The 68,286-nt window shown below is 37.6% G+C and overlaps 1 protein-coding gene across 1 annotated transcript; it reads right to left on the bottom strand.

Annotated features, from left to right (window-relative positions):
- Positions 1-28,421: 28,421 nt before the first annotated feature.
- LOC140015860 (uncharacterized) lies at positions 28,422-30,236 on the bottom strand. The gene is made up of 2 exons (XM_072068686.1): positions 29,423-30,236; positions 28,422-29,374 (listed from the first exon to the last, which is right to left on the bottom strand). The coding sequence occupies exons 1-2, from the start codon at positions 30,234-30,236 to the stop codon at positions 28,422-28,424; spliced, it is 1,767 nt and encodes a 588-aa protein (XP_071924787.1).
- Between the last annotated feature and the right edge of the window lie 38,050 nt (positions 30,237-68,286).

The raw sequence follows: 68,286 nt of genomic DNA, 5'->3' as shown, positions 1-68,286 counted from the left end.
CTCACATTAAATTATTCATTTGGATCGGTGTGTTCGGTGTTACTTTTGCGTTCGTGTTAAATTAAATGTGCGTGTGTTTTTTCTGTCTATGGAAAAAACAAACCATTATTGGTAAGGCTCGCGTGGGGGGGGGAGAGTTTCTATCCCACATCGAAAGATCGTGGGGTTTTTATTCTGGGTTTAAAGTCCATGGGGACATCCTCCTGTCACCAATTGGCTGGATGAATGTTCCTCATGGGTCCTACCTTAGATTGCTCGTTTGGGCCGGTGTGTTCGGTGTTACCTCTGCGTTCGTGTTAAATTAAATGTGCGTGTGTTTCTTCTGTCTATGGAAAAATCAATTCAGACTATGATTTTTTTTATTTTTTGAAAAAAAAGAAAGATGTTATTAATAATGTGGAGTTAAGAATTACATAAGTTTAGCTGCGATTGCAAGCTTGTAAGGAGAACTTGTTGGCTAAAACAAACAGTGGTAAAAACACATAGCAGCCCAAGCCCAAACTATTTCCTACAAGCAAACACAACGGTGATGCCTTTGAATGATCCTCTAGGTTGTGTTTGGGTTTGGGTTCAACAATTTAAGTGAATTTGATTTCATATCCTTCACCCAAATCCCTTTGACTGTTTGGATAATTTGAGAAGAATTTGGAGTTAAAATTCTACAAATTTTGTAGTATAAATGAGTGGATCTCAAATTCACCCAAAGACCGTGTCATTTTAAATTTCCTTGAGTTATATTGCCTCTACATTGAAGAATCCATCCTTTTATGTGTGCAAACTGAAGAGTTGACTGCAATTGCCAATTGCCACCAATCGTTAGGTTTGATTGGATAGGGTATTATTTGAAATAATTATTGTAGCACTTTTTATGATGTGATGTATGTGAGATAAAAATGTGGTTAAAAATATAGAAAGGTGGGTTGGAAAATGTGTTTATGATGGAAGCGAAATATTATTTGATATAAGTTCACTATCCAAACAAACCCTATAATTATGAGCTACTCCGCTAGTCAAAGTTATAGAAAAAAATAGGGAAAATGGCCAATTTAGTCCTTAAACTTTTTTTTCATCAATTTAATCTTTATATATTATTTGTAGCCAATTTAATTCTTAAACTTATATTTCGGTTCCAATCAAGGAACTTCGCGGCGGCGCCACCGCATAATGTCAATCAAGCTCCTAATCGAGAAGCCCCAAAGGGGTATTTTAGGGACTTTGGAACTACCTCTCTCCCACTCTTCCTCAGTCAACAATGACAACCCAAAAATAAATAACACAACCAATTCCACCATCTGCATGCACATATGCAAAGTGGAATCAGCCTTTCCTTCTCTGCTACATAATAATACTAACTGATAAAAATACAACGAAGCAAAATCTCTAGAAGCATCATCCAACAATTCAATCCCATTCATCCACAACAATGCCCACGCCAATGCCCACCGCCTCTCTGCAACTCCAACTCCAAATCCTCCTCTCCCTCTTCATCTCCGCTACCCCCTCCTCCTCCCCCTTCCCCACTGCCCCTCCCCCTTCCTCTTCCTTTCCAACTCTCACCTTCTCATCATCTTCCTCATCAACTACCACCTCTATCCTCCACTACCTCGGCTTCCAACTACTCTCCACCGCCGTCCCCGCCGCCAACCTCTCCTCCATCCCCATCACCATCGTCGCCCCCTCCGACTCCTCCCTCCTCACCTGTCCTTCTTGCTCCCTTCCTCTCCTCCTCCACCAGTACTCCGTTCCCGACCTCTACACTCTTTGCTTTCTCCGCAACCTGGCCTTCGACACCAAGATCGAAACCCTAGCCCCCAACTACTGCCTCACCATCACCACCGCCACCAATGCCTCCTCTCCCCATGCGGCAGCTGTGGTCTTTGTCAATGGAATAGTTTGAGCGAAAAAGACGCCATTGTCCACAATGGGGTTGGGTGAAAACCTTAGATTGTAGTTGAAATTGGAGAGAATCACAAAGGTCCCCTTGGATTGGAAATTAGTGGTGGGGTTGAAGACAGAGCAGGCGTAATCGGCATCACCCGAGAATAAGTCTTCGTCAAGGGTTTCAATGCTGGAGAGATGAAGAAAGGCGTGACGGCAGCGGCGGATATGGAGAGGGTGAAGGTGGTGGTGGTATTGCTAGTTGCCAGATAGGTCGAGACAGGAGATGAAGGACTTGAGAGAAGGGTCGGCATCGAAGGAAGAGATGAGGTAGTGCGTGTGACGCCCCCACTTCTCCCTAAGGCGAACCAAAGGGTATCCGCGGGACACCTGCCTAACTCTCGCCAGGACTCAAGCAATTCCATTCAAGCTTATTATCGAACTACATAACATAAGTAAATAACTTGAGTACAGTAAATGCGGAAGCGTTCAAGTTTAACAATAGTCATCCATTATCCAACCCGCACGTCGAGTGTTCAAAGTACATTATGAATTCCAAATATACATCACGCCCCAAAAGTTACATTTCAATTCCAAAAGTACAACCCAAAACTAAGGACATAGCCAAAATATAATAGAAATTCTAAACAAAAACACATCAGGAGGGTTTCTCCAGTACACCTCCGAGTTCAAACCTGTTAAGGAAAACAAATCTATAGGGTGAGCAAAACGCTCGTGAGGCCAAGAACACACATGCAGGCACATAGTTAAGGTAACAAACCCAAGTAACAGTTCAAGTGATAACTTGCAAGTAATTAATAATGCCAACAAAATGTAAATAGAAACAATTCAAGGATATGGTAGCTCTCAGGAGCTAAGTTCCACTTGCTTTGCCAGTTCATTCATATATCTTCCCGCGATGACTCTCTGTCAACCGGGTTGATATTTCCAAACCGTAGATCACCACTTACTTCTCATCCGTCCACCCTACACCGCTTCGGGCCCACACGACATTATAAGACGATACTCCACGAGTATGCCAAGCAAGATCTCTCAACAGATCAAGCTTATCATGTGAATCACATGACTCACCGAGGTTCCCGACCAAACCCATGCCGGCTCGAGTTCCAAGGTCGCCCTATGAGTTTGGGCGTCCCCCATGTATCATGTAAATGTCGAGGAAATTCACTCCAACGACGTATGCAGCCATAGCATACCATGTCATGTATTCAAGCATTTGACAGGTTTAAGCATGTATTTCAGGTCATGTAAACCAGGCAAATCATGTTAAGCATGAGTCATTTGTTTCAAATGAGAACGAGTGCGATAAAGTACACACTCGACTCCATTTTTCAAAACCAAGTAGGTTAAGCATGTAATCAGGTAAGCCAAGCATGAATCAAGTCCATAGAGTTCAAGTAGTCATACACTTGACACTCACCGAGCAAATCAAGAAGAAATATTTTCTGGAAGTTCAAGTGTTCATTGTAAGATCCTCTTGAAGGTTCTCGTGTGCGCCTGAGCAAATAATAATGTATTATCATTCACGTGCCCCAATTATCAAGGAAGATTGTATGTTAGTACAATCTAAGAAATTTCACGAAAACAAATCTCAATTACTCGTAAATCGAGATTCAACTAGAGTTTCTTAAAGTACAAGAGCGATCGAGTTTTCATTTTGGAGATCAAGTATAAAACGTTCAAGTAATATCGAAGGAATAAGGAGTGCTTGAAAACTCCCTTCCTTTGGAATTCGGAAAATTTTCAGTTTTGATACGATATTTTGAAAAATCGTATGTCACATTCTACATGTCAAAAATTGGAAAGCTTGGTACCGTTGGAAACCTCTTTGAAAGTACTAAAAGTTCTTAGAAGACACTTTTCCATGATTCTAAATGGAAAATATTTAAAAATGGGCTCAAAGTTACTGTTTCAAAGTACTTAAGGTTGTGTTGGGGTTGGTTTTTCGCTAACTTTGGAAATTCGGCAAAATTCACACGTTACAAGCTAGTCTCTGAAATTTGTAACTCAATTAGAGTTGCAAGTAAGGTTTACAATAGAAAAAGCGGATCAAGAATCGGAGTTTCGAGCACCGAGATACGGTAGCTCAAAGTTAGGGAAAAATCCAAAACTGGTGAACAAATTTTCAGATTTGAGCTTCCAACCTTGAGACTTTAGTTAGGTATCGAAATGGACTTGGATTGGTACAAAATTTGGTAGTATAATAGTCCTATATAAATAGTATCCCTCTATCAAATTTGATGGAAAAATACCTTCGGGAAGGTAGTCAACCAAACAACCAAAGTTTCGAAAATCCTAAGACAAAACTGCCTTGAGCCTTTTGTTTTCCATTCCAAACATTTGGTCAAGGAAAAATTCCTCAAACATGGCTCATTAGTGTAGGCAAATCCCAAGGAACATTCATGGTACATTTCGTAAGTGTTTAGCACCAAAATATTCAGTTAGTAAGTCTACACCAAGCCTTGCATCAAATCTGTCCAAAAGTTAGATTTTCAAGAGCAGGGCAGGTTTCGTATTTTGATCACAAATCACTCAAATTAACTCAGAATTGGGAATGGTTAATGGCGTTGGAAAACACATTCATAGAGATATAATTTCACAGAAGAAATTATTTTGAAATTCGGCACACAACTAGCTCGAATTCGAGCCACAAGTTGCAGCCTCGGCATTTCATTCCAGGAAAACAGAGAAACAGAGAAGCCAACTTTAAATGGTTGGTTCGGCTCACATACATGGAATCAGAATGTGTATTTTATACCGTCGGAAAGGTGGGAATGTCTAGTTTTAAATGCCACTGACAGCACTCGATTTTGACATCAGAGTACAGAGTTATGGCCAAAACACGAAAGCTGGTTAGAGCATTACGGGAACAGTACTAGCTTTGTGAAATCGATTTATTTGACCCACCAAACCTCAATATTTTTCAATGAAATTTTATACACCATCTATAAAACATATAAACATCATATATAAGTCATTACAACCCCAAAATTCCGCAAAAATAGGTACGTTCAAAGCAGGGGCAGAATCAAAACTTTTCACCCCATGCATTTCTTGAAGTTCATACTACTAATACACCATTAATCTACCATTTTGAGCACTAAACCAACATTAAACCCATCATCAATCATCACATCAGCCATCATCCAAGAGTGGGAGTTCATAGAGCTCACATTCAAAATTTTTCAACAATAACAACCACCCATATGAATACTGTGAGGACTCGTAAAAACTATTATTTCATGCCTAATTTATGGCTTAATAAATTATTTAATTGGATTTTTGCCACGAGGAATATTTTCTAGTCTTATTAGATCTAAATACATGGTAATATAACTTCGTTATATTTTTAAAATGATTCGTTTCAAAAATTAATTTCCTGGAGCGCGTTTAGTAAAAATAGTGAATAGTGCTTGGAGATTTTATCTGCGTAGGAGCACAATAAGCTTGGAATATTGGAGACTTGTACTATGGTCCTAAAATAGGTAATCTTATGAATAAATACTCAAGTGATAGTTAGTAGTGCAATCGTTATAAGAATTTATTGGAAGTTTCGCGTTATAGCGTTAAAATTGACGGTACGCGTTTTCACACGCGCGACTTTATTTGAGGGACTTTAGACCCTTATTTCGGGACAATTAAGAGTGAATAATACTTACATGAATATAAATGCATTGGAGGTTCAGTGCACTAGTGAACCAAACGCGCGAGAAAATCGAGCCCTTATCGCGCCAAACGCACCCTAATGTGAGTTGACTAATGGGTGATTTGTGGCCACAAGTTAGTATCTTCCCTTGGAAGCTTAAAAGAAATCTGATCACTCTCTCTCTTCCTCCCAAGACAGCCGGCCAACATCTCTCTCTCTTAAGCTTCATTGCTCTTCATTTTTCTTCACCAAATCAACCCAAAACTTCAACCAATCTTCACCAAACTTGGAGATCATCTAGCAAACTACTTGGAGGTTGGATTTAGCTAACTAAAGGGCTGCATTTCACGGTTTCTTGGAGCTCTTGAGGAACGAAAATTTTTGGGTTAAGGCACTAAGGAGGTATAACTTCATCCTACACCTTAAACTTGGATTATGATGGTAGAAATGCATCTTTAAGCTATTGCATGTGTATGGGTGGCTTGATATGGTTGGAAAATGTGATAGTGGGCTCTTGGAATTCCCACACTTGGGTTGTTGTTGCTGATTAGAGGATTAATGTTGGATTTAATGGTAGTTTAGTGGTTAAAATGATGGATTTATGGAGTATTATTGTTGGAAACTCAAAGTTGAGGTCATGACAAGAAATTTCTGAAACTGCCCCTGTTTTGTTCGGCCACTATAAGGCCAATTTTTGGTGATTTATTGGCATGAACCTGATGTTTATATGTTATACTATATGTGTAAAAATTTTCGTTGGAAAACATTAACGTTTGGATGGGCAAATGAATTTATTCGTGAACTAGGCAAGCTGGAAAATTATTTTCGGGTAACCCTGTCCAGCGGTAGCATTTTGACCATAACTCTGTCCTCGGGTGTCGAAATCAAGTGCCGTCGGTGGTGTTTGAAACTACACATTCCTGGCTTTAATTTGAGATAAAATGCACATTCTGATTCTTTATGAGTGAGCCGAACCAAACATTTTAAGATAGCTGTCCTGTCTCTCGGATTTGCTGGAATGGTTTGTAGAGGCAGCAACTTGAGGCTCAATTTCGAGCTGGTTGCTTGCCGAATTTCAGAACATTTCCTTCTGTGAACTTTTAGTCCTGTGAATGTATTTTCTAACTCCATAAATGATGCCTCATTCCGAGTTAAATTGACTGAGTTGTGACTAAAACAAGAGGACTGCCCTGTTTTGGAAAAACGTAATATTTGGACTGATTTGGGACAAAAACTTGGGAGTGATCTTATTAATTGAAATTTTGATGCTAAACCATTACCAAAGGTATCATGGATGTATCTTAGACCTTTATTTCACCAATGAACCATGGTTGGATAGCTTTCTTGGTTAAACGATTTGAAATTGGGAAATGAAAGTCAAAAGGCAGATTGCCTTAGAATTTTTCCTGAACTTTGGTTGACTAATTAACTATCTTTCCGAAGGTATTTTTCCCTGAAATTTGATAGAGTGGTACCTTTCATATAGGAGTAAAATACTGCCAATTTTGGTACCAATCCAAGTTCGTTTCGATACCTAATTAAATTTCTAGTGTTGGAGGTTCAAATCTGGAAATTCTTCTCCAGTCTTGAATTTCCCCAACTTCGAGCTACCGTATCTCGGTACTCGAAACTCCGATTCTTGATCCGCTTGTTTTGTTATAAACCTCACTTGCAACTCTAATTGAGTGACAAATTTCAGAGACTGGTTTGCAACGTGTGAATCGTGCCGAATTTTCAAAGTTGGCCGAAATCCAACTTAATTCTGCCTTGTACGCCGAGTCTGTATCTTCAAGCTCATTTTTGAGTATTTTTCACTTAGATTCATGGAAAGGTGTCTTCTAAGAACTTTTAACACTTTCCAAAAGGTTCCCAACGGTATAAAGTTTACCAATTTTGGGCTTATATCGAGAGAGATTCGAATTTTCAAAGATTTAGGATAAAACTGAAATTTCTCAATTTTCAAGGCAAAGGAGTTTTTCCAAAACTCTTAATTCTCTTAGTATTATTCAAACGTTTTGCCCTCGATTTTCATGATAAAAACTCAAATAATATTGTACATAATAAAAGGCAAGTTGAATCTCGATTTACGAGTAATTGAGGTTCCTTTTGTGAAATAATCTTTAGATTGTATTAGTGTACAATCTTCCCTGATAATTGGATTATTGAGTGATTATCCACTATTAATTGCCAGGCGCACAAGGAGACCTTCAAGAGGATCTCACTGTGGACACTTGAACTCCCAGAAAACAATTCTTATTGAATTGCTCGGTGAGTGTCAAGTGTGTGAATCTTTGATACTTGCTTATTTGTGGTAATTGTTGGAAGTTTTAAAAATAAGGGCGGGTGCGTACTTTATCGCACTCGTTCTAATTTCAAATGAATGATTGAAATGTATTGAATGAATGAAATGTATTGAATGAATGAATGAAATGCAATGTTATGTTATGATTACATATGTCGTTGGAGTGAACCTCCTCGACTTTCAAATGAATGGGGGACGCCCAAACTCATAGGCCGACCTTGGACTCGAGCCGGCAATGGGCTTGGTCGGGAACTTGGGCGAGTCATGAGATTTATAAGCTCGACCTAATGAGAGGTCTTGCTTGGCATACTCGTGGAGTATCGCCTTATAAATGACTTGTGGGCTCTTGAGGTGTACGGTGGACGGAGGGAAGTAAGTGGTGATCTACGGAAATGGAAATACCGACCCGGTTGACAGGAGGGTCAACGCGGGAAGGTATACGAATGACATCGGCAGAGCGAGTGGAACTTAGCTCCTGAGAGCTACTATATCCTTGAATTGTTTCTGATTACTTTTCCTGTTCGAATGATTGATTATTGAAAGGACATGGTTTTATTTATTAAATTGGAATTGCTATTTGAACAAAGTGCTTGCATGTGTGTTCTTGGCCTCACGAGCGTTTAGCTCACCCTATAGTTTTGTTTTCTTTAACAGGACCGAATCTTGGAGAAGTATGGAGAAACCCTTCGTTGTACTTTTGTTAAGACTCCTGCTATATTTTGACTAGACCCTGGTTTGAGTTGTACTTTTGGAATTGAAATGTAAAAGTTTGGGCCCTGACGTGTATTTTGAATTTAAGACGTATTATGATTTCCGATGTAATGGTTGCATGTTAAGTGACTTGTTAAGCTTGAACGCTTCCGCATTATTGTATTCATGTTGCTCTCTTCGAAATGTTTAGTTCGGTTTTGAATTGAATGGTTTTGCTTGAGTCCTGGCGAGAGTTGGGCAGGCGTCCGCGGATACCCTTTGGTTCGCCTTAGGGAGATGTGGGGCATCACAAATACAAGAGTTTAAAGGTGTTGAACAACCTCCATAAATCAAGATTAGAGTGTTGGATCATTACCTACTTTGGTTGATGAACTAGGCAGAATTTTCGGTCCTTAGAAACTCCAAGAAAACTGTGGAAAACTCCTCCTTTTGATAGCTAGATGAACTCTCCAAGTGACAAGCTGGGTGGTCTTCAATTTTGGTGTGAATCTATGAAGGTTTGGTGCAAGAATTGAAGATGAAAAATGGCAACTTTTGTGTTGTGTTTTGTAGCTGGTAGTTCGGCCAAGAGAGAGACTAGGAGAGAGTGTGTTTGGTCCAATTTTTAGCTTCCTAAGGAAGATACAATGTGTGGTGCAAAATCACTCCAAAGTCAACTCTCAATAGTGCACGTAGGGCGCGTTTGGGCGATTTCTCTCGCATTTGTTTCACTAGTGCACTAAACCTCTAATGCACTTATATTCATACAAATATTATTCACTCTTAATTGTCCCAAAATAATGGTCTAAAGTCCCTCAATTAAACCGCGCGCGTGAAAACGCGTATTTCCAATTTAGGCGCGATAAAGTGAAACCTTCGAGAAATTCTTGTAACGATCGTACCACTAACTATCACTTAAGTACTTAAACCTAAAATTACCTATTTTAGGACCATTGTACATGTCTCCAAGTTTTCAAACTTATTGTACTCCCAATTGGCTAAAGTTTTCAAACATGTTTTCACTATTTACATTAATCGAGCTTCTAAAAAATTAATTTTTTGAAACGAGTCGCCTTAAAAATATAATGAAGTCATAACTCCATGTATTTAAGTCTAATAAGGCTAGAAAATAATAATCGAATAAATAATTAAATGAGCAAAAATAGGAGTCGAAAAATAATAATTTTACGAGTCCTCATAGTGCGCCCCCTTCTTGAGTTGAAACGGAAGGCGAAAACGAGGGAGACCAAGAAGATAAAGGTGAAGGGATGTGAAATGAAGAATCTAGTGGTTTTCTTGAAGACGTGGATTGCCGATTGATTGCTGATCACGGAAGGAGGCAAAGCTACTGGCAGTGGCTCGGGAAAAGGGTGCCGATTGTTCATGGCGAAAGTGAGTTTGTCCGTGGATAAGAGGAATTCATAGAGTTGCTAGGTGCGGTGGGGTTGAATGGGGGTTGTCATTTTTGTTGTACACCATACATACATACATACTCGGTGCGAATTTGGATTGGAAAAAAGAAAACAAAAAATTACTTCTCACGGTTCCAGTATTGATTAGTCACGACTCCAATGACGAAGTCCCTAAAATACTCCTTCGGGGTTTCTCGATTAGGAGCTTGATTGACATTATGCGGTGGCACCGCCGCTAAATTCCTTGATTGGAACCGAAATATAAGTTTAAGGATTAAATTGGCTACAAATAATATATAGGGACTAAATCGATAGAAAAAAAAGTTTAGGGACTAAATTGGCCATTTTTCCAAAAAAATATGATATCACAATAGTTTGTTGAGAAACCTGCTTTGGTTAAAAAATCTTGGGAAAATCGTTTAAAAAGACCCTCACACTTTGTAAAATGATTTTTTTCATCCCTCATTTTCAAAAGTGTAATATTACATTCCTTACAAATTCACACTGATCAAATTTGGTCCCTACTTAAGTTTTTCACTAGTTTTTTGCCGGAATTCATCATGTGGCTTGCATGTGATCATTTTTTAGGGGCCAAATTGTCAAATCAAAATTTACACAATCCGATCTAAATCCCTTACATTTCACAAAATGAATTGTTTCGTCCCTCACATTTCACAAAATGAATTTTTTCATCCCTCACATTTCATAAAATGAATTTTTTCATCCCTCATTGAACATGTGTACGAATAGTTTTTTTTAAATCTATGTATATATCTATTTAATTTCACCTGAACAATACAAATAGCACGTAATATATCTCTATTTAATTTCACCTAAACAAACTAATTGTAGCTATACACATGCTATTCAATAGATATACATATATATATATGTTTAAATCTAACAATTTTGTTTTAAACCCATATATATATATATATTTAATTTTACCATGTGAATCTATTCAATATTTGTAACTTTTCCTTTTTTGCTAATAATTCATTTATTGAGTTTTGTAATAAGGTCATCTAATTAATCAATCTTAATTCGAAATCTATAGTCATGATAACAAATTGCAGTTTTTTTAAAGTTTTTACTCGCCACCTTTAAGACCAACAATTGAATTTCTTGTCATGTGATTATTTTAAAATTTGAAAGTGTCAATCATTTACTTCTTTTGTCATATTTTTCCTTTGTTTATTTTTCTGTCCAAATTTAATTCGATATAAACACCTGATAATGTGTGCAATTAAATGTCTACTTTATTTTCAATTTTTGAGTAAAAGGAAATGAACTTGAATGAAAAACTAACAATTTTTTTTTAAAACCCTATATATATATATCTATTTAATTTCACCTGAACAGTACATTTAGGCAAAATAGAGATATATTACATGCTATTCATATTATTCAAATAAAATCAAATACATATATTTATGAGTTTTAAAAAAAGTTATTCGTACACATGATCAATGAGGAATGAAAAATTTTATTTTGTAAAATGTAAGGAGTGAAGCAATTCATTTTGTGAAATGTAAAGGATGAAACAATTCATTTTGTGAAATGTGAAGGATAAAAAAATTTATCTTGTGAAATATAAGGGACTATGGATTGGATTATGTAAATTTTGATTTGATAATTTTGTCCTTAAAAAATGATCATGTGCAAGGCACGTGGTGGATTCCGACCAAAAACTAATCGAAAACTTAGATAGGGACTAAATTTGATCAATTTAAATTTGTAAGAGACGTAAAAGTACACTTTTAAAAATGAAGGATGAAAAAAGTCATTTTGCAAAATGTGAAGGATGTTTTAAACGATTTTCCCAAAAATCTACACATATATGACAATTTGTTTGAGTGGAAAAGGAGTTATTGACTGTTAATTTGCTAAAATAGTTGCTGGAAGTGAAGTGGTGGATCTAAAATGGTAGGGATGTCAACTCAAGGCGGGAGAAGAAAAGGAAGAATGAAAAATTGATTTTCAATCCTTGAACTTTGCAATTATTCAATTTTTACCCCTCATGTTTTGCTAAAATATAAAATTCTTATGTAATGTAACAACTCTTAACCAATCAATGAATTTGAATTAACTAAGAATTCTAGATCCACTAATTTCAAACTCATTGATGTTAAATATCTCATCAAAATCAAATCAATCAATCCAAACGCATTTTTAAATAAATTAGGAGAAGGGTACAGTCTGTCTTGATGAGCACCGAGGTGGGACAATGTTGCATTGCATGTAAAAAAAGATCAATTCAAGATAAAGGTTCAACATGTAGCACTAAAATGTTTGCACCATTGTAGAATTTTGCCCAATAATTCTTCCATCTACATCAAAGATTAGCACCTAATAACATCTGTTTTATTAAATGAATCAAACAAGTTGTTTGAGACTAAAATGAATGCCACATTAGATTCCAAAGATTAATGACAATGCTAGCATAAACTGATGTTACCAAATGGACAAGGCCTTTTTGGAAACAATTCCTAGAAATGAGCTTTTAGTTTGAACTCCATTAGTTTTAATGCTTGAGTCCATTGACAATAGGCAGCTTGCAAAATATTTTTCAATGACATGTTCACCCCTTCCCACTAGTTATTCGGACTGGCAAAAATTAAAATGAACCTGGTCCATGGCTCTAGTTGTGGACCCTGTGGTTCTTAAATAGCCACGTCACACTTTTGCCTTTGTTAATGGGGAAAAATAAGTTAGATCTCTACCCATGGCTTAGAAGACAATCCCACAAAGTTCTTTCAAAAAGAAAATAATGAGAGCATGCGATCCAATGGTTCGAGTTCAAGTGAAGGTTGAAGTGAATCTGAATGCACATCTTTAGTTGATTGTTTTATTAAGTATTTTAGTTGGTAATGCTTAAGTTCAATAAGGCCGAAATTAGTTTCTCCTAGTTGATTTAGGATTAGTCGTTTAGGTAGTTCAAAGTAGTTTGGGATTGTAGGGTTTTCCTATTTTGATTTGGATTTGTGTCTTTGTAGCATATAAAAAGGCAATGTTATTTCATTAATAAAGTTAGAACGTTTTAGTCCAGAAAATTGTGTGAGAGTTTGTCTCTTGGCTCTTCGTAGCTACCTTTGAACATCTTAGAAAAGTTCTAAGTGTTCGTTTTGGCTCATTAAATATGAATCACACTTGTTTGTGGCAATTTTCTACCAAACCTTAGTTCACTGACTCGTTAGGTTGTGGGTTGAGATAATATAAAGAAGTTTGCACCTCAGGATTTAGATTGGGTCGTAGGTTCTCCACTATCAAGCTTAAATATCACCATTACAATCTGAACTTATTGATCATGAGTTTCGTTATACAACAGAGATCGTATCAGTAAGTATCAGAGCAAGGTTGATGGTATTCAGGTTATATCCTTTTATTCTTTGTGCTTGAGTCAATTTGTTTCTAAGGTTTCTTTAAAAACAATTCGTTACTGTTCATTGTTACTGTAGCGATTAGTGTTCATCATTACTGTTCATCCTATGGTTACTATTCATCCCAAAAAAATTTCTAGGTTCTAGGGTTTCTTTCTTGGAGCCATTAGGGTTCTTGTTATTTCTTTGCTATCCACAAATAATTTCCTTTTTTGTCGTTTCTTGTCGTTAAATCTTGTGTCATTTATTGTTTCTTTGTTAGTTAGGATTTCAAGTTTAAAAAAAAAGTAGAAAAGTAGCTCCTACCTTGTTTCTTGTTTGTGTCGAAGCTGGAAATTTTCTCCAAGAGGTTTGCAACCTTGAATCTTGTTTATCTTGTGTTTCTTGATCAAGTTTCTTGCAATTCTTGAATTTCTTGATTATGTTCTTCAAGTTCTTGAACATCTTAGATCAAATCTTGAAGTTCTTGACAAGTCTTGAACACACCTTCCAAAATCTTGATCTCGAATCTTGTTGATTATGCACGGACTGTTTTGGAAAAAGAAAAATTTTTGTATCCGATTGCAAAAAGAAAGAGAAAGAAACGAGAAAAGAAGGAAGAGAGCAATTGGGGTTGTTGGTTTCCAACAAAACAGCAGCTAGCATGTTTCCTAGTTACATTCAGATTAGCTTTTCTTTCGTGGCAGATTTGGAAATTAAATCCAAAACCTGTTTGGAGAACTTCAAAACAGATTCTTAAATCCCGAATTCACTTGAAAAGGAACCAAATTGCGCCTAATTCAGTATAAATTAATTCTTGCTGCAAAATTAATTTCCAGCAACAATTTTTAATCAGGTAGAGTTTATTTTCTAGGGAATATTTCAGCCAATTCTTGTGAGTCTTTTCTAGCATCAAATTTATTATTCCAACAGTGTTTTAGGCTTCTTAAAACTCAGTTTATCACTTGTTTTCAGTCCTTCATTTGTCTTAAATTCAAGCTGCACTTGTGAGATAATTGTTGGTGAGTTAACTTGAACACTTGAAGGAACTTCTAATTTCTTTAAGGGAGGTGACAAGGACCTCAAGAAAGTTGTGGTGAGACTATTAGAGTAATTATCTACTTCAGTGAAAACACAAGTGTTGAGTATGTCGCGCCCCAATTTTTTGCGATAAAAAAAAGTATTTACAAAATATGTGATTTTTCATTTAAAAATAAGTGAAAAGGGGTCTAAAAAGGTACTTTAAAGAATGTGACAGTTTGAGCCCAAAATTTAGTTTAAAAAGGGTTTTTAAGAAAATAGAAGTCGCCACTTGGTAATGAATTTAGGTGTACCAAGTCACCGAACAAATATTTCTTAACAAAAATCAGAATAAAACCCTTTTCGACAACTCCAAGTTTTTGAAGATAAGAGAAAATGAGTTCGAGAGTCACAATTGAAAAAAGAAAAGATAAATGCTCTATTCACTCAAATCTAAGATACCTTTTTAACCTAATCCAAGTTAGTTGTGAGATTAAGTCAAAATTTTCTTAATCTAACCCTTCAATTTATCACGTTTGGATGTTTCCTACATGTATGCAAATCTAAATTTATAGAAAATATCGAAGGGACAGAATGTCCATTCAAGGGTTTAATTGATATCAATCGCATTAATTGTGAAGACCAAAATAATCCCTTAAAAGGGTCACAAGTATGCAAAAACGAAATTTAAAAGAAAAGAGAATTAAATTATATATAAATATAAGTGATCAAGGAAAAAGGGATGCAATATAATGGGTACGGGAGGTAAAAACTTGTAATATAATATTCTTATACAGGGATTGATTGGGTATTTAAATTAAAAAGTTATGATCGCCCATTTCGCATGTTCAAAGAGTAATTCTTCTAATCTAGACAAGCAAACAAACTAACTCATTTTACAATTTCTTAAATGAGATGCAATCCTAAATGATTATATCATTAACATATATAGAGGGTAGGGGATAATACAATAGGAAATATAATGCAGATGAGAAAAGATCCTAAAATAAAAATATTCATGAAAATATAATGAATGTCACACAAAAGATGAATCTAACGCATGAACAACCTAAAAGTCTAGCATTGGACTAACCCATTTCTAGAAGTCCTAACTAGCGTTGGACTAACAAATAAGTGGAAGGAGAAACCACAACTAGCGTTGGACTAGTGTGATGACGTCATGCATTCTTGATACATGGTAAAATAAATAAAACATAAATTAAAACAAAAATGCATATAAGAGCACATCGCACGTAACACATAAGCATAATATTTAGGTGCAAAAATTCTAAGGAAAGCGGATAAAGTATATAAACACATAAGTCGCATAAACATACAAAATCTATCTATTACAACGAGGAGTCTAATTACAATCTGAAATGGGCAAATATAATAAAATAAACATATCTATTCTATAAAGGGTCACAAGTATGCAAAAATGAAATTCAAAAGAAAAGAGAATTAAATTATATATAAATATAAGTGATCAAGGAAAATGAAATGCAATATAATGGGTACGGGAGGTAAACTCGTGATATAATTTTCTTATACAGAGATTGATGGGGTACTTAAATTAAAGAATTATAATCGTCCATTTCGCATGTTCAAAGAGTAATTCTCCTAATTTAGACAAGCAAATGAACTAACTCATTTTACAATTTCTTAAATAAGATGCAATCCTAAATGATTATATCATTAATACATATAGAGGGTAGGGGGATAATACAATAGGAAATATCATGCAGATGAGAAAAGATCCTAAAATAAAAGTATGCATGAAAATATAATGAATGTCACACAAAAGATGAATCTAATGCATGAACAATCTAAAGGTCTAGCATTGGACTAACCCATTTCTAGAAGTCCTTACTAGCGTTGGACTAACGAGTAAGTGGAAGGAGAAACCACAACTAACGTTGGACTAGTGTGATGATGTCATGCATTCTTAATACATAGTAAAATAAATAAAATATAAATTAAAACAAAAATGTACATAAGAGCACATCGCATGTAACACATAAGCATAATATTTAGATGCAAAATTCCTAAAAAAAGCGGATAAAGCATATAAACACATAAGTGGCATAAACATACAAAACCTGCCTATTACAACGAGGAGTCTAATTACAATCAGAAATGGGAAAATATAATAAAATAAACATATCTATTCTATAAAGGGTCATAATTGTGGAAAAATGAAATTCAAAAGAAAAGAGAATTAAATTATATATAAATATAAGTGATCAAGGAAAAAGGGATTCAATAAAATGGGTACGGGAGGTAAAAACTCGTGATATAATTTTCTTATACAGGGAATGATGGGGTATTTAAATTAAAAAATTATAATCGTCCATTTCGCATGTTCAAAGAGTAATTCTCCTAATTTAGACAAGCAAATGAACTAACTCATTTTACAATTTCTTAAATAAGATGCAATCCTAAATGATTATATCATTAACACATATGGAGGGTAGGGGATAATACGATAGGAAATATCATGCAGATGAGAAAAGATCCTAAAATAAAAGTATGCATGAAAATATAATGAATGTCACACAAAAGATGAATCTAACGCATGAACAACCTAAAGATCTAGCATTGGACTAACCCATTTTTAGAAGTCCTTACTAGCGTTGGACTAACAAGTAAGTGGAGGGAGAAACCACAACTAGCGTTGGACTAGTGTGATGACGTCATGCATTCTTAATACACATAAGAGTACATAGTAAAATAAATAAAACATAAATTAAAATATAAATAAATAAAACATAAATTCTTAATACACAGTAAAATAAATTAAATATTAATTAAAATAAAAATGCACATAAGAGCACATCACACGTAACACATAAGCATAATATTTAGGTGCAAAAACCTAAGGAAAGCGGATAAAGTATATAAACACATAAGTCGCATAAACATACAAAACCTACATATTACAATGAGAAGTCTAATTACAATATGAAATGGGGAAATATAATAAAATAAACATATCTATTCTACAAATGGTCACAAGTATGCAAAAATGAAATTTAAAAGAAAATTGAATTAAATTATATATAAATATAAGTGATCAAGGAAAATGAGATGCAATATAATGGGTACGGGAGGAAAAAACTCGTGATATAATTTTTTTATACAGGGATTGATGGGGTATTTAAATTAACAAATTATAATCGCCCATTTCGCATGTTCAAAGACTAATTCTCCTAATCTAGACAAGCAAATGAACTAACTCATTTTACAATTTCTTAAATGAGATGCAATCCTAAATGATTATATCATTAACACATATAGAGGGTAGGGGACAATACAATAGGAAATATCATGCAGATGAGAAAAGATTCTAAAATAAAAATATGCATGAAAATATAATGAATGTCACACAAAAGATAAATCTAACGCATGAACAACCTAAAGGTCTAGTATTGGACTGACCCATTTTTAGAAGTCCTTACTAGCATTGGACTAACAAGTAAGTGGAGGGAGAAACCACAACTAGCGTTAGACTAGTGTGATAACGTCATACATTCTTAATACACAGTAAATATAATTAAAATAAAAAAGCACATAAGAGCACATCGCACGTAACACATAAACATAATATTTAGGTGCAAAAACCTAAGGAAAGCGGATAAAGTATATAAACACATAAGTCGCATAAACATACAAAACCTACCTATTACAACAAGGACTCTAATTACAATCTGAAATGGGAAAATATAATAAAATAAACATATCTATTCTATAAAGGGTCACAAGTATGCAAAAATTAAATTCAAAAGAAAAGAGAATTAAATTATATATAAATATAAGTGATCAAGGAAGAAGGGATGCAATATAATGGGTACGGGAGGTAAAAACTCGTGATATAATTTTCTTATACAGGGATTGATGAGGTATTTAAATTAAAAAGTTATAATCGCCCATTTCGCATATTCAAAGAGTAATTCTCCTAATCTAGACAAGCAAATGAACTAACTCATTTTACAATTTCTTAAATAAGTGTCGCGCCCCACTTTTTGAGGGGTGAAAGTAGTGTGTGGGATATGTATGTGAACGTGTGTGAAAGTGAAAATAAAAGGCCGTGGGATTGTGAAATGCGACGGTTTGGCCAAACAAAGGGTTTTTGATAGAAAAGGAATCGGCACTTGGTATAGAGTTAGGGTGTACCAAGTCACCCAAAAAGTGATTTTTTTTGGAAAGAAAAATAAACAAACCCTTTTTAAAGAATTTTTTAGATCTACGTAATCAAAAAAAGGGATCGGGGGTCACATTTGATAAGGGAGAAGGCAAAGGCAAAACCTAAGGCACTCCCTTACCCTAGCCAAAGATAGTTGCGTGACTTAGTACTTCTTTTCCTAATTCTTCTACCCAAAATATGTGTTGCATGTTGGATGTGACTAATGGATATGGAAAAAATGCAATCCTAAATCTAAAATGTCTCTTATGAGGTTTTTTGGTCCAAATCACATGAGTTGTGATGGCCAATAAGGAAAACTCTCATAGAGGTCACGGGTAATGCAAATGAAGACCCAAATGTGAGTGCAAGTGTGAAAATGTAAGAAAAATGCAAAATAAAATAAAAATAAAAATACAAATGTAAGTGTAAGTGTGCAAATGTAAGAAAAGTGCATGTGTGCAAATGTAAGAAAAGTGCATGTGTGCCAATTGAGAAAATAAAGGTCTTTGTGTGGAAGTGGATGAAAATATGGTATAATAGTAGTAAATGCATATAAGTGCAACTGGATGCAATTTGTGAGTTAGAAAATAAATAAGTGATAGGGAAAGAAGAAAAATGTGCAAACATGGCATGTGGATTGAGAAATAATATAAGTAGTGAGAAAAATATAGATAAAAAAAATGAGAAAATGATATGGTAAAATGGAGGTGCATGAACCTAGAGGAGTGCATCAAGTCAGGTACGGGAATGACCCCTAACTTTGTGATTTTAATTTTCCCTTTGATAGAGGGAATACAAGCGTGCTAAGGCTTAGAAAAGCCACACTCGTCTATATCCCATATTTAAGGGGTAACTCTCAAGCAAATGTACCCTATAACTAGCATGGAGATACAAAAAGCCTAAAATGAAAGAGAAAGGGTTGGAGGGGCATGCCAAATGCTAGAAAACTAAGAAAAAATGCAAGAAATGTAGTGAGACATGCAAGTATGTACTAACGAGAGGGGACAGCCTATTGGGTCTAGCATTGGACTAGCCCTTTTCTAAAATTCTCTCACAAGTATTGGACTTGCGAGAGCTCGAGGGGAAAGACCATGACCAACGTTGGACTAGCCACGGTGACGCATTCATCTATCGCATTCATTTATGACTATAGAAAGCAAGTAGACATGCCAATCACCTATAAACACGTAGCACATAACGCTTAGCATGCTCGACTAAATGCAAGAGCCTAATAAAGCAAATTAACACGTAGCAACAAAAGCAAGCAATCAAGCTAATGAACCTATTACACTTGCTAACTAAAACAAATGGGGAAGAGGAAAAGTGAATAAAAATGCTCTCCAAGCCCTATCTATTACAAGCCAAGAGGTGTACACATACCCCATAAATAAATAAAAGAATGACTTAATAAAAGCAAAAGTAAATGAAATAAATGAAAGGAATTAAGGAAAAGCAAGGAAAGCAAGGTAGACATGCAATTCTCACTTAGCACGTTGGATCACATAGGGGAGAGACAAAAAAAATAAAAGAAGTTATACCTCCCCGTTTGTGATGCTAGTAAAGTGAACAAGACTTAACTTGGGCTAAAGTCACCAGAGAAAGAGATAACTTGGGCTAAAACCATCAAAGCAGGGATTAATGCACCAATTTAACGGTAAAATGTAAATAAGATAATTTGAATTCACTAAATCATCGAATCCTTCCTCAATTGCAACTTAAAAAATAATCAAATAACGTATAATTACAAAGAAGGAAAATTACCAATCAATCCCAAAAGTAATCATTGACCAAATCTTTTCAAGTCCAATTAAACTATTTGGGAACTTCAATGGTCCAAGAGTAAAGAAAAGGTCGAGTAATGGTTCAAGTTGCAATTACTCTAGGACTCAAATGAAATAAATTGGCACACAATAGGGCCTTAGTAGCATGAGGAGGAACATGTGGGCAAAAATACAATTTTCAGAAAATTTTCATGCAAGTTCATGCAAGGTTACGAGGCTTATGCTTCTGCAATGTTTTCTTCTTATTTGTGCAGCCTCAAACCGTGAAACATTCACACCAAAACCTTTGTAGCTTCAGATCAAAGCATGCAACCTTATCAGTAATTATTTGGACATCAGATTTAGCTAGTAAAAATGACCCAAACCAGCTTGTGTGGGCTGTTGCGGGAAGAAAGGAAAGCAGCAAATCATGAAGATGAAATGCAACTTTTTGGACAAAACCACAAACAGGAGGAAATGAAACAACGAAAAATAGCCAAGGTGTGCAATTGACAGAACCTAAATCTAGTCCCATTTAATATGCATTGCTCTTAACCAAAGCAAACGAAACCAGAAAACGCAAGATGCATAGCTCAAAACTTCCCAGCAAAAGGGAAACATAATTTGGTCCAAGCCGCTGCAACAAGCCGAGAGCTTTCAGCTTGTTGCAGCAGATTTTTATGCGCAACTCTAAGCGCCCAAACATCCTAAAGTCAGGCAAACAGGTTCATCAAACATTGTTTTCAACTTACAACACAAAAAAAACCATTGGATATGAGCACCCTAAACCATTGCAAGATACAAGAGACAGCAAAGCTGGAGTAAAAGGACCAACAAAAATGACGGCAACAACCAAAGAAACCAGCGCATCCAAACCAGCGCAAACAAAAGCATTTTTCTAACAAAATTTGGATTGAACGTTTACCAACTACAGGGCCATCACAATGAAAATTAGCTTTCCTAAACCTCTTGCCAAACATCCGATTAAGCATGCAACTTAAATGCAAAGAAAAAGGAAAAAGAAAAACAGAACAGCAATCAAGGGGACCTCAGAACATATTTGCCCGGCACCTCATACCATTTTGTGAGCTGTTTGTTTGGGCGTGCGAACCCCAGACATAGACATCAACATCCCACAGACTCATCAGATAAAAAAACTTATAGATCGTCCCTAAATCCATCATCCAAGTGCAATATTAAACTAACAGAAGAAAGACGATCTGCGTTGGAGAAAACAATTTACAAAACCAGATTCGTTCATAAAGCTTTTACAAATGGAATGGGTTTGTTGTTTAGCTAAAAAAAACTAGAGATAGTTTCTACCCAAACAGTCTTAAGGTCCACAATAACGTACAACCTAGATGCCATGACAAGAAACCACTTTCTGTATCAATCAGCGCATGAAAATGAAAGAACCGAAAGAATAAAGACAGATCATAAGAACAAGAACATCAAGTAGCGGAACTTTCTGGTTGCAGAGAAAGAGAATGTGTAAGCGAAGGAGGATAACAAAACGAGATTACCTTGAGAACCCTTAACACCAGCCTGATGAAGAAACTCCCAGCGGAAACCTTGAATCTCCTAAGTTCCTCTGTCACTCAGATCTTTTTCTCTATTCCTTGCTTTCCTCCTTTTGTTTTTCTTCTACTACTTAGCCGCCGCAATGTTTTTCTCTCTCAAACTTTAGACCTCTCCGTTTTTCTTTCTTTTCGCCTCTGTTTCACTCTCCTGCCCTCAAAACCGCCTCTTTTCTGCAAACCTAGCTTTTTCTTCTCTCCCCCTCACAGAACCTCAGCCCTCTCTCTCTCTTCTTTCGAACCCCTTTTCCGTTTCCTTTTCGGTCTCTCTCCCTTTGCTTCTTGCGGCCAGCCTTGTTTTTTCAAAAACCCTTCATCCGACGCTGCTCCACATCTCACGTCCTTCCTCTTTCATTTCCACCCTCCACCTATCCTCTTCTAGAATTCTCTAGGGCCTGAGGTGTCCTAAACACCTGGCCATTCATCACTTAAATTGCCCTCAAGGGCCTTGCTGCAACTCTTCTTTGCAAGCTGCGGACGAACGCAGCTTGCATGTAATAAAATTTTTTTTTAATTTTTTAATAATAATAATTTTTTTAATTTTTTACATTTAAGGCCAACTAAATGAGTAACAAATGAATATCAGAGAAAGAAGATAATAGTAATAATAAAAATGCTATAAAAATACTAGAAAATACCCAAAACAAAAATTGTGAAATTAATAGATAATAATTATCACAAAAAAATAAAATAAAATAATAATAAATAAAACGATTTAAAAATTTGGTGTCTACAGTTTGCCCCTCTTTGTCTGGGTGTTGGAAAAATTTGAGACAAAAAAGTAGACACCAAATACTTACCTGTGTTGTTTGGCCGCAAAAATGATTCCAACGAACAGGAATTTAAAATGGGACTGACCCGAACATGAATTTAAAACGGGATTGACCCGAACAAAAATTAAAAACGGGATTGACCTGAACAGGAATTTAAAACGGGACTGACTCGAACAGGAATTTAAAACGGGACTGACCCGAACAAGAAATTGAAAACGGGATTGACCCGAACAAGGAATTTAAAACGGGACTGATCCGAACAGGAATTTAAAATGGGACTGACCCGAACAGGAATTTAAAACGGGACTGACCCGAACAGGAATTTAAAACGGGACTGACCCGAACAAGAAATTTAAAACGGGACTGACCCGAACAGGAATTTAAAACGGGACTGACCCGAACAGGATTTTAAAACGGGACTGCACTGGGGAGATTTAAACAATAAATTGAGTTTTACCTGGGAGTAGTTCAAACTTTTGTACCAAGAGGGAGATTTGATCTCTATAGCTGAAGCGATAGCTGATGTTGTTTCTTATGATCAAGCTTTGCCAATAACATTATCACTTCGTCTTTGCTTACTGGGGAGCTTTTTCTGACATCGATTTAGGTGTGAAAAGGAGAGTGGTTATTTTCGTTTGTAAACGCAACGTTCCTGCAAGAAAAGAAGAAATAATGGACTTGCCACCATCATTTGATCCGATTTGCCTTGAGAATCGTGTAAACATGAGACTTGTGATGCTTTTGCCTCTGTTCTGCGGCGTCTGGCTTAGTCGAACTTGTAATTTTGAAACCTTTCAATTCTTGAGACTGATAAAGTACGTATTTACCACGTCACCAAATCTATGTAGCAGCTTTGTTGCATTTTACTCACTTTAATAGATGATTGAATCCCCTATCCTTGCACAAATCTTAGGGTTTATCATCCATTCGAATCCAATGGTGAAAGAATAATGCATGAAAAATTTGTCATATAAAAATCAATGATATATGCAAGATGATTTCCTATGTCAGGCAAAGATGAGCATGCAAAAGAATGCAGACAACCACAAGCAGTCAAACGCAAATAATCGAGAGAAACCAAGAGGTTTATAAAGATACATTTTGTAAAAGAATATTTGTAAAGAAATATACAAATTTGGCCAACGAATATCATATTCAAGACTTTGGATATATTTGCTTCGGAATTTGATACTGGCAGAAGTATCACAAACATGAGGAAAAGTCTAAATGAACCAGGTCACCAGCTGTTCCTTCTCGTGCTCATCTGTTGAGAAAACCTGCCTTGGCGCCCTTTCGGGTTTTCACCAAGATTGTCCCCACCCTTTTTGTTTTTGTTTTGTCTATTCTTCTTCTTTTTTTTCTTTTCTTTTCCTTTTCTCTCTCTTTTTTTTCTTTTTTTTTCCATTTCTTTTTCTTTTCTTTTCCTTTTTTTTTTCATTTTGAGGCGTCCTTTCGGGTTTTCACCTAAAGAACAATGAAATATCTCGACCATGATCGACTCAGAAATATGAGTTAAATATTTCTGGTATCAGTAAAATGCACTTCCCATGTGAGATTAGGCGAAGGCGTTATGGACATCATTTGCCAGTTGATTAACAAATTTTCTAATAGAAATACAATAAGTGACGAAAGCCAGGACTTTGGGCTTTGTAATGAGGTCAGGTGGGGTGTTTTTCAAGAAAAGTTGAGGCTTGAAAGTAAATTTTGATGCGAGGTGTGAAATGATTTGAGATTGCACTACTTTGAAATCATCTTCAATTTTGAACGAAACTGAGGAAAATTTGCCTCAGTTTGATCGAATTTTCTCTCTTTGCATTTTCTTCATTGCATTTTCTTCACTTTTGCATTTTTTTTTTAAAAACTAAATTTGCCCCAGTGTGGAGTTCTCTTTTCTTTTTGATCATCTCTCTTTCAAAATAAATTTACCCCAGTGTGGGGTTTGCAATTCTCAGGGGTTATCAAGCTAAAATTTGTCAATTCTGATGGCTCAAAGGGGACAAGTAGAGATAAAATGTTTTAAGTGTAAAAGAAGATGGCCTGACTTGCATTTCGCCGTTTGCATGAATTTATAAAGAAAATTTGCATGATCAAATGAAAAACTTCTTGCACATGTCTGAGTTGATAGGTTGAGGGAATGTTCGTCCATCCATTTCTGACAAAATAAGTACTCCGCCAGGTAATACCTTTTGGACAATGAATGGCCCTTGCCAATTTGGAGCAAATTTGCCTTTAGCTTCATCTTGCATTGGCAAAATCCGCTTTAGTACTTTGTCACCTTCTTCGAATGCACACCGATGGACCTTTTTGTTGTAAGCCCGGGCCACACGTTTCTGATAGCACTGACCATGACAGATAGCATTGAGCCGCTTTTCATCGATCAAAGTCAATTGCTCATGGCGCTACTTCATGCAATCAGCCTCCTCTAATTTAGCTTCCATGAGGATTCGTAGCGAAGGAATTTCAACTTCAGCTGGTAATACAGCTTCCATTCAATACATGAGTGAATATGGCGTTACCCCAATCGATGTTCGGATAGAAGTCCGGTACGCCATTAATGCATAAGGCAACTTTTCATGCCAATTGCGATGCCTTTCAGTCATTTTGCGGATAATCTTTTTCAAATTCTTGTTTGCGGCTTCTACAGCTCCATTCATCTGAGGCCTATAAATGGCAGAGTTGCGATGTCTGATCTTGAACTGCTCGCATAGTCCATCTACCAAGTCATTGTTCAGATTCTTGGCATTGTCTGTAATAAGCGTTTCGGGTACTCCAAAGCGACAGATGATGTGATCTCTCAAGAAATTGAGAACTACCTTCTTCGTTACATGTTTGAATGACTCCGTTTCAACCCATTTAGTAAAGTACTCAATTGCCACCAATATAAACTGATATCCATTTGAAGCAGGAGGGCCATGGGGCGATCATACTATGCAATTCAGTGGGTGGAACGCGTATAACGTCACCGTGCATTTGACATTTTATACATCTCCGGACAAAATCTATACAATCACGCTCCATAGTAAGTCAGAAGTATCCGGTTCTCATGATTTTCTTTGCTAGCAAATGGCCATTCATGTGAGGTCCACAAACGCCACTATGCACTTCTTTCATCATGTATTGAGTTTCGTCTTCATCAATGCACTTTAAAAGGTTCAAATCTGAGGTTCTTTTGTACAAAACTTCTCCACTTAAGAAAAATTTTGAAGCCATTCTAGGCAGAAAACTCTTGTTCTTTGTACTAGCATGCAGAGGGTAAGACCCAATTTTGAGAAACTCCTTAATATCATTATACCAAGGAATATTGTCAGAGGACTTGTCTACAACCCAACAGTGGGCAGGCTTGTCTTGAAGTTGAATCTGGATTGGTTCGATCCTCAATTTATCTGGATACTGGATCATAGAAGCTAAGGTGGCCAAAGTATCAGCAAATGCGTTTCGGGCTCACGGGAGATGTCTGAACTCCAAATTTTAAAATTGCTTGGCCAGAGTGAGCAGACTACAATGGTAGGGCAGAATTTTTGAATCTTTGGTTATCTACTGCTTCAAGGTTTGGTGCACGAGCAAATCTGAATCACTGAAAACTATAAACTCTTTGATTTCCATTTCTAAAGCCATTTTGAGACCAAAAATGCAGGCTTCATATTCAGCCATGTTGTTTGTGCAAGCAAATTGCAATTTGACAGCGGCAGGGTAATGCTTCCCTTCGGGTGAAACCAAAACAGCTCCAATTCCAGCTCCGAGAGAATTCGAAGCTCCATCGAAGAAAAGCCTCTATTCAGGGCTTTGCTCACTTATATCGTCTGTGGCGCCTACAAATAAAACTTTCTCATCAGGGAGATAAGTATGAAGTGGTTGATAATTATCATCTCTTGGATTTTCTGCCAAATGATCCGCTATAACTTGCCCCTTGACAGCCTTTTGTGAAGTGAAAACAATATCGAACTCTGAGAGAATTATCTGCCATTTAGCCAGACGTCCAGTTAGCATCGGCTTCTCCAAGAGATACTTCAAAGGATCAGATCGGAAAATAAGATAAGTGGTATGGCTCAACAGGTAGTGTCTCAACTTTTGAACTGCCCAGGCCAATGCATAGCAGATTTTCTCAATGAATGAATAATTAGCCTCATACTGCGTGAACTTTTTGCTTAGATAGTAAATGGCTTGCTCCTTCCTTCCGGAGTCATCATGCTGCCCGAGGACACAACCAACTGCTTCTTCAAGCACAGATAGATACATGATTAATGGTCGACCCGGCTTGGGTGGCACCAAGACTGGCAGATGTAACAAATAATCCTTGATCTTATCAAAAGCTTGTTGGTATTCTTCACTCCAATACAATGGCACATTCTTTCTCAACAATTTGAACAACGGCTCGCATGTGGCAGTTAGTTGGGCAATGAATCTCCCAATAAAATTGATCTTTCCTAAGAAACTTTTCACGTCCTTCTGAGTTTTCGGCACTGGCATATCTCAAATTGCTTTGATTTTCATTGGATCTATCTCTATGCCTCTTTTACTAACAATAAAGCCCAACAATTTACCAGCTGGTGCCCCAAAGGCGCATTTTGCAGGATTTAGTTTCAAATTGTACTTTCGCAACCTTTCGAACAGTTTCTTTAAATCAACCAAATGGTTCTCTGCCTTTTTAGACTTGATTATGATGTCATCCACGTAGACCTCCATCTCCCGGTGGACCATATCATGAAACAGGGTGGTCATGGTCCTTTGATACGTAGCTTCGGCATTCTTTAAACCAAAGGGCATCACTCGGTAGCAAAATGTACCCCAAGGGGTGATAAAAGCAGTCTTCTCCCTATCCTCTTCTGCCATCAAAATCTGGTGGTATCCTGCGAAACAATCACAAAAAGATTCAATTTCATGCCCAGCGGTATTGTCCAGGAGAATGTGAATATTTGGCAGAGGAAAATCATCTTTAGGACTGGTCTTATTGAGGTCTCTATAATCAACACAAACTCAGACCTCTCCATTCTTTTTTGGAACAGGAACTGGATTCGAAAGCCAAATAGGGTAATGGGAAACAATGATAATGTTAGTTTTGAACTGTTTTTCAATTTGCTCTTTTATTTTGAGGCTCATATCTGGTTTGAATTTTTGGAATTTTTGCTTTACGGGTGAAAAAGTAGGGTTTGTGGGCAACTTATGCACTACCACATCAGTTGAAATACCAGTCATATCATCATAGGATCATGCAAATACATCCTGGAACACAGTCAAGAATTCAAGCATCTCCTTTTTCTGCCTCTCATTCAAATGAATACTAATTTACACCTCCTTAACTTCATCTTTAGTGCCAATGTTAACCTTTTCTATTTCTTCCAGGTTCGGTTTTGGTTTCTTCTCATATTGTTCAAAGTCCTTTGCAAAAGAATCGAATACCTCCTCATTATCACTCTCGCTTTGAAGCTCAGATTCCCAGACCTCCAAGTCGTGAGTGATATAGAGATTGCCATTATTGAATTCCAGAATAGTGATATCCAAAGGGTCAAATAGTTTTATTTTTGGCCATCTGAAAGAATTAACGAATGTGGAATAATAAGCAAACAAACATACAACAAACAAATGAATAAGCAATATGACAAACGAATAAACAAAACAACATGAGAAGAACCACTTGTGCATTTTCATAAAACCTTTGATTGAAAGCGAAAACAAAAAGAAAGCAAGCGGAAAAAATATTTACATGTGCAAATTTTAGTCAAAGATAAAGATGCTTTCATTAGTTATTTACAGATGCAGAAGTATTTTCATGAATTTGCATGAATGACAAACCCCTTTAGTTTTACCGAAACTCCTTCTGAATGGGCAGAAACTTGGCTGTCCAATTGGAAATTGATCCTTCAGGGATGTCGGGAAACTCGGCCTCATCTGGGAAACTGTCTTCAAATGTTGCCCCAACGAACAATTGGGCCAAACTAGTTTCGATTTCGTCAACTGGGTTAATCTCTGACGTGATCACCTCGGTTGGTCGTGGAAAAGTATAATGCAGTGGTGGAATATCAAAGGCCTTTTGCCTGCCTTCTTTCTCTACTTTTTTGCGTTCCTTCATTTCTTTGATGTCTTTAGCGGTTGGTCGGAAACCCAAACCGAATGAATTCTTTTTCTCCACAATTTCCACTGGTTTCAAAATTCCTTGTAGATCACGTCCCAGCCCTTTGTCAAACTCATATCCTCCGCGGATCATTTCCTTAGCCATCATGACACTGGCCTTTGACAGAGCTCGTTCCTCTTTTGTTATCCAACTTACAGAGACGATATCAGCTGTGCTATGAGGGGTCACTATGGCGTTTCGGCTACCATCTTCTTCGGAGCTAGAATCAGCAATTACGAAGCAATCCTCCTCGGCAAAGATAATTATCAATTTGTCATTTACTATGAATTTCAACAATTGATGCAATGAAGAAGGCACAGCCCCGGACTTATGAATCCACGGCCTTCCAAGCAAAATATTGTAAATACTAGGAAAGTTCATAATTTGGCAGGCTATTTGAAACTGTGCGGGCCCCATCTCGTCTACTAAATCCACTTCTTCTATAGGTTCTCTTTGTGCTCCATCAAAACATCTAACTATGGTCCCTGAAGGCCTTAGTTTGATATCTTGCAACCCTAACTTTTCCAAGGTACTCCAAGGACAGATATTAAGCGCAGATCCATTGTCAATCAACACCTTTGGCAACATTTTTCCGTTGCACCTCACAGCTATGTACAGAGTTTTGTTATGTCCAATGCCTTCTGCTGGTAATTTATCATCAGAGAAAGTGATTTATTTTGTAAATAACACACTCCCAACTATATGTGAGAAATTAACAACCGAAATGTCCTTAGGGATTTGAGTTTTAGTCAACACTTCGAGCAACGCATCCCTATGGATATCCGAAGAAAAGAGCAGATCCAGCATGGATATTTGGGCGGGCGACTTGTTTAGCTTCTCGACTACATTATATTCGCTTCTTTGGAGCCTTTTAAGAAAATTCAAGACCTCCTTCTCAGTAATTGTTGGTTTAGCGGGCAGCTCGGGGTTATTTGTTTGAATCGGAACTGTAGCTCTAAACGGACTTGCAATTCTCCCTGATCTAGTGACCACTGACACCTCTTCTTTGGCAACTGACTTTTTTCCAATTTGTATGACAGGTTTATCGTAGTTCCATGGCACTCGCTGCAAACTTAGAACAGACTCCTGCTCTGGGAATTCGATGACCACTGGCTCCAAAGCCTTGCTCTCAGCTAGAGTGAAATCCAAAATAAAAGGCCTTTTATCTTCCTTAAACGGCACCTCTATTACAAATGATTGGTCTGTGACCCCAAATACCTCAGCTTCCCTTGCCAATTTTTGGACTTGCTCCTCATACTCTGCGTCGTCCAGAAAGACCCCAATGGTATTAGTATGTTCTGGCAAGGGGTTCCTATTTATATTCGGCCCTTGTGCCTCCCTTTTCTTGATTACAATCTCTCCGACTTCAATCATATCTTGAATTCTATGCTTAAGAGCCTTGCAATCAACAGTTGAATGTCTGGGTGCCCCTGAATGATAAGCACAGACGGCTTGTGGGTTATACCCAGCGAATATGCCATATGGATAGGTCGGAGGGGGTACCATACCAATTTTTCCGGCGGCCTTCAACTGGTCATACAATTAGTCTAGAGGCCTGCCTAAATCTATAAATGTACGGCTACGGGCTTGGTTGGAAGGTTCAGGAGGTTGAGAATGGCTATCAACAGGTCTATTTGGGGGAGGAAATCTTGGATTATATGGAGGGCGAGGTCGGTTTTGGGGTGGATTTGGTTGAGAAATTTGAAAAGGAGCTAAAGATGGGTTAGGATAGCTTGGGAGAGGTCGAGGGTGGTGGATATTGGTAGTATATACATGGTGCGGGTTTGAATAATAAGGGTAATGTGGTTGGTAGGTTAGATTGTGTTGGTATTGGGGTTTGGGTGAAGGGTTCTGGTTCCAGATAAAAGTTGCATCCCCCTCTTTCTTTTTAAACTGCGGCTTCTTTCCACTGCTCCCTTGCCCTTGCAAAGCTTCTACTTGTGATTTTAAGGCAGAGACGTTAACAATTTTTTCGGATCTCACAAAATCATCATACTTTTCGAGTTTATTCACAATCGTAGCAAATGAACATCCGGTTATACGAAAAATTTCTTCAAAGTGTGGAGGATCATGCGCTTTTATGAAAGTGCGAACAATTTCAGCTTCGGTCATCGGAGGCTCAACCTTGGCAGCTATCTTTCTCCATCTTTTGGCGTATGTCTTATGATCTTCAGATGGTCGCCTCTTTGTGCCTTCCAAAGTAGTTCTGGTCGGTGCTAGCTCGCAGTTATATTCGTATTGTCTGATGAAGGCGTTGGATAGATCAAACCAAGTCTTTATCTCCTCTGGCTTTAAGTTGGAATACCAATCGAGGGCGTCTCCTTCTAGACTCTCTGGAAATAACCTTAATGGCAAGTTTTCGTCATCTACTGGTCTGTCCAACTTGTTAGCAAACAAATGCAAGTGTGTCTTAGGGTTGCCTGTACCATCATATTTATTGAACTTCGGGGTCTTGAACCCTACGGGCAGCTGTACATTTGGAAACAGGCACAAATCATCTTAGTCTAACACCCCTTGTTTGCTTAAACCTTGGCTTTTCCTGATGAACTCATCGAAACGATCCAACCGCTTAAGTAGCTTCATATCCACCGAGGCAGACGACTCTCCCACTTCTGGCTTGGTTTGAACAGTGTGCTCTGGCACAACAGGCTCTGCGGTAGTCTGATAAAAAGCTTGTGGATCCAGTGGCATGTTTGGACCACCTTGAGGCTGAAATCCTTGCCCATAGGGAGGATAGAACGGAGGATTTTGAGTATAAGTATACTGCGGGTTGAAAACTCCCTCAAAAGTGGTTTGAATTGGAGGAATGACAAATGGTTCGGTTTCCGGTTGTTTGACGGGTACAGGCTCGGGCTGCACTCCGCTACTAATGAGCTCGTCGATCAACTTCCTTTGGGCGGCCATTTCAGATGCCATTTCCCCAAATTTGGTGAGTAATTCAGTCAACTGAACCCTGGGACTTGTGGCTTCCGGTTGGGTAGTTGCAGCGGTCTTATCAGATGATTCTGGCTGAGTACTCATGACTACACGATTCCTTTGGGCTTTACTTCGGGATCGCATAATAATGGGGCTTTTCCGAGAAGCTATTTTGAAACTTTATCTGAGGATGCAAAAGGCATCTTTAGATAAACCAATCGTTACTAGATTTCTGCAACTTATTCAAAAGAGAAAACGAAAAAGACATGAGTTAGTAATTGTTCAAACAATTCAGATGCATGTCCTATGGGGGGACCCTTTTTGTGCCAAGAGTAGGCCTAGCATGATGCAGGCCTTCGGGGTAAAATCCCATTTCCAAACCTGTAAGTGAATTTAGAACTTTGAAATGGAAAGCTTCTCATAAAATGTGGAAGAGTTCAATCTTTCTTTACAATCTCGTCAATGATCTTAGTAACCATGTTTACAAAATCCCTATATCTCAAGAGACTTGTACTTTGTGACTTTCTAGAACTCCCTAAACTGAGCTTACGAGCTCCTTCCCTAATTCTATCAAGGGCGTCTATGGTTTTCTCTAGTTTCTCATTCTTCTTCTTCTCCCTCCTCAACTACACTTGGGTATCTTCTAAAACTCTGTTGGCCATTATAATTGTTCAAACAATTCAGATGCATGTCCTATGGGGGGACCCTTTTTGTGCCAAGAGTAGGCCTAGCATGATGCAGGCCTTCGGGGTAAAATCCCATTTCCAAACCTGTAAGTGAATTTAGAACTTTGAAATGGAAAGCTTCTCATAAAATGTGGAAGAGTTCAATCTTTCTTTACAATCTCGTCAATGATCTTCGTAACCATGTTTACAAAATCCCTATATCTCAAGAGACTTGTACTTTGTGACTTTCTAGAACTCCCTAAACTGAGCTTACGAGCTCCTTCCCTAATTCTATCAAGGGCGTCTATGGTTTTCTCTAGTTTCTCATTCTTCTTCTTCTCCCTCCTCAACTACACTTGGGTATCTTCTAAAACTCTGTTGGCCATTATAAACTGGGCTTGAGATTCCTCTAATTCTTTCCTTAGTTTCTCCATTTGTTCTTCGGGACTGGTTGATGCTGATTGTTGCCTTGTCCTATCATGTTTCACCCTTTGTTTGATCCATTCATTGTACCCAGGCATAACTGCAGGTGCCATCTTGTTTACCAATTCCAACTGCAAATTCTCAAGACCTTGCAAATTTCCCCAAGCCTCTAATACCATACTTTGACTCTTGGTCACCGTACCCAATTTGAGATTTTCAACCCCTTGTACCATAGGAATGCTTTGCGGGTATCCAAACTGTCTCATAACCCTTTGTGGAATATAGGCGACTAGACCATTAACTCCAGTTAGAGGGATGAAGTTATGTTGAGTGGTCCTAAAAGCTGGGTCTCTAACCCTGGTCCAATCTAGAACCCACTGCACTTTTTCTGGTGTCAAATTGTTGAACTCCTCAATAAACTGGCTTGACGACATCACGCGGTAGTAGCGGCTGACTCTCTCTCGATGTGAATCAATCCAATTCTCAACTGAGAGACAAGAACCCAAAGGGTTAAGTGATCTCTTCGCCAAATGTTCCATGATCCACATTTGAAGTATTAAATTTGAAGCATAGAAGAAACCCCCTTTCCTTTGGCAATTGGTAAGGGCTGAGAAAATGTCCGCTATGACAATGGGTATCAAAGTTGGTGTCGTTCCACGAATTCCTAAAAAAAGACTTTGAATCATGTTGATTGTTGCAAATGTCACCTTTCTATGTCTTTGAGGGAATAGCAATAAGTTGATCAAAAACCAAACCAAAAGCTTGCACACGCTTCTCTTCCCATTGCCCCCTTGTTATAAAGATATCGATCTGATGGTGCTCAAAGACTCATTTTCGCCAAACTGGTCATATAAAAATCTCAGTGGACAAGATCTAGCGTCAGGGTGTTGGTCTAAGCTATTGATCCTCAATCCCAAAAATCTGTAAAACTGCTCTCTCGTTCCCCCGCTCAGGTATATCATAGGACTGTCTTTTCCCGATACTTGCAACAATCCCTCTAACTCTTCTAGGATTGGGGTGAATTCCCACATTCCAAACCGGAAAACTGAGGCATCCGGATCCCAATAATTGATCAATGCTTGGATAGCAGACACGTTGGGTATTATGTCGACAAGGCTTGGTAGATGCCCCACATATTGGAATAGCCCTCTAATCTCATAAGATAGGTTATTCTTCCACTGATTCAGCTCTCGGGGGACTTGGTTGAGCATTCGACACTGCGTCATCTGAATGGGGAATTCACTTAGATACCGTTACCTTGGGATTTTACCCCTTAGGTTATTTTGCAAAAAGGGTAAACGTGCAGATCCCAAAAACAGGGTTAAATACCCATGGGATTATAGGGTTGGCTTATCCCTAACATGGAATTGCCTAAATGGCGTTCCTTCTAAGATTTAATGCATGATGCCATTTATTAAAGCGATGTAAATATGTGACAAATATGGCCTAAAGGACATAAATAATGCATCGGGGGAAAAGGTCCAAAAATGAAATGTACTTATTGAAAATTAAGTGTAATAACTGAAATTTAAACATGTGAGTTATCTAGTGGGTAAGTCACTAAAAGAGTGCCAAAGAGGCCTCTTATTGCTAAGGCACATGAATGCAAGCAAAAAAAAAAAAACAACGAAATGGTTAGTGCAATTGATAGTACACATAACATATTGAAAGCAATTAAGAAAAGAAATACAATAAAAGCATGTAAAAGGGGTGGAACCCCTTCCCTCGTGCCTAATGTGCTTAAAAAGGGTGAGGTTGACTCTAACCTAGGAAAACTCTAACATGGATGCATGAGGTTGGGGCTCACTAATGCAACTAGACTCGATAAGGTTTAAAAAGGTCCCCAAGCCTTCAGACTTAAGGGAATGGGTCATCAATCCCAAGACCCTCGATCGGTGGCTCGAGTGATCCCCTAGGTACTGCTATGGGCGTAGAGCACACCATCCACATACCTAGAGAAACCATTCTTAGTCCTACAAGGCGGTGTGGGAAAGAGCCCACGAAAATAAAATAAAATAAAATGGGATAACAGTAAATAAACGTGCACGTATGAAGTGTTCCCTATTTTGAGGGAAAGGGTTGAGACCCAACGCGAGACTCTAAAGGTGACACACCCCCCCAAATGCAATGCAAAGTGCGAGATAAAACAAGTAAAACATACATCTAAGCAACCAATCATACATACGTGAGTGAGGGAGCAGTTTGATACGCGCGCGAGGCAAAAGGTCCTAAAATGGAAAATGCAACCGTAATATCCAAATGCTACGCATAACAAGGGTAGAAAACGGAAAAGAATGGCTAAATCAAATGCTTGAACGCACTTAGGAGTTCCCCAGTGGAGTCGCCAAGCTGTCACGCCCCACTTTTTGAGGTGTGAAAGTAGTGTGTGGGATATGTATGTGAACGTGTGTGAAAGTGAAAATAAAAGGCCGTGGGATTGTGAAATGCGACGGTTTGGCCAAACAAAGGGTTTTAGATAGAAAAGGAGTCGCCACTTGGTATAGAGTTAGGGTGTACCAAGTCACCCAAAAAGTGATTTTTTTTGGAAAGAAAAGTAAACAAACCTTTTTTAAAGAATTTTTTAGATCTACGTAACCAAAGAAAGGGATCGGGGGTCACATTTGATAAGGGAGAAGGCAAAGGCAAAACCTAAGGCATTCCCTTACCCTAGTCAAAGCTAGTTGCGTGACTTAGTCCTTCTTTTCCTAATTCTTCTACCCAAAATATGTGTTGCATGTTGGATGTGACTAATGGATATGAAAAAAATGCAATCCTAAATCGAAAATGTCTCTTATGAGGCTTTTTGGTCCCAATCACATGGGTTGTGATGGCCAATAAGGAAAACTTTCATAGAGGTCACGGGTAATGCAAATGAATACCCAAATGTGAGTGCAAGTGTGAAAATGTAAGAAGAATGTAAAATAAAATAAAAATAAAAATACAAATGTAAGTGCAAATGTAAGAAAAGTGCATGTGTGCAAATGTAAGAAAAGTGCATGTGTGCCAATTGAGAAAATAAAGGTGTTTGTGTGCAAGTGGTTGAAAATATGGTATAATAGTAGTAAATGCATATAAGTGCAACTGGGTGCAATTTGAGAGGTAGAAAACAAATAAGTGATAGGGAAAGAAGAAAAATGTGCAAACATGGCATGTGGATTGAGAAATAATATAAGTAGTGAGAAAAATATAGATAAAAAAATGAGAAAATGATATGGTAAAATGGAGGTGCATGAACCTAGAGGAGTGTATCAAGTCAGGTACGGGAATGACCCCTAACTTTGTGATTTTAATTTTCCCTTTGATAGAGGGAATACAAGCGTGCTAAGGCTTAGAAAAGCCACACTCGTCTATATCCCATATTTAAGGGGTAACTCTCAAGCAAATGTACCCTATAACTAGCATAGAGATACAAAAAGCCTAAAATGAAAGAGAAAGGGTTGGAGGGGCATGCCAAATGCTAGAAAACTAAGAAAAAATGCATGAAATGTAGTGAGACATGCAAGTATGTACTAACGAGAGGGGACAGCCTATTGGGTCTAGCATTGGACTAGCCCTTTTCTAAAATTCTCTCACAAGCATTAGACTTGCGAGAGCTCGAGGGAAAAGACCATGACCAGCGTTGGACTAGCCACGGTGACGCATTCATCTATCGCATTCATCTATGACTATAGAAAGCAAGTAGACATGCCAATCACCTATAAACACGTAGCACATAACGCTTAGCATGCTCGACTAAATGCAAGAGCCTAATAAAGGAAATTAACACGTAGCAACAAAAGCAAGCAATCAAGCTAATGAACCTATTACACTTGCTAACTAAAACAAATGGGGAAGAGGAAAAGTGAATAAAAATGCTCTCCAAGCCCTATCTATTACAAGCCAAGAGGTGTACACATACCCCATAAATAAATAAAAGAATGACTTAATAAAAGCAAAAGTAAATGAAATAAATGAAAGGAATTAAGGAAAAGCAAGGAAAGCAAAGTAGACATGCAATTCTCACTTAGCACGTTGGATCACATAGGGGAGAGATAAAAAAGATAAAAGAAGTTATACCTCCCCGTTTGTGATGCTAGTAAAGTGAACAAGACTTAATTTGGGCTAAAGTCACCAGAGAAAGAGATAACTTGGGCTAAAACCATCAAAGCAAGAGATTAATGCACCAATTTAACGGTAAAATGTAAATAAGATAATTTGAATCCACTAAATCATCGAATCCTTCCTCAATTGCAACTTAAAAAATAATCAAATAACGCATAATTACAAAGAAGGAAAATTACCAATCAATCCCAAAAGTAATCATTGACTAAATCTTTTGAAGTCCAATTAAACTATTTGGGAACTTCAAGGGTCCAAGAGTAAAGAAAAGGTCGAGTAATGGTTCAAGTTGCAATAACTCTAGGACTCAAATGAAATAAATTGGCACACAATAGGGCCTTAGTAGCATGAGGAGGAACATGTGGGCAAAAATGCAATTTTCAGAAAATTTTCATGCAAGTTCATGCAAGGTTACGAGGCTTATGCTTATGCAATGTTTTCTTCTTATTTGTGCAGCCTCAAACCGTAAAACATTCACACCAAAACCTTTGTAGCTTCGGATCAAAGCATGCAACCTTATCAGTAATTATTTGGACATCAGATTTAGCTAGCAAAAATGACCCAAACCAGTTTGTGTGGGCTGTTGCGGGAAGAAAGGAAAGCAGCAAATCATGAAGATGAAATGCAACTTTTTGGACAAAACCACAAACAGGAGGAAATGAAATCAAAGCAACGAAAAATAGCCAAGGTGTGCAATTGACAGAACCTAAATCTAGTCCCATTTAATATGCATTGCTCTTAACCAAAGCAAACGAGACCAGAAAACACAAGATGCATAGCTCAAAACTTCCCAGCAAAAGGGAAACAGAATTTGGTCCAAGCCGCTGCAACAAGCCGAGAGCTTTCAGCTTGTTGCAGCAGATTTTTATGCGCAACTCTAAGCGCCCAAACATCCTAAAGTCAGGCAAACAGGTTCATCAAACATTGTTTTCAGCTTACAACACAAAAAAAACCATTGGATATGAGCACCCTAAACCATTGCAAGATACAAGAGACAGCAAAGCTGGAGTAAAAGGACCAACAAAAATGACGGCAACAACCAAAGAAACCAGCGCATCCAAACCAGCGCAAACAAAAGCATTTTTCTAACAAAATTTGGATTGAACGTTTCCCAACTACAGGGCCATCACAATGAAAATTAGCTTTCCTAAACCTCTTGCCAAACATCCGATTAAGCATGCAACTTAAATGCAAAGAAAAAGGAAAAAGAAAAACAGAACAGCAATCAAGGGGACCTCAGAACAGATTTGCCCGGCACCTCATACCATTTTGTGAGCTGTTTGTTTGGGCGTGCGAACCCCAGCCATAGACATCAACATCCCACAGACTCATCAGATAAAAAAACTTATAGATCGTCCCTAAATCCATCATCCAAGTGCAATATTAAACTAACAGAAGAAAGACGATCTGCATTGGAGAAAACAATTTACAAAACCAGATTCGTTCATAAAGCTTTTACAAATGGAATGGGTTTGTTGTTTAGCTAAAAAAAACTAGAGATAGTTTCTACCCAAACAGTCTTAAGGTCCACAATAACGTACAACCTAGATGCCATGACATGAAACCACTTTCTGTATCAATCAGCGCATGAAAATGAAAGAACCAAAAGAATAAAGACAGATCATAAGAACAAGAACATCAAGTAGCGGAACTTTCTGGTTGCAAAGAAAGAGAATGTGTAAGCGAAGGAGGATAACAAAACGAGATTACCTTGAGAACCCTTAACACCAGCCTGATGAAGAAACTCCCAGCGGAAACCTTGAATCTCCTAAGTTCCTCTGTCGCCCAGATCTTTTCCTCTATTCCTTGCTTTCCTCCTTTTGGTTTTCTTCTACTACTTAGCCGCCGCACTGTTTTTCTCTCTCAAACTTCAGACCTCTCCGTTTTTCTTTCTTTTCGCCTCTGTTTCACTCTCCTGCCCTCAAAGCCGCCTCTTTTCTGCAAACCTAGCTTTTTCTTCTCTTCCCCTCACAGAACCTCAGCTCTCTCTCTCTCTTCTTTCGAACCCCTTTTCCGTTTCCTTTTCGGTCTCTCTCCCTTTGCTTCTTGCGGCCAGCCTTGTTTTTTCAAAAACCCTTCATCCGACGCTGCTCCACATCTCACGTCCTTCCTCTTTCATTTCCACCCTCCACCTATCCTCTTCTAGAATTCTCTAGGGCCTGAGGTGTCCTAAACACCTGGCCATTCATCACTTAAATTTCCCTCAAGGGCCTTGCTGCAACTCTTCTTTGCAAGCTGCGGACGAACGCAGCTTGCATGTAATAAAAATTTTTTTTTAATTTTTTAATAATAATAAATTTTTTTTTAATTTTTTACATTTAAGGCCAACTAAATGAGTAACAAATGAATATCAGAGAAAGAAGATAATAGTAATAATAAAAATGCTATAAAAATACTAGAAAATACCCAAAACAAAAATTATGAAATTAATAGATAATAATTATCACTAAAAAATAAAATAAAATAAAATAAAAATAAAATAAAAGTAAAATAATAATAAATAAAACGGTTCAAAAATTTGGTGTCTACAATAAGATGCAATCCTAAATGATTATATCATTAACACATGTAGAGGGTAGGGGATAATACAATAGGAAATATCATGTAGATGAGAAAAGATCCTAAAATAAAAGTATGCATGAAAATATAATGAATGTCACACAAAAGATGAATCTAACGCATGAACAACCTAAAGGTCTAACATTGAACTAACCTATTTTTAGAAGTCCTTACTAACGTTGGACTAACAAGTAAGTGGAGGAAGAAACCATAACTAGCGTTGGACTAGTGTGATGACGTCATGCATTCTTAATACGTAGTAAAATAAATAAAACATAAATTAAAACACAAAAGCACATAAGAGCACATCGCATGTAACACATAAGCATAATATTTAGGTGCAAAAATCCTAAGGAAAGCAGATAAAATATATAAATACATAAGTCACATAAATATACAAAACGTATCTATTACAATGAGGAGTCTAATTATAATCTGAAATGGGGAAATATAATAAAATAAACATATCTACTCTATAAAGGGTCACAAGTATGCAAAAATGAAATTCAAAAGAAAAGAGAATTAAATTATATATAAATATAAGTGATCAAGGAAAAAGGGATGCAATATAATGGGTACGGAAGGTAAAAACTCGTGATATAATTTTCTTATACAGAGATTGATGGGGTATTTAAATTAAAAATTTATAATCGTCCATTTCGCATGTTCAAAAAGTAATTCTCCTAATCTAGACAAGCAAATGAACTAACTCATTTTACAATTTCTTAAATGAGATGCAATCCTAAATGATTATATCATTAACACATATAGAGGGTAAGGGACAATACAATAGGAAATATCATGCAAATGAGAAAAGATTCTAAAATAAAAGTATGCATGAAAATATAATGAATGTCACACAAAAGATAAATCTAACGCATGAACAACCTAAAGGTCTAGTATTGGACTAACCCATTTTTAGAAGTCCTTACTAGCATTGGACTAACAAGTAAGTGGAGGGAGAAACCACAACTAGCGTTAGACTAGTGTGATAACGTCATACATTCTTAATATATAGTAAAATAAATAAAACATAAATTAAAACAAAAAAGCACATAAGAGCACATCGCACGTAACACATAAGCATTATATTTAGGTGCACATAAGTCATATAAACATACAAAACCTATCTATTACAACAAGGAGTCTAATTACAATTTGAAATGTTGAAACATAATAAAATAAACATATCTATTCTATCTATTATAATAGAGGACCTAATTACAATCTATAATGGAAATATATGATAAAATAAACCTACCTATCCTATCTATTAAATTGGTCTATCTAATTATAATTTTTTTGAAAAAATATTACCTATCTATTACATCTTGAGATATCTAAATACCTCCCAAATAATTATACAATTAACTAAACAAATATAACAAATTTTGAATGAACATTTGAATCAAATAAATAAGAAAGCATGTGAAAATATATAAACACATAGAAGCACGTAGGAGTACATAAGAGTATGTAATTAAAATTTAAAAGATAATATGGCTACCTCCCTTGTGAAGTGGTGATTAAATAGTCAAATTGTCCTATTTATACTCAAAATGAACAAAAGCATCATGGCACCAATTTAATTAAAAATAATGATAATAATAATAATAAGTACTAAATTCACATTAATGTATCAAACATAAAGAAACTTAAGGTGACGCGCCCATTTTTTGAAAAATAATAAAATCTAAGTTTTTAGGTGCTAGAAAAATGAATTTTTGATGTGAAAAATGAGTTTTTTATTTTATAGAATAAATAAAGAAAAACGAAGGGCCTAAAATGGGACTTAAAATGTGCGATGGTTTAGACCTAAAATAATAGTTTAAAAAGGGTTTTTAAGAAAAAATAGGAGTCGCCACTTGGTATTGAGTTAATGTATACCAAATCACTCAAAATATGTTTCTTAAATAAAAAATTAACAAAACCCTTTTTAGACGACTCCAGGTTTTCAAAAAACAAGAGAAAAGAGTTCTGGAGTCACGGTTGAAGAAAGTGAAGGAAGGATTTGATCTAAGGCACCTTTTCAATCTAATCAAGACTAGTTGCGTGATTTAGTCGAAAATTTTCTTAATTTAACTTATAAAACTTATCACATTTAGATGTTTCTACATGGATGCAAATCTAGACCTAATGGATATCGAGGGGGTCGAAATATTTGTTCAAAGTTTAATTGGTCCAAATCACATTAATTGTGATGCCCAAAATGATTCTTAGAAGAGGTCACGAATATGCAAAAATGAGATTCAAAGAAAAGAAAATTTATAATGTATAAATATACGTGACCTAAAAGAGAGGAATGCAACATAACGGGTATGGGGGACTAAGATTTGTGATTTCAATTTTCCTTTTTATGGAGAGAATGAGAGCGTGCTAAGACTAAGAAACCATACTCATTCATTTTCCATATTTGAAGGGTGACTCTCCTACCCTAATCAAGCAAATGAACTAACATACTTCTAATTTTCCTAAATGGAATGCAACTCTAATTATCATGTTTCGCGCACACAAGGAGAAGGGAGATAATATAAAGGAAATATCATGCCAAATGAGGAAAAGCATTCAAAAAGTGAAAAGTTGCATGAAATGCAATAAATGTCAAGCAAAGTATGAATTCTAGCACGAAAACGGCCTAAAGGGGTCTAGCATTGGACTAACCCAATTCTACAAGTCTTCGCTAGCGTTAGACTAATGAGAAATCGGGAAGAAAAGTCACAACTAGCGTTGGACTAGTGTGATGACCTCATGCATTTATTATAACTAAATAAATCATATAAAAACATAATTAAAGCGAGTAAACACATAATGCACGTAGAACACGTAACACATATGCATAATTTCCAGATGCAAAATCCTAGTGAAATCGAATAAACACGTAAGCACACAAGCATGCAAGCACACAAGCAAATTGTAATTAAATTAAGGACCTGATTGAAAGAATCCAAATTTTTTAGGGTCAAAATAAGATTACTCAAAAGTACAGGGACTAAGTTGCAATTTTTGGGTCTATTTTCCTAATGTAACAAGCCATTGGGCCATTCTTTTATTTTCTTAGGCCAGAAGCCACTTAGCCCAACCGAAAGTTCAAAGAAAACAAATACTCCAACCCCATCTTTTTATTACTCAAACCCAACCGAAAAATGCATGGGTTTTGGTATCCAAACCCAATCGAAATCCAACCAAAATCACTAACGACCCATTATCTAAAGCCCAGTCAAAATTCAATCAAAATAAACCAATGACCCATTCCCTAAATCCAAACAAAATAAACCTAAACCCAAAAACTAGCTTTCTTACAAACCCCTACAAAATATTAAATCAACTAAAAATATTAAACCCTAATCATTCCCTAAAGTACAAAATTAATCTGTCCAAAAACATGAATAAAATATGAAAAAGATGATTAAAACTTGAAAGGGATCAAAACGGTTCATTTGCAGAAGTTTTTGGGCCATAGAGAAATTAGGCAAAAGTTGAGGGGTCAAAATGCAAAATTCCAGATTTCCATGCAGATTGATTCGAAGGAGCTGTCTTCCTTCTACAACTTTCTGGGTTTGCTATGGAAGTTCATTTAACCAGCCAATATTCACACGCATATTGCATCATGAAAAGGAAGGTAGTCAAGACCTTATTCTAGGGAACAAATCAAGTCAGAGTCTTTTACAAAAAACTATTAGCAAAATCATCCAAAACATTAACAAGGTTCCCCAACTTTAGTTGAAGAAAGCAGATTCCAGGAACCAGAAGAAAGATCGAAAAGCAACAAACTTACTCAACTAAAGGAAACCTAACATGTGAGAACCCGTAAATTTTCGTATTTTCTAGGGTTTTGTTTTATTTAATCGCACGTTTTTCTGTAATTTCTTTATTAGAAAATTTTCTAACTCGTTTTATGAGTAAATAGGGTTTTTAAAACATTTTTCTAGTATAATTGAGTTCATGAGATTTTTGGAACGTATACCGGGCGTGGGACCCACTAGTGCGAAAAGTTCGGTAATATTTGGCCAATTAGGTTAAGTTTTGTATACAGGGTTCAATTTACTAGGTGTTAAAAGATAATTAGAGGATATCATTTGGATGAGTGTTGAGGAAACAAAATGATAGCTTAGCATTTATGAGGGTGACAAGTGTCACCTTGTGATTTATTCTTGAATTTTGACAACTATTCATTACTTTACCAATTAAAACAAAAATTGACCAAAAATTTCTCATTTTCTTCATCTTCTTGGCCAGCCATCTTCAAGCAAAAACGAAGAAAAACCTCTCCACTTTCTTACCTCTAATCTTGCCCAATCTTTCAATTCAACCGTTTAATCTTCAAATTACTCCATAAAACCTCTTAGTTTAGTGGTATTAAGGTTGGTTATGAAGTGGTTTGGAAGACCAAGGTGCTAAATTGGGTCTTTTCTTGGGTTTGCAAGGTATGTGACCAAGGAACCTTCCCTTTGATCTTAATAATGTTCAATTGGTACCTTATATGAGTTAAAGAGATAATTTTAGGTGCTATTTTGTGACTTTTGGTTGAAATAGGTGAATTTTTCTATTTATTCATGATTTTTCTGTTTTTATATGTTTAATGTTGTTGAGCTATGGATGATGGCTTGGAATGGTTTAGAATGAAGCTTGGATGCATAAATTGTAGCTATTTGCGGAAAATTTCCGCTTTGAACCAAAATTTCCAGATTAGGGTTTCCATTTTTTCCCCTTCTGCCTGGTACTGTTTCCCCTAGTTATAGGCTGAATTAGCCTTGGGTTAAAACATTAAAGTTGTAGAGAATGATATTTTATAGTTGTCTACAAAATTTCAGCTCAATCGGAGCAACGTAGCCTATGAAAAGACCAAAATACCCCTGCTGCCCTGTTTATGTCCGAACCTGCTAATCCGCTTCTGTAATTGGTTAGTTTGACCAGGAATACTACTGATTTGGTTGTCGGTGTCTTCTTAAGACGTATAGCCTTGTATCTTAGCTTTCAAATGGATTTGGAATCACTTGAATTGGAGTTGTATATGCTGAGATATGACTAAATGAATCAGGACTGCCACAGTAAACTTCGAATTGGAAAATCTGGTTGTTTTGGTAAATTTGACTTAGATACATTGCAAACTGGACTGAGTGGCCTTCTTCAATATTGTAACCCTTTCTCTTATCTTCAAAATGGTGTAAATTACACCTCAATCCGACAAGGATAGCTTTAGTTGTGTTAATTCCGCTAAGCAACAGCAAATCTGCCTTTTGTTTTCCAACCCAAACTTCGTTTCCGCATATGTCCTAGTTTGATTTTGCACTTATACGTTCCATAAGATTTTACTCTAGTGATATGTGGATTCGGTTTATGACTCGTATTCGAGCCTTATTGTGGCTCTAATTAAAGGTGTTTGATAGCTTGTGATTTGTGGGTGTTGAGGTTTGGTTGGAAAGTAAAGAAAGACAAGGGAAATGCTGTCAAAATTTTCGTGGAGCTTCTGCACAGTCTCAAGAAATTTGCTATATCTTGATGTAGGAATGTCGGAATTGAGTTCTGCTTATTGCGTTTTAAACAAGATTCATAGGGTTATAAACCGTGTAAATTTCAGACCCTGTTTATGTTTGTACCATTTATGGTGATTTTCAAAGTTGACTAAAATATTGTACCTGTTCTGTCTTTCACTGGATAAAGCAGCAACTTGAGGCTTGAATTTGACTGACTTGTATTCTGAATCTTATGAGGGTGTTCTCTAGAAAGTTATAGCCCTTTGAATTTATTTTCCAACGGTATAACTTTTACTAATTTTGGACTTATAAAACTTGAGATATGATTTTTCATATAGGGTTGCGCAAAACTGGAAAATCCTATTTTCCTAGTATCGATCTTACTTTCATTTTCTACTTCAAATTTGGAGTTGGCCAGTCATTGTAGGTAGGGTTTTGAGATTGTTCATGCCTTTAGGACTAATCGTTATCTTTTCACTCCAAAGTCACCTCTTCGCTTTACATTAATGGTTCATTTAGATAGGCACCTGACTTGTAATCGAGTTTTACTTGCGAATTCCACTTATTAGGTCTTGGAGTTCAATCTCAAGTGTTTGCCTTGATTGTTCTAGGAGGTACTGGCGAGTAAAGTCATACTTGGGAAGGAAACTTTTGAAATTATCCTTGTTTGATCAGGTGAGTGCACCACTCCCCTGAATCATTGCTAAACTGGTTTTCTGTACTTGCAACTTGCTATTTGAATATCTTTCCTGACTGTTTATCTTGTATGAGATGAGGGTGTACTTTATCACACTCGTTCTTTTGCCTGTACTGAACGAACTGGAATCTATTACTCGTACTTGCTATGTACTTGAACTTGTTACTTGTACTTGTTATGCGATCGTTTGGAAGTGTGTCCAACGAATGTCCTGTTAAACTTGAGCTCAACCTCATGGGGAGTTAATTAAATCGAGCCAGCAAGGGCTTGGTCGAGATAATTGACAATCCATGGGTACCTGTTCCTGGGGAATCTTTGGGTATTGAGACTCTTGATTCCGGTATACTCGAGTATTACCATTCCTGTTCCTGTTTGGCGTTCGGGCCCGGTAAGGGGTATGTTTGGTGAACGGGGTTTTGGCGTTAAAGTGGTGTTCTACTGGATTGGTTTCTTTATTCGAACGTTGACAGAGGGTCAATGAGGCTGGGTCAAGTATAGCAACGGGGATTTGGCTCCTGAGAGCCACCTGTGTCCTTTACATTGTGATGTTCATTTATTTCTCGTATTTGATGTGAATATGTGCCTCCAAAGTGCTTTCTCATGAATTCTACTTATTCTACTGTTTATACTGTTGGTACCTCATTGAGCTTTTAGCTCACCCCGTTCTGCTATCCTTGTTTTCCTTACAAGGAACCATCTTTTGGAATTGCAATGTTTTGAGAAATGAGTTGAGCTAGTTAGAAATTCTTTTGTTCTCTTGGTATAGCTCCTCGACAACTTGGAAACCCTAAATGTATCTTAATACAATGTTTCCTTTTGGATTTGTAAACTTACTAAAATGTATATTTAAAAGGTTTCCTCATGTTTATGTGATATATATATATTCGGGAATGTACATTCTTTCATGGCAAACAAAGTGTACTTGTACTTGGTTGGATCCTACATGGCGGCGGCCCTTCCATTTCGTCGTTATTCTTGTAGTTTTATTCCGATTTTGATGGAGGTATAACTGAGTCCCGGCGAGAGTTGGGCAGGCGGTCCGCCGAACCCTTTGGTTCGCTTTAGGGTGAGGTGGGACTGTCACCTAACACTAGTCAAATCATTCACATGTCTTGCCCTCCCTTTTTGCAACAAAAAGCAAAGATTAAGCCGAAAAAAAGCGTAGCCTGCATAGCCAAGGTATCAAACTAAGCAAATAAGCAAGAATCCAATGCCCAGATTTAGAAGATTTGATTTCGCATAGGAATTGAAATGAACAAGATGAGGGTTTAGAGTTACCCGTTTGCTGCCTTTGGAGTCGAAACCTCTGTAGGAACTCGTAAAAGGATGAGCGAAGTCCACCAGAAAATGGAAGGAGATGAGTTGTAGGTTCTGATGAAGAAATGCGAACTTGGGGACTGTAGCCTCGAATTTGAAGGCTATAATGGTGTTTTTAGCGAAATTTTTTTGAAAAAGAACTGCTCCTCTACAACTAGAAAGAGTGCAGAAACAAAAAAAAAATCCTCAAAATAACTCACAACCAAAGAGAAAATCGCTCCCCAAAATGGCTGAATGATCAGCCTGTTTCACCATTTTCTGCAAAAATTTTCTTCTCCTTCTTTTTTCTCTTTTCTCTTTTTTTCCTTGGTTTTTCTTTTTCCTGCCGCTCTCTCTTTTCTTTCTTGTTCATGCCACGTTTTTCAGCCTTTCTTTTGTTTTTATACCAAACAAAAAACTCCCCCCAACCCTAGCATCTAAGGTGTAGATTTGCTGCATCTTTCTGGCCAATATGAACCATTAGATTGGCTAGGCTTCTAGATTTTTCTAGTAGAAATCAAGAGGGTGCGGTGGCAAAGGATTAGGGAGAAAAAGAAAACAACAAAAATGAGTGGAATGGGTTCCCAAAATGGCCGTTGCAAAATTCGTCCTTGATCGTCCATGGCTTCAGGTAAGGATGGCGCACGTGCATTGCACACGCAAGTGAAACCTCTTTTTTTTTTTCATTTTTTTAAACTGATTTTGATTTTGATTTAAAATTTTTTTCTTTTTTGCTTTTCTTTCTTTCTTTTCTCTTCTTTTCTTTTCCCGATTTTTCTAAAATGATTTTTCTCAAGAAATAGAGATGAACAAAATAAAATAAAACAAAACATAACTAAAAATGAACAAAAAAACAAAAAAACAAAAATAAAATAATAAAATTTTGGTGTCTACAGCTTGCTTCTCTTTGTCTGGGTTTCAAAAAAATTCGAGACAGAGATGTAGACACCAAATTATTCACTTGTCTGACTCAACTATAATTGAAACAGCTGGCAAAACTTAATGAGTTAGAAAACTTAAATCTAGAAAATAAAAGGAGTGCCAGGATAACCCAAATCTAACAAAATAAACGGTCGGTGGGATAAAACCCGAATCCGATATGGTTGGTGGGATAAAAACTCAAACATAACAAAATAAAGGTTCAATGGGATAAAACCCAAATCCGACAAAATAAACGTTCGGTGGAATAAAATTCAAACCCGATATGATTGGTGGGATAAAATCCAAACCAACAAAATAAAGGGTTGGTAGAATAAAATTCAAATCCGATAAAATAAATGTTTGGTAGGATAAAACCCAAATCTGACAAAATAAACGTTCAGTGGGATAAAATCCAAATCCGATGCGGTTGGTAGGATAAAACCCAAATCCAACAAAATAAAGGGTCGGGGGGATAAAATCCAAAGCTGACAAAATAAACGGTCAGTGGGATAAAATTCAAATCCGATAGGCTGGTGGAATAAAATTCAAATCCAATAAAATAAAGGGTCGGTGGAATAAAATCCAATCCCGACAAAATAAACGTTTGGTGAGATAAAATCCAAACCCGATACGGTTGATGGGATAAAATCTAAACCCAACAAAATAAATGGTCAGTGGGATAAAATCCAAATTCGATAAAATAAACATTCCGTGGGATAAAATCCAAACCCAACAAAATAAAGGATTGGCGAGATAAAACTCAATTCTAACAAAATAAACGTTCGGTAGGATAAAATTCAAACTCGATGCGATTGGTGGGATAAAACCCAAATCCAATAAAATAAAGGGTCGGTGGGATAAAACTCAATTCTGACAAAATAAACTTTACATGAAGATTGTGTTTGAATAAAAAGGTGTGAAATGATTTTTGTTATTTTTCTAAACAAATATTGAATTTACTTATTGAATCAGATATCACCTTTGCAATAAAATTGCTCCAGTGTAGGTCAGACTTGATTGAATAATTGCTAATTTCCTGTTCCTTCAAGAAACGTATGTAGTTCAATCCTACAAAAGAGAATAAAATAATTGCGACGAAATATATTGCCTCCACCGTGCTGTCCCTTAAGTCTTGAGAAACATGAGTCTTTTGATAACAATTAACTGTTTGATTCGAAAATCTTGTATAATCCTCCTTCGACCTGCTAGTATCTATGCTCGGTCGACTGTGCTTAGATCATAAGAAATATGTTTATGCACCAAATACGATAAATTACAGGGATTGTTTCTTGGTCGAATTAAAAGAAAACAAATAAAAATTTTAGACAAAATTATTTCATGCAAAGACTCCAAAATAGAGTAAAATAATTTTTCAACGAGAAAAATGATTCTTATTAAGTTTTACCGAACAACTTGAAGACAAATTTGAATGGCCCTTTTAGATGAGAAAACGTCACATTTGACTTCTTCAGATATCGTATTCTTGAATATTTAGTGCTGCCAAAGAGCCTCAATACAAGAATAATCCCAAACAAACATAATCACCAATTTCTTAACAGTCGATCCTTAATTTTTCATTTCCGACTCGGTCAGTGATTCCAAACCCTACCTTAGCGCCCTTTCGGATTTTCACTAAGATTGTCCCCGTCCATTTATTTTTCTTTTGCTTTCGTTTTTTTTCCTTTCTCTCTTTTTTTTTCTTTTTCTTCTTCTTTTTTTTCTTCATTTTTATTTTTCTTCATTTTTTTTCAAGCTTTATTTTCTTCTTTTTTTTTTTAGAAGGCGCTCTTTCGAATTTTCACCTATTGAACAAATTTAACAGCAGCCTTTATCGATTCAGAAATATGTTTCAAGATTAATGGCATCAGTGTGACAATCCTTGCCTTGCAAAATTGGTAAAGGTGTGTTAATATCATTTGCCATTTGATTAAGCAATTTTCATTAGAAATACTACTAAGATGGAGACCAGGACTTTATGATTTTTGTAATTGGGTCAGGTGTGGTGTTAAGAACTATGGAAGGAGGCTCGAAGGCAAATTTTAAAGGGTTTCAAAAATACTAAAACTGCATCCTATAACTTCTTGCCCCAATTTGGGGCTATTAAAACTAAAAAATTGTCCCAGTTTGGCTTTTGGCTTTTTTTTTTTTTTTTTACATATGAAAGATAAAACTTGGCTTAGTGTGGGGTTTGCGATATTTAGGAGGCTATCAAATGAAGGAGTAGATTATTCTGGAGATTCAAAGAGGAGAACTAGGGATAAAATGTTTAAAGGGAAAAGAAGAAGGCTCACCTTTTAGTTCACCTTAGACCGTATTTCAAAGGAAAAATTCACATAATCAGATAAAAAACTTCTTGCACATGTCCGAATTGATTGGCTGAGGAAAAATCTGTCCGTCCATATCTGTGAGAATGAGTGCTTCTCCAGGCAATACCTTTTTGATGATGAAAGGTTCTTGCCAATATGAAGCATATTTTCCTTTAGCTTCGTCTTATATGAAAATAATTAATTTCAAGACTTTGTCCTCTTCTTGAAATATGCGAGATTTGACTTTTTTATTGTAAGTACGGGCCATTCACCTTTGATAGCACTGTCCATAGCAAACAGCATTTAACCATTTTTCATCAATCAAAGATCGTTGCTCGTGTCACTATTTAATCCATTCAGTTTTCTCCAACTAAATTTTCATTAAGATGCGCAAAGAGGGGATCTCAGCCTCCACAGGTAATGCTGCTTCCATACCATACAGGAGAGAATAAGGCGTTGCCCCAATAGAAGTTCTTATTGCAGTCCGATAAGCCATTAATGCATACGGCTGTTTCTCATGCCAATTTCGGTGTCTTTCTGTCTTTTTGTGAATGATTTTTTTCAGATTTTTGTTCGCGGCTTCTACCGCTCCGTTCATATGAGGCCTGTAGATAGCCGAATTTCAGTGTTTGATCTTGAATTGTTTGCATAATCTATCTATCATGTCATTATTAAGATTTCTGGCATTGTCAGTGATCAGCATCTCTGGCATCCCAAAACAACAGATAATGTGATCCCTCAGAAAATCGGATACTACTTTCATGGTCACACTCTTGTAAGATGCCGCTTCAATCCATTTGGTGAAATATTCGATTCCCACCAAGATGAATTGATGCCCATTCGAAACTAGGGAATCAATAGTTCTAATCACATCCATTCTCCATATTGAGTAGGTTCAAGGAGCAGTCATACTATGTAACTCGGTAGGAGGGACATGTATAATATCGGCATGCATTTGACACTTAATACATTTTCTGACAAAAACTACATAGTCATTCTCCATGGTGAGCCAAAAATATCCCGTTCTCATGATTTTCTTAGCCAATAAGTGCCCATTCATGTGGGGCCCGCATACATCACTGTGCACCTCTTTCATTATATATTCAGCTTCCTCTCTATTGATGCACCTTAAAAGGCCAAAAATCTGATGTTTTCTTATATAACACCTCTCCGTTCAGAAAAAATTTTGATGTCATTCAGCGCAAGGAGCTTTTGGCAAATGAATTGGTGCTCGGGGGATAAGATCCCGTCTTTATGAATTCTTTGATGGCGTTATACCATGGGCAATTGTTAGATATCTCTCCTACAATTAGACAATGTGCCGGCTTCTCTTGGAACTTAATCTAAATAGGTTCGATTACCAGCTCATGCGGGTGTCGAATCATAGAAGACAAAGTGGCCAGAGCATCGACGAAAATATTGCGAGTGTGAGGGATATGCCTGAACTCCAAACTTTTGAATTTATTGGTCAAACTGAGCAGACTACAATAATATGGCATGATTTTTTAATCTCGCGTCACCCACTGCTTGAGCGTTTGATGCACCAACAAATTGGAATCACTGAACACAATCAAGTCCTTTATCTCCACCTCCAATGCCATTTTTAGTCAAAAAATACAAGTTTCATACTCAACCATGTTATTAGTATAAGAAAATCGTAATTTAGCAGCAACAGGGTAATGGTTTCCCTCAGGTGACACTAAAACAGCTCCGATTTCGACTCCAAAAGAATTTAAAGCGCCATCAAATAATAACCTCCATCCAGGGTATTGCTCATTCATATCTTCTGATGCGCCAATAAATAAGATCTCCTCGTCAGGAAAATAGGTATGAAATGGCTGGTAATCATCTTCCCTTGGATTCTCCACCAAATGATTTGCTATAGCTTGACCCTTGATTGTCTTCTGCATAGTGAAAATGATATCGAACTCTGAAAGAATAATCTGCTACTTTGCCATACGGCCTTTCGCCATAGGTTTTCCAACAAATATTTCAGACGGTTGGAGCAGGAAATGAGGTAGATAGTGTGACTGAACAAGTAATGCCTCAACTTCTGAGCAGCCCAAGCTAAAGCATAACAACTCCTCTCAAGAAAGGAATAGTTGGCCTCGTATGCGGTGAACTTCTTACTGAAGCAATAGATGGCTTGCTCCTTCTTCCTCGAGTTGTCATGTTGTCCCAATACGCATCTTATAGCCTCATCCAACACAGACAAATACATGATCAGAGGTCGACTGGGGTTGGGTGGCACTAAAACCGGAGGTTTCAACAGATAATCCTTGATCTTATCAAAAGCTTGTTGACATTTTTTGTTCCAGTGCATCGGCGCATTCTTTTTCAATAATTTGAACAAAGGCTCACATGTAGAGGTTAACTGAGTGATAAATCTATTGATAAAATTGATCTTTCCCAAAAAGCTCTTCACCTCCTTCTGAGTTTTCAGTATAGGTATCTCTCGAATTGCTTTGATTTTTGCTGGATCAACTTCAATTCCCTTTTTACTGACAATGAACCCTAGCAATTTACTGGCGGGAGTCTCAAAATCATATTTTGCAGGATTCAGTTTCAAATTGCATTTCCTTAACCTTTCGAACAGTTTCTTTAAGTCAACTAGATGATCCTCAACTTTCTTGGATTTAATGATATGTCGTCCACATAGACTTCCATCTCCTTATGAATCACATTGTGGAACAAAGTGATCATGGTCCGTTGATAGGTGGCTCTGGTATTTTTTAATCCAAACGGCATTACCCGATAGTAGAAAGTTTTCCATGGAGTAATGAAAGCAATCTTCTCTCTGTCTTCTTCGACCATCAGGATCTGGTGATACCCAGCAAAACAATTACCGAAAGATTCAATTGCATGTCCCGCGGTGTTATCCAGAAGAATATGAATGTTCGATAGCAGAAAATCATCCTTCAGATTACCATTATTGAGATCCCTGTAATCGACACATATTCGCACTTCTCCACTTTTTTTTCGGAACAGGCACATGATTTGAAAACCAAATGGGATAATGAAAGATTATGATGATTCTGGCATTGAGCGGCTTCTCGATCTGCTCCTTGATTTTGAGACTTATATTTGGCTTAAATTTGCGTGATTTTTGCTTTACTAGCGGTAAATTTGGATTGGTCGACAATTTATAAACCACTATGTCTGTTAAATCCCAGACATATCATCATATGACTATGCAAACATATCTTGGAACATGGTTAAGAATTCAATCATCTCTTTTCTCTGACCTTTATTCAAGTGCACACTGATTTTGATTTCTTTAACCTCCGTTTTAGTGCCAATGCTAATGATTTTTGTCTCTTCTAAATTCGGTTTGGGCCACTCCTCATATTGTTCAAGAATCTTTGAAATAAACTCAGACTCTTCCTCGCTATCACTTTCGTTTTGAATTTTAGATTTCGTAATTTCAAATACGTGAGAGATATCGAGTTAGCAATCATTGAATTCCAGAACAGTGATATCCGAAGGGTCAAACGATTTTATTTTTGGTCATATGAAAATAAAGTAAACATACACAATAAACAAGTGAAAACAATATATATGAACAAAAATCTTCAATTTCATTAAATTTAAAGAAGCAGATAGACATTGGAATAAAGATGAGAACTTTGCAAACTGAAATATCAGTTAAAACCAACACATTCCAAATAAAACAGCGCAGTGGGAACGAACTTTCATTTAAACAAAATGCGTATTAACATGACACTGAGAGGAAACAAATAACTAAAAATAAAGTAGCTGTTGTCATTGATTTCAGCCAAGAACAACTCCTTAAATTTATCAAAATTTCCTTTGAGAGGGAAGGTAATCTGCAGTCAATTTTGCACGGCTCCTTCAGGGATGGTTGGGAACTCCATTTCTTTCGGTGGCTCATCCTCACAGGTGACTCCAACGAACAGCTGAGACAGGCCCATTTCAATCTCTTCGATCGGGCCCTCTTATCCAATTCTGATAGGATTATTCCAGATGTCCGAGGAAATTTGTAGTGTAGCGGGGAACAGTCATAGCAATCTATTTTTCTCTTTTTGTGAGCTTGTATCTCTTTCTTGTCCTTGGCAGTTGGTTAGAATCCCAATCCAAACGTGTCTTTCTTCCCAAAAGGTTCTATAGGTTCCCAAAAACCTTGTAAATTCTGCCCCAAACCTTTGCCTATCTAATACCCTTCTCTTATCATTTCCTTGGCCATCATGATGCTAGCCTCTGGCAAACTCATCTTTGTCAATAAATCTTGTTCAGATGCTCGACCTATGGACACGACTCAGCCACATGATGGGGGAAACCAAAGTTTTTCTACCATTCTCCTCCTTCGATATAGAATAAGCTGATCATTGACAATGAACTTCATCTTTTAGTGGAGAGAAGATGGAATGGCGCTAGACGTGTGGATTCGAGGTCGTCCAAGTAGGATGTTATATACACTTGAAAAATTCAGAATTTGGCAAACCACTTGAAATTGGGCGGGCCCTATCTCTTGTACTAAGTCAACTTCGCCCATTGATTCTCTTATGGATCTGTCAAACCCTCTTATTATCATGGCAGATGGTCGCAACCTAACATCTGGAAGTCCAAGTTTTACAAGAGTATTCCACGGACAGATGTTTAGGGTGGATCCATTATCTATCAAAACCGTCGGCATCAGCTTTCCATTACACCTTACCGAGATATATAATGCCTTATTATGTCTGATCCCTTCAGAGGTTAAATTTTCATTTGAAAAAGTTATGTGATTAGTAGCCAACACATTCTCTATAATGTGAGCGAATTTGTGAACTGGTGTAACAGCCCCACCTTCCCTTAAGGCGAACCAAAGGGGATAGCGGACTGCCTGCCCATCTCTCGCCAGGACTAACGGTATAGTTTACGTCATTCTATTACGTTCCGAAACATACCAAAGCGCGCAAACAAGTCAAAATCACTAAATAAAAAAACGAAAATCGAAGCCGGAATGAATAGTGCAGGACACGTCAGAATCCGGCCGGAATATGGCCGGATTTTCGGCCAGATTCTCGGCTGGATACAAGGCCGAGAGCAACTCAATTTTTTTTCAAAAACCCACTCAATCCGCCCGGCAATCCGGCCAAGATTCTGGCCGGATTGTTTGGCCGGATACCGGCCAGAGAGCAACTGGCCGGATTTCTTTTTTTTTTTTCCAAGCAATCCGGCCTTCAATCCGGCCAGTTTTTGGCCGGATTCCTGGCCGGATTCGGCACTGTTCATCTTCGCCAAATTTTTTTTTCTTTTCCGTTTGAAAGTCGTATCACTCCGAAATCCAACCAAACATCATCCAAACATAAATATACATTGAATTTCAACATTTACAACCATAGTGGCAGGCCAAAACCATTCATTAAGGAAGTACATATTCGGTTTGCCTATCAAAAGGAAATGAACCCGTTACACATTAGGGTTTCATTTCAAGAGCTATACAAAAGACATTTACATGCTCAACTTGGCAATTAACTATCCAATCCATTCCCAAAAGTAATTGTATCCCTGTAAGGAAAACAAATAACACGGAATGAGCTAAAGCCCAGTGAGCAACTACCACAATAACAGTTAAGATCACATAAGCATAACCATTCAATTCAAGTATGCAATTTCGAAGTAAAGCAAATCAGTGAAAGGATACGGTCGGCTCTCAAGAGCCCATTTCCACGCTTGCAATCTTGATCCAACCTCATTGACCCTCCGTCAATGTTAAGAGTACCAAACCGTAGACCTCACTTTACTTCCATTCCTTCCACCCAACATACCCCAAGCGGGCCCGCACTCCAATTCAGTAGCTTTTGGTAATACTCGAGTATACCGGAACCAAGAGTCTCATTACTACAAGGTTCCCCAGTACAGTCCCCGTGGCATGACAATTTTCACGACCAAGCCCTCGCCGGCTCGATCCAATTGACTACCGAACGGGGTTGAGCTCAGTAATACAGTAAAGCCGTTGGATACTCGTCCAAACGACACCAAATCAGTTTCCATGCATGGAATTCAGTATCTCATATAACAATTGCAGTATTTCAGTAAAACAGTAAATAGCCATGAAGGAAATTACAAGGGGTGAGGGCGGTCAAGTACACCCTCACCTCAATCACTTCCAATAACCAATTAAGCCTTCAAGGCATCAAATACACATGGAACAAAGCCACATTATAACAAGTAAGTGAGTAGTATACTCACTAAGCAATTAAGTGCTATGTCATGCACTTCCGTCAGGGGAATGTCGTGAACCACCGTCACGCCCTAGAACACATAAGCAAGTACAATGAGACTCAATAACGAGTCATAAAGCAATGCCAATCACAACCCCAATAGGGTTTCATAAGCATATACAAGCATTATAGCAAACCAGAAATTCAAACAATGGCTTTAGCCTTGGCCCTGAAAATAAAACTGTTTTGTCCTTACTTTGCGGTAATGGCATCAATTTCACTACGATTATCGGATGGGGGTGTAAGACCCACCGTTTCGAAGCTATGAAACAGGGCTACAACAATGTAGAAGGTCACTCAATCCAGTTCCTAGCTTAACTAGGTCAAAAATGCCAAATACTAAACCAGAATGACCAAAACAGGTTTGCAAATCACACAAAACTGTAATTACTATAACTCAGTCTATATAGGTCCAAATGCCGAAATTCCATAGGCATATGGTAGCTAAGACATCCAGCTACATTTCAGCAGAAGACGCCAACTTCAAAATCCAAACCAATTCCAGCCAAAATAGCCAAATACCAACGCAGTTTTCGCATTCTGTCCAAAGCAGAACAGCTACAGTAATTCCGACATAACTCACTCTACACTAAGCTAAATGGCCTGAAATTTTACAGGCACCTCAAACTAATCAATACCTACAACTTTCATGTTTTGAGCAAAGTCCAATTCGGCCTCTAACCCTATGATCCAAAACCGGACAGAATTAGGGATTTATGAACCCTAACTTTCCATTTTTCCATCCAAATCCAAAATTGATTGCATTTATCAACAATTCACACCTACTAGAGTCATTTTAAACCATTACCATTCATCATACAAGGCCACAACATCAAGATCATATTAAACCAGAAAATTCATCATAAATTGGAAAATTCCACCAAATCACTCCAAATAAAGAAATAAATCACATATTCCATCACTCATGCCACCATTAAGCACAAAATAAGCATTATTAGAGGTAGTAGGGTGTTCAAGCATCACTTACCAAGAAATCAAGAGAGAGAGGGATGTTGGTCACCTTAGACCTTCAAACAAACTTCACTAAGACACTTACTAGCACTAGAAGGAAAGATTTTATGGAGTGGAACCTAGTGTAGGCTTTTGTTCTTAGAAGATTGAGTGAAATGGAAGCTTGAAAGTTGAAGAAATTTCCTTCCTTCTTGAGCTAGGAGGGCCGGCCAACATGGAGAAGAAAATGGTGATTTTTGGGCAATTTTGAGATATTTAATCCTTTGGTCAAAAAAGTCAAGAAAGTGAATAGTAATTCTTAAAGTCCAACCAATGAGAATGTGACACTTGTCACCTCATTAAATGCATTCCTATCCTTTCTTTCTTCTCTCACATCAATCGTTTCACACACTCTACTTATCTATTAACACCCGATAAATTTTACACAGTATCCGGAATTTAACCTAATTGGCCGAATTTTTCCGAACTTTTCGCACTAGTGGGTCCCACGTCCAATATACATTCTTAATTTTCTAAAACTCACCAATGCTATAAAAAATCAACTAAAAACTATAATTACGCATAAAATCTACCAGAAAAATATTTCTAAACCAGAAAATGCAAAATTTATGCAATTAAGGGAACTAAAACCCTAGGAAAAATAATTAGGGTTTTACGGGTTCTCACACTCTCTCCCCCTTAAAAGAATTTCGTCCTCGAAATTCCTTATCATTGACTACTCCGGGATTAAATTGAGCTTTATACTTTGCTAACAAATCTGTGCCCCTTCACTGGCCAGGTTCAGTAAATTCTTACCTTCCACGTCCTCTAATGGGTCAAAGCCTTGATGTTATTCTAAGGAGTACACCCGAGAGGACACTTTCGATCCATCCTTGTCTCCCTTCGACTGGTCAGGGTGGGTCGTGGTTGGTGGCAGAGTCCCTTGCCGCTCGCGCAGGCGAGCTGGACAGTTAGCAATTTGATGGTCAGCACTCCCACAGAGCAAGCATTTTCCTCATTTCCTCCAGCAGTTATCCTCTGAGTGGTTTAATTTTCCGCAATACCCGCAGAGTCCGCGTGCTGTAGAAGCCGAGCCTCCTCTTGACGGCCTCTCCGGTGACACTACCGGCATCCTTACTCCTCCCGTTCCTCGTCCAAACTTGGGAGGGGTACTTTCATCCCCCTGCCCCGAACTACTTCCAGGAAATCCGCGTTTCTTAGCGTGGAAGTTTCGGACCTGCATTCGTGCACTTTCAACTCGTTGGGCTTTTTCCATTGCCTCGCTAAATGTAGTGATTTGAGCCGCCGCGAGGTCTTTCTGGATCTCAACGTTCAAACCCTGAATGAAGCGCCTAACCCATCGTTGCTCAGTCATGATTAGTTCAGGCGCAAACTTGGACAGGCGGGTAAATTGACTCTCATATTCCGCCACCGTCTGAGCCCTTTGCCGGAGCCGGATAAACTCGTCCTCCTTCCTCTCTTGGACTAGAGGAGGGAAAAACTTTGCATTAAATTCTCGGATGAAGTTCATCCAAGTCCTCTGTGTCTGCTCCCGTTCCCATTTCTGCCTAGTTACGTTCCACCAGGAACGGGCAGCTCCCTCAAGTTGAAACACGGCAAAAGTCACCTGCCGTTCGTTTGGGTAGTGTAGAGCGGCAAATATATCTACCATCTTCTCAAGCCATTTCTCAGCAATGTCAGGGTCGGGTCCCCCAACAAACTTTGGCGGGGAAAACTTTTGAAAACGTTCGAGAGCTCTATCCTCGCTCTCGATATGGTTACCGGGGTTTCCGGGATTAGGGTTTGGGTTCTGGCCCTGTTGTTGCACTACTTGTGCTAGTAAATTGGTCATTTGCTGCATAGCAGCAGCTATTTGAACAGTGGGGTCGGCTTGTGGTTCAGCATTGGGCCCAATAGAGATTTCTCCCGTACTCCTAATCGGTGTGGGTTGTCTACCCCTGCGTCCACGGCCTCGACCACTTCGGGTGCCTTCCATCAATCTAAGTCAATCTAGGTCATCAAATAAATACACTGTTAAAGGGCACCTAACCCTTCCTTCCGTAGCACCAGACAGGAACAATGAAACAAGAATAAGCAACTCAAACATTTACTGCGAAGAGCATTTAAACACATAACACGTATACATAGATCACATAACTAGGTTAAGCAATCATACGGAACGGTCAGTCAAGTACATATGAAGTCATTACATGACACAATAGGGTCCTCAAAAGTACTTTGAACAACTAGGTCACAAGTGCAAAATAACTCACGAAAAGCTTTTTCCCTTCTAGGGCTTCGTCCATATATTTATATCTTAATCAAGGTCGATCACGCTTAACCACACCCAAACAAACCACACGAAGTTCCATAGAATCACCTTTCTAGTTCACCAAATCCTTTCTAACCTAGGCCTTCATATCTTTCGTATCCGGGCGCAAGAATCTCGCTTAAGATAATTCACATCTCGAGCCGGCCGATCCCAAGAGTAAACCATCCTTGTTAAAGATTCCTACCCGACATACATACCTAGCTTCCTCGAGTCCCATAATAATGATTCATACACTTATCACATGCCCAGTTCATAACTTACGCTCAAACGAGCACTTAGACATATTCATGAAATTAGGTCCACAACACCACTTGGCCCAGTCTCACTCCGCGCAGAGACCACGCGACATGGCTCTGATACCACTTGTAACAGCCCCACCTTCCCCTAAGGCGAACCAAAGGGGTTAGCGGACTGCCTGCCCAGCTCTCGCCAGGACTAACGGTACAGTTTACGTCGTTCTATTACGTTCCGAAACATACCAAAGCGCGCAAACAAGTCAAAATCACTAAATAAAAAAAAACGAAAATCGAAGCCGGAATGAATAGTGCAGGCACGTCAGAATCCGGCCGGATTTTCGGCCGGATACAAGGCCGAGAGCAACTCAATTTTTTTTCAAAAACCCACTCAATCCGCCCGGCAATCCGGCCAAGATTCTGGCCGGATTGTTTGGCCGAATACCGGCCAGAGAGCAACTGGCCGGATTTTTTTTTTTCCAAGCAATCCGGCCTCCAATCCGGCCAGTTTTTGGCCGGATTCCTGGCCGGATTCGGCACTGTTCAACTTCGTCAAATTTTTTTTTCTTTTCCGTTTGAAAGTCCTGTCACTCCGAAATCCAACCAAACATCATCCAAACATAAATATACATTGAATTTCAACATTTACAACCATAGTGGCAGGCCAAAACCATTCATTAAGGAAGTACATATTCGGTTTGCCTATCAAAAGGAAATGAACCCGTTACACATTAGGGTTTCATTTCAAGAGCTATACAAAAGACATTTACATGCTCAACTTGGCAATTAACTATCCAATCCATTCCCAAAAGTAATTATATCCCTGTAAGGAAAACAAATAACACGGAATGAGCTAAAGCCCAGTGAGCAACTACCACAATAACAGTTAAGATCACATAAGCATAACCATTCAATTCAAGTATGCAATTTCGAAGTAAAGCAAATCAGTGAAAGGATACGGTCGGCTCTCAAGAGCCCATTTCCATGCTTGCAATCTTGATCCAACCTCATTGACCCTCCGTCAATGTTAAGAGTACCAAACCGTAGACCTCACTTTACTTCCATTCCTTCCACCCAACATACCCCAAGCGGGCCCGCACTCCAATTCAGTAGCTTTTGGTAATACTCGAGTATACCGGAACCAAGAGTCTCATTACTACAAGGTTCCCCAGTACAGTCCCCGTGGCATGACAATTTTCACGACCAAGCCCTCGCCGGCTCGATCCAATTGACTACCGAACGGGGTTGAGCTCAGTAATACAGTAAAGCCGTTGGATACTCGTCCAAACGACACCAAATCAGTTTCCATGCATGAAATTCAGTATCTCATATAACAATTGCAGTATTTCAGTAAAACAATAAATAGCCATGAAGGAAATTACAAGGGGTGAGGGCGGTCAAGTACACCCTCACCTCAATCACTTCCAATAACCAATTAAGCCTTCAAGGCATCAAATACACATGGAACAAAGCCACATTATAACAAGTAAGTGAGTAGTATACTCACTAAGCAATTAAGTGCTATGTCATGCACTTCCGTCAGGGGAATGTCGTGAACCACCGTCACGCCCTAGAACACATAAGCAAGTACAATGAGACTCAATAACGAGTCATAAAGCAATACCAATCACAACCCCAATAGGGTTTCATAAGCATATACAAGCATTATAGCAAACCAGAAATTCAAACAATGGCTTTAGCCTTGGCCCTGAAAATAAAACTGTTTTGTCCTTACTTTGCGGTAATGGCATCAATTTCACTACGATTATCGGATGGGGGTGTAAGACCCACCGTTTCGAAGCTATGAAACAGGGCTACAACAATGTAGAAGGTCACTCAATCCAGTTCCTAGCTTAACTAGGTCAAAAATGCCAAATACTAAACCAGAATGACCAAAACAGGTTTGCAAATCACACAAAACTGTAATTACTATAACTCAGTCTATATAGGTCCAAATGCCGAAATTCCAAAGGCATATGGTAGCTAAGACATCCAGCTACATTTCAGCAGAAGACGCCAACTTCAAAATCCAAACCAATTCCAGCCAAAATAGCCAAATACCAACGCAGTTTTCGCATTCTGTCCAAAGCAGAACAGCTACAGTAATTCCGACATAACTCACTCTACACTAAGCTAAATGGCCTGAAATTTTACAGGCACCTCAAACTCATCAATACCTACAACTTTCATGTTTTGAGCAAAGTCCAATTCGGCCTCTAACCCTATGATCCAAAACCGGACAGAATTAGGGATTTATGAACCCTAACTTTCCATTTTTCCATCCAAATCCAAAATTGATTGCATTTATCAACAATTCACACCTACTAGAGTCATTTTAAACCATTACCATTCATCATACAAGGCCACAACATCAAGATCATATTAAACCAGAAAATTCATCATAAATTGGAAAATTCCACCAAATCACTCCAAATAAAGAAATAAATCACATATTCCATCACTCATGCCACCATTAAGCACAAAATAAGCATCATTAGAGGTAGTAGGGTGTTCAAGCATCACTTACCAAGAAATCAAGAGAGAGAGGGATGTTGGTCACCTTAGACCTTCAAACAAACTTCACTAAGACACTTACTAGCACTAGAAGGAAAGATTTTATGGAGTGGAACCTAGTGTAGGCTTTTGTTCTTGGAAGATTGAGTGAAATGGAAGCTTGAAAGTTGAAGAAATTTCCTTCCTTCTTGAGCTAGGAGGGCCGGCCAACATGGAGAAGAAAATGGTGATTTTTGGGCAATTTTGAGATATTTAATCCTTTGGTCAAAAAAGTCAAGAAAGTGAATAGTAATTCTTAAAGTCCAACCAATGAGAATGTGACACTTGTCACCTCATTAAATGCATTCCTATCCTTTCTTTCTTCTCTCACATCAATCGTTTCACACACTCTACTTATCTATTAACACCCGATAAATTTTACACAGTATCCGGAATTTAACCTAATTGGCCGAATTTTTCCGAACTTTTCGCACTAGTGGGTCCCACGTCCAATATACATTCTTAATTTTCTAAAACTCACCAATGCTAAAAAAAATCAACTAAAAACTATAATTACGCATAAAATCTACCAGAAAAATATTTCTAAACCAGAAAATGCAAAATTTATGCAATTAAGGGAACTAAAACCCTAGGAAAAATAATTAGGGTTTTACGGGTTCTCACAACTGGGATATTTTTCGGTATTTGTGCTTTCTTCAAGACCTTGAGCAATGCATTTCTGTGTAATTCAGATGTTAAAAGCAAATCCAGAATTGATACTCGTGCAGGCATTTCGTCCAATTGTCCCACGACATTAAACTCGCTCTTTTTCAGCAATATAAGAAAATCTAATGCTTCTTTCTCGGTCACAGATGGCTTGGATGGCATCAGATTCTCTTCCTCAATCTTTCCAAATTTGTTGACAGTAACCTCCTCTTCTTTTGGTACCTCAATATCCCCAATCAACAAAATAGACTCATTATAATTTCATGGTATTTCTTGCAAATTATGCACAGGTGATTGTTCAGGAAATTCAAGTACCACAAGTTCTGGCAAGTCCAGAATGAAAGGCTCTTTATTATTTTTCAACTGCTCTTCTTCGAATACAAAAGGATTCTCAACTATTCCAATTACTTCATTTTCATCTACAATATATTGGGCAGGCTCCTCACATTCATCATCAGTGGCAATGATCCCTACAGTTTCTTTGTACTCAGGAAGGGAATTCTTGCTGACGTTTGGTCCTGACTCATCTTTTCTCCTCAAAACTATATCCTCAATGTCAATCATGTCTTGAATCTTATGCTTTAATGTCCAACAATTAATAGTAGAGTAGCCAAAACTCCCAAAATGATTGGCACAAATGGCCTGGGGATCATAGCCAGCAGAGACACCCCTCGGATAGGTTTTAGGAGACACAACGCCAATTTTATTAGCAACCTTAAGTTGCTCGTATAATTGGTCGAGAGGTAGGCCCAAATTGGTGAATGTAGTATTGATTTTGGTTTGGAGTTTCACCAGTTTGAGGATAGTTATAGGCTTGGTTGTTTGGTGGAACGGGTCTTGAATTAAAAGAGGGTCGAGGTCGAGTTTGCAAATTCGGTTGAGAAATTTAAAAAGGTAGTGCAAGTATATTTGTGTAGTTGGGTCGGAAGCGAGGGTGGTTGACAGTAGTGTTGTAGATAGGACGGGAGTTTGGATAATGCAAGTAGGGAGATGAATAGGTGGGTCGGTTTTGAAATCTAAGTCTAATAAAGGGGTCTTGATCCCAAACAAAAGCAACTTCTCCTTCTTTCCTTTTGAACTGGGGTTTCTTGCCACTATTACTTTGACTTTGCGGAGCTTCCAGTTGCATTTTCAATGTAGATACGTTAACTATCTTGCCTACCTTGGCGAACTCATCAAATTCTTCCAATTTGTTAACAATGGCCGCAAATGAGCATTCAGTCATACGAAAGATCTCCTCAAAATATGGCCGGTCATGGGTTCTGATGAATGTACGAACAATTTCCTCCTCGATCATGGAGAGTTCAGTTTTTGCAGCAAGCTTTCTCCACCGTTTAGCATATGTCTTATGATCTTCCGATGGCTTCCTCTTGGTACTCTTGAGCATGGTTCTTGTTGGTGCAAGTACACAGTTGTACTCATATTGGCTCACAAAAGCAGTAGACAGATCCAACCAAATACTCATCTCCTCAAGTTTTAAATTAGAATACCAGTCGAGAGCGTTACCCTCTAAACTTTCAGGGAACAGATGCACGGGCAAGTTCTCATTATCTACTAGCTTTCCTATCTTGTTTGCCAATATCCGGAGATTCATTTTCGGATTTCCGGTATTATCGTATTTGCTAAATTTAGGAGCCTTGAACCCATTGGTAATTGCATATCGGAAAAGAGGCACAGCTCATCGTAGTCTAATCCTCCATGCTTGTTCAATCCCTGACTCTTCTTTATGAACTCATTGAAATGATCTAATATCTTCAGTAAATTTTTGTCAATTGGCGTAGACGACTCGCCTATTTCTGACTTTGCTTGAAAAGTAGTATCTAATATAAATGGTTCAGTGGTAGAGTGATGAGGTCCTTGAGGGTCAAAAGGAATGTTCATGTTGATTTGTGAATAATTTTGAGGAATTTGATGACTAATCGGGCTGATAAAGATATTGCTTGGGTATGTATGTGGTAAACTGGGGATGAAATAAGTGAAAATACCTTCAAGTGCACTTGTGAAAGGTGGAACAAAAGCAGTTTGATGGTGTGACATGTGAGGTGGTGGATTTTTTAACCGTGTTGGTTATCGTCAATGGGTACATGGTTGTTTTGGACACTGCCAGCATTGTTCGAGACCAATTGGTCAATCATACGCCTCTTTGTTGCCATTTCTGTTCTCAATTCATTGAATCTATTCAGCATTTTGGTTAATTTGTGATGCCCCCACTTCTCCCTAAGCTGAACCAAAGGGTATCCGCGGGACGCCTGCTCAATTCTCATCAGGACTCAAGATAAATCCCATTCAAACTTAATAAAATACCCATCACGAAGATACAAGTAAGAAAGGGAGGTCACCATAAATAATATTCAAACTTACATCACGAGTTCCAAAATACATCCAGTATCTAATCCTTACATCAAGTTCATAAAGGTTACATCAAATCCCAAGATATGCAATAATCTAGAGTCTAACCAAGTACATTGAAAACCCTAGCACAAAACTACATTCAAAAGGGTTCTCCAAGATTCACTTCCGATTCTTTCCTGTTAAGGAAAATAAAACTACAGGGTGAGCAAAACGCTCGTGAGACCAAGAACACACAAGCAAGCACGTTGTTCAAGTAACAATCCCAATTTAACAGGTAGAGCAATAATATTGCAATAAATAATAATTTGAGCAAGAAAAGTAAACAAACACAATTCAACGTTATTGTAGCTCTCAGAAACTAATTTTCACTTGCTTTGCAAATTTCATTCGTATATCTCCCCGTGATGACTCTCCGTCAACCGGGTCGATATTTCCAATCCGTAGAATCCCACTTACTTTTCATGTCCATCTACCTTACAAACCCCCAGGGGGGCCGAACGACGATAAATGTGCTACTGCACGAGTAGGCCAAGTAAGATCTCTTCAATAGATTAAGCTTATCATGTTATTCTCATGGCTCATCGAGGTTCCCGACCAAACCCATGCCGGCTCGAGTCCCAAGGTCAGCCTATAAGTTTGGGCGTCCCCCAAGTACATTTGAGAGTCGAGGAGCTTCACTCCAACGACGTATGCAGCCATAGCATACTATTTCATGTTATTCAAGCATTTGATATATCCAAACATTTCAAGCATGAGTTATTCATTTCAAATGAGAACGAGTGCGATAAAGTACACATCCAGCTTCATTTTCAAAATCTCAAGTCATGAATAACAAGTAAGCATGTATCAAATTCACAGGATTTCAAGTAATCATGCACTTGATACTTACCAAGTAAACAAGAAGAAATGTCACTCGAAGTTCAGGCGTTCACCGTGGGATCCTCTTGAAGGTTCTCGTGCGAGCCTGAGCAATTAATAGTGAATTATCATATATAAATCCCCAATTATCACGAATGATTGTTCACTTGTACAATTTAAGAAAATCTCATGAAATGAGCTCTATTTACTTGTAAATCGAGACTCAAAGGCAGGATTTTAAAGCACAAGAGAAATCTGGTTTTCATTTCTAATTTCAAATGTAAAACGATCATGTGATACTGAAGGGAAAAGGAGAATTCAAAAAACTCTATTCCCTTAAGTTTCGAAAATTTCAGTTTGGATATAAGATCTTTGAAAAATCGTATTTCACTCATTACAAGTCCAAAATTAAAAAACTTGGTATCGTTGAAAACTTCTTCCAATGTACTAAAATTTCCTAGGATACACTTTTCATGATTTCAAATGGAAGACATTCAAAATTTGGCTCAAAGTTACTGTTTTAGGCTATCAAGGCAGTTTCAAGGTTGGTTTTTGGCCAACTTTGGAAATTTGGCAAAATTCACAGAATTTGAACTAGCTTTGCAATAAAATTTTAAAACAAAATAAGCGAAACAAGAATTGGAGTTCTTAGTACCAAGATATGGCAGCTCAAAATTGCTAAAAAATGAAACCATTGGGCCAATTTTCCAGATTTAAATCGTTGACTTTGGGACATTGGTTGAATATCGAAACGGACTCAGAATGGCACCAAATTTGGCAGTATTATCCTACCATATAAGAGCTATTCCTCTACGAAATTTCATAGAAAAATGCATTCGGAAAGTTGGTTAACAAAACCATTAAATTTTCCAAATCTCCAAGGCAAAGCTGCCTTGCACCTCTAGTTTTCTTTTCTCAAACTTTTGGCCAAATAAAATGCCTAAAACATGTCTCATTTATTATAACCAGCTCTAATAAGGATCCAAGATACATTTGGTAGGTGATTACACCAAGAATTTCAAATAACAAGTCTCAAGTCAAGATTGGTTACAAATTTGTCCAAAATGAGGGTATTCTCCCACAAAGTCAGTTTCGAAGTCTGGTCATAAATCACTCAATTCAACGTGGAATTGAGCGTGATTGGTGGCATTGCAAACTAGATTCGTAAAGCTACAATTGCTTAGAAAAAATTATTTCCAAAATGTGTCCACTGCTAGCTCATATTTGGGCACCAATTTGTTGCTCAAAACAGAGCTCCCAGTGTAGACGCGAAACAGGACAGTCATGTTCAAACATTTGGTATGGACTACTCAGGTGGAACCAAGATGTAAATTTTATATGTTGGAAATCTGGGAATGTCTAGTTTCCAGTGCCGCAAATGGCACTCGATTTTGACATCGGAGCAAATAGTTATAGCTAAAACAAAAACACTGCTAGAGCAGTTATGGGAAATTTCCAGTTTTTGCTGGTTTCCGAAAACACATTATTTGGCTAACCAAATCATGAAATTTTTTGATGAAACTTTGTACATAACCTATATTACACATATAGATCAGAAACAAGTCATTAGAATCCCAAAAATTTGCACTAAAGTGCACGAAAGTAACAGGGACAGAATTGGAAAAATTCTCCCTTTAACCTCCTTTGGGTTTTCATCCTTAACATCATTCATTTCTAGTATAACAAGCACTAAACCAACATTAATAACACCATAGTTCATCAAATCAGTCCATCCAACCATAGTGGGAATTTATAGAGCCCACACACCAAAATCCAACATAAATAAAGCTACCCACATGCATGCATGAGCTCATAAGTGCATTACTACTTCCATAAATCAAGATTTTCAAGATTGATCATTACTTACTTTAGTTGATGAACCAAGCAGAAATTTTGGTCCTTCTTAGCCCAAGAAAAACCGTGAAAGCAGCCCTCTTTCCTAACTTGATGTAGTCTCCAAATGATTAGCTAAGTGTGGTTAAATTTTGGTGTGATTTGGTGGAAGATTAATGAAGAAATGAAGAAGAAA

The sequence above is a fragment of the Coffea arabica genome, chromosome 10c (genome assembly GCF_036785885.1).
Source record: "Coffea arabica cultivar ET-39 chromosome 10c, Coffea Arabica ET-39 HiFi, whole genome shotgun sequence".
NCBI lineage: Eukaryota > Viridiplantae > Streptophyta > Magnoliopsida > Gentianales > Rubiaceae > Coffea > Coffea arabica.
This window is presented reverse-complemented; position numbering and strand designations above follow the sequence as displayed.

Coding starts and splice junctions, on each gene's coding strand:
- LOC140015860 (XM_072068686.1), bottom strand. CDS start 30,236: ATGGTACCCCCTCCGACCTATCCATATGGCATATTCGCTGGGTATAAC. Junction 29,375..29,422: donor TTTCTCACATATAGTTGGGA/GTGTGTTATTTA, acceptor ATAAATTACCAG/CAGAAGGCATTGGACATAAC.